Source organism: Silene latifolia, chromosome Y (genome assembly GCF_048544455.1).
Source record: "Silene latifolia isolate original U9 population chromosome Y, ASM4854445v1, whole genome shotgun sequence".
In the NCBI taxonomy this organism is placed as follows: Eukaryota; Viridiplantae; Streptophyta; class Magnoliopsida; order Caryophyllales; family Caryophyllaceae; genus Silene; species Silene latifolia.
The window spans coordinates 383,443,542-383,515,630 of record NC_133538.1 but is presented as its reverse complement, the minus strand read 5'-3'; the positions used below and the strand labels follow the sequence as shown (position 1 = coordinate 383,515,630).

At 39.5% G+C, this 72,089-nt stretch overlaps 2 protein-coding genes, 1 long non-coding RNA gene and 1 other non-coding gene across 7 annotated transcripts; 3 read left to right on the top strand and 1 right to left on the bottom strand.

Annotated features, from left to right (window-relative positions):
- The first annotated feature begins 3,160 nt into the window (after positions 1–3,160).
- On the top strand, positions 3,161–6,411 carry LOC141634235 (uncharacterized). Of its 4 annotated transcripts, none has more exons than XR_012538990.1 (3): positions 3,161–3,760; positions 3,989–4,118; positions 4,505–6,411. It is a non-coding gene; the product is annotated as an uncharacterized LOC141634235 (long non-coding RNA). The 4 variants fall into 4 exon arrangements; XR_012538988.1 differs by having other exon boundaries at positions 3,989–4,654; positions 4,744–6,411; XR_012538987.1 differs by having other exon boundaries at positions 3,989–4,906; positions 5,037–6,411.
- An 11,731-nt stretch (positions 6,412–18,142) lies between these two features.
- Positions 18,143–19,219, top strand: LOC141631978 (uncharacterized). The gene has a single exon (XM_074444578.1). The coding sequence runs from the start codon at positions 18,143–18,145 to the stop codon at positions 19,217–19,219; it is 1,077 nt and encodes a 358-aa protein (XP_074300679.1).
- Positions 19,220–55,362: 36,143 nt separating this feature from the next.
- LOC141635755 (small nucleolar RNA R71) lies at positions 55,363–55,469 on the top strand. The gene has a single exon (XR_012540417.1). It is a non-coding gene; the product is annotated as a small nucleolar RNA R71 (small nucleolar RNA).
- Positions 55,470–64,254: 8,785 nt separating this feature from the next.
- LOC141631977 (uncharacterized) lies at positions 64,255–65,352 on the bottom strand. Its single transcript, XM_074444577.1, has 2 exons — positions 65,124–65,352; positions 64,255–65,030 (listed from the first exon to the last, which is right to left on the bottom strand). Exons 1-2 carry the CDS (start codon positions 65,350–65,352, stop codon positions 64,255–64,257), a joined length of 1,005 nt encoding a protein of 334 aa, XP_074300678.1.
- Positions 65,353–72,089: the final 6,737 nt, after the last annotated feature.

The window sequence follows — 72,089 nt, the reverse complement described above, 5'->3', positions numbered from 1 at the left end:
ACTCGAGTACGCAACTATTGGGAAAACAAATTGAAGGGTGATGATGGTCCATTGATTAGATGGATCGTACCATGGTGGCATCTTAAATCTGTCACTGGAGTATCATCCTTGGATCCTGCCCGGTCTGTGCGCATTCCTGGCTTGGATTTTATGATATGCATCTTCCCGGAGAGGTTGATGAGGCAGGTTGGATTGAAGCAGATGATTCCGAAGCTTGATACTGTCCCGCAGACTGCCGTGGCGCTTACTACTGAGTGTCGAAGAGAATGGGCCATCAAATGGGCTCAAAGAAATATGTGGTTCTTGAACTCTTCTATTAGTGCTCTATGGGTGTCGGATTCCTATCTGCGGTGGAGGAAAGCTACTACTCCGGAGGAGCGCGAGAGATTGAAGAAACGCGAGCCTGTTGACTATAAGGTTCGTGATGTAGAAAAGGAGAAAGAGAAGCATCTGACTGAGGGAGAGGAAGAAGCCGGGTTTCGAGTTGTTCATCCTTCGAAGAAACCAAAGACTTCTCTAGTCGTCGAGATGGTGGTTGACAAGAACGGGAAGGCTAGACCACGAGAGAGACCGATTGTGATTAGGTCTGAAGTGGCGCAAGAACGTCCGGCTCGAGGTCAGGACAAGAAATATGATAAAAATGACAAAGGCAAAGGGAAAATGGATGAATAGCCTAAGTCTTTATTATTATTCATTATTATTATTATTGTAATAAGAAGGTGGGGCTTTTAGAATCCTAGCCTATTTTTTTTTTATGTGGCATATTATTATTATGGAATAAAAGAGGTTGATTGGTTATGAAACCGTTACGATTTTCTATCATTATTCTTGTCGAATTCCAAATACAATTGCAAATGTCCTTCTATTTACATTTAAAATAATTAATTGGTTGTATCCTGTGAAGGATTGCCTACGTATTCATTTAAAAAAATGGAATCAAACCCTTGCGTGTAGTTCAAGTAAATGAAAAAGATTAATTGTTCTAAGCAAGAGCTTGTAATGAACTTAGAAAATAAGCATGAGCTTTCACTTACTCCTAGAATGCATTTCAGTTTATTTGATGATATGAGGATGACAAATTGTCAAAATGCAAGAGCAAGATGACATTAGCTTATTTCAGCTTGGCCAGGGGCCGTTTATTTCGTGCCACCAGAGCGACACGTGAGGTTACGCGAGGCGCGTTTTGGCTCCTATTCTAGACATAGTAACGTTTCAGTTGGTCGAGGTTTGTCGGGTTGGCAAATTCATTCCCATCTAAGTCTGTGATCCTAACCACACCCCATGAAGTATGGACTTGACTAGAAATGGCCCGGTCCAATTGGGTTTAAATTTTCCTCGTGGGTCGACAGGTAAAAGAGCTCTAATTGATTTGAGGACCAAGTCTTCTTCTTTGATGTTCCTTGGCTTGACCCTTTTGTTGAATGCTCGTTTGATACGTGCCTGGTATGTTTGCACATTATGTAATGCACGAAATCTTCGTTCATCTAGAAGGATGAGTTCTTCATATCTATCCCTCTTCCAATGGGCTTCTGGGATTTGAATTCGAGTAAAATACGCAAGGATGGTATTTCTAGCTCGACTGGTTGTACAACTTCCATGCCGTAGGTCAAATAGAAAGGGGTGGCCCCAGTGGGCGTCCTAACAGATGTACGGTATCCCCATAAAGCAAAAGGTATCTTGCTTGGCCAATCTCGATAGTTGTCAGTCATTTTCTTGAGAATTATGACAACGTTAGTTTTCGGTCTATATGGCGAGGAGTGGTGATGCGTGATTTTGTACTTGGCTAGAAATTGCTCAGTCTCAGCTTGGAAATGTGATCCATTGTCACTGATGATCTCATGTGGGCAACCGTATCGACAAATAATGTTGGTTTGTATGAACTTTGACACGTTCTTGGTTGTGAGACTAGTGTAGGAAGCCGCTTCTACCCACCTGGTAAAATAATCGATTGCTACTAGGATGAAACAGTGACCTCCTGTTCCGGCTGGAGTGATCTTGCCGATGATGTCAATTCCCCAAGTAGAAAATAGCCAGGGGGAGGTCATGGTGTAAAGCAATGAAAGAGAGACATGTTGCACATTCCCGAAGATTTGGCAATTGTGGCAATGTCTTACATATTTGATGTAATCGGATTCCATTGTGGTCCAATAATACCTCAAACGTGTTATTTTATTTGCCATCATGAGTCCACTCATGTGAGGGCCACATTCTCCATCATGGACTTCTTCCATCACTTTCCATGCCTGTTAATGATCAAGACAACGTAGGATTCCACCAAGAAGTGTTCTTTTGTATAACTCTCCTTGCATGAGAACGTATTGGGAAGCTAGTAAGCGTATAGCGCGTTGTTCCCTTTTGTCCATATCCGGTGGATAGGTGTCGTTGAGTTTGAAGTTTAGGATCGCTTGGAACCAAGGTTCCTCTTTGATTTCCTCTTCATCAGTGATTTGGCGCACATAAGCAGGCTTTGATCATCGTTCGATGCATAAAGGCATTTCTACCATGCTATCCGACATATTAATCAAAGATGCAAGTTTTGCAAGAGCATCTGCAAATTGATTCTCTTCTCGAGGTAGGTGTAGGTACGTTACTTGATCGAAGAATTGGTCAATTGGGTCTATTCTGGCTTGATAAGGTGCTAAGCTTTCACTTCGGATTTTCCAAGATCCCGTAATTTGGTTGATGATCAAAGATGAATCCCCATGCACTCGAAGATTCTTGATGCCTAAACCTACTGCTGCTTGTAATCCAATGAGACAAGCCTCCTATTCTGCAGCGTTATTTGTCACCTCGAAGTCTAGTTTGACAGAGATTGGTGTATGCTCGCCTTCAGGAGAAATGAGAAACACTCCTATTCCAAATCCTCTTAAGTTCGATCACTAGTAGAAAAAGTCTCATTGACATCGCCATGTTGACATCGCTTCTTAGTAAAAACGATGTAAAAACCATAAGCTTAACTATTGACATTGATTTTTAAGAAAAAACGATGTAACATATTTTTTATTTTTTATTTACATCAGTTGCTAGCATCGGTTATTTGAAAATCGATGTTAATTTATTCCCATTATATCGGTTTTACTAGAACCGATGTCCATCTTTTAGATGATACTCATGTTACATCGGTTTATTGAATTGATGTAACACGGGTTGTTATTCCATATTCCAATAAACATATCTCGTAACTTCTATTTAGAAACAAAAACCCTAAGCCTCTCAAGAAGAAAACCCCTTAGCTCCAAACACTATTGCAAGCCGTCGCCCTCCACCGTCTGTGTACCACCCTCGATGACCACAGTAGAGCCGTGTCCTTTGCCATCACGTCCATCACACGGTTCATTCGTTGCCCTACCCATTATCGTTCACACCAGGCCGACCACCACAGTCCTTCATCTCTGCTGCAACTACTCCATCAACTGCTCTCCTTCGATGCTGATATATGAATAAAGATACATACAAATAATAATTAGTATTTATCTTATTGTTTCTTCATTATATTACTGCTGATTGAATGAGTTTTGCAACGAAAAATGTTATGGACTGATTTGGTTTCCGATTTGCCTTCTGATAAACTCATGCTTGTTATGGTCCGATTTGGCTTCCAATTTGACTTTTGATAAACTCGTGCTTGTTATAGATAATTTGCCTTATCATATTGATCCACCTATCTTAATATGTTGATAAGGAATGCAATGGTTTGTATGTCCATTCGAGGGCTGTCATGGCAATAGCAATACGCTTCCATTATCGCCGCACTGACGTCGTAAGTACACCTCGCTATTAGGCACCCAATAAGCTAATTATTTTCAGCTGTGTTAGGTATTAATTTCTATTGAATTATTCTCCGTATCATTTAATTTGGTTAGGGTTTATGGATTAATGAATTAGTGTTTTTTTTTTAATTCTATCGAGATTAAGATTTTTATTTTTAGGAAAGGCAGTTTTATCTTCCCCGTATTCTCTGTCTAATCTCAGTTTTGATGCTCTTCAGGACGGTATTAATTCTCGCATTCTCTACCGCCACAAATAATAATAGCAGGCACTAAGGATTGCAACATGGATTTTCCTCCTTAATCTAGTACCTTTCATCCCCGAGCTTCCTTGCATGGTATCAATGATAGGTATCTTGATTCCACTCCATTTCTCTATTAGTTCGATTATTTAGAAGAGATGTTCGTGGGTTTCTGGAAAAACGTCACATATGCTGCATCTATTGTTCTCACAGCATCCCAATTTTAAAATCTTGTCTTTCACATTTAATCCCTAGTTCGACTCTGCAATAATTTTCTCTCTTCCCTTCTCCTATGAGTACTCAGGTCATACTCTGTAGATTGGTTTCTTAGTTGGAATTTTTTGTCCTTGGTCCATATGAGTTAACGGGGCCAGCTTTGAGATCTTGCTTTGCATGTGTTTATTGTTGTGATTCCCGTGTTTTTCTCTATATATGTAACTTCTTATATTGCCTATGAAATGCCTCACATGTTTGTGTATTTTACTGGATATGTAGAAACCAATCCTGGACTCTTTACGAGTGCTTGTTAATTACACTGAGCAAGAGGAGTATAAATGTATACTCATAGATGCGCGAACATTACTTGTTCTGTTTGAAGTGACCTGTGATGATCTGAGCTCATATTGTAGCTCAATTCAAAAATCTGTATGTTGATAACTTTTCACAACATTTCAGAAATACCATTATTTATCTTGTAGTTGAACTGATAGTATTTTTGGTGGAGGAGTGTGTAGAATCCAGCGCGTCAAATTGTTTGATTGCCTTGATCCATGGGGAAGTTTGCAATATACATCCTACATTTAATGCCGTAAAATTGCCTGATAGTGGTGTGACTGCCCTTGCCTATGTTGCTCATAGCTACCCTGATCCCGAAGTTATTAACCTAATGCTCACAAGGTTTGGTCCATGGCCTTCCAATTCATTTTGTGCTAATTAATTTGAGGTGTTTTGGTTTCCATAACAGTGTTAGTTTTTGTTAGTTCACATAATCCGTGATTGTGCTTATTTTGTTGCCAACTGATTGTAGTGTCATGGAGCACCTATACTTTTGGTATCGAGGCAGTTCTATCATCAGACTTATTTCTCTACTCTGCCTGTGGTTAAGGAGTAAATGCGAATTATTTATGTTTCGGTTAATTCTTTACTCGTATTTATTTAATTATGAATATTTAAGTCACTTATTAACGGTTAGTGGCGGAGCTAGGAAGATGGAGATTTTAATTAAAAATATTGAAATTTCCGACCGTCAGCGGGGGCGAACGTCACTGCTAGCCCCCCAAGCTCCACCACTGTTTACGGTTTTTTCACATTGTTAATTGCATAGTTACGTTACCAAAGAATCCTGACTGGTTTGGACCACATACAGAACTGCTGAGAGATGTGACTGTTGCTGGTATTCCCATTCCGAAAAATTCCTTCTTTCTTGCCGCTATCCACATTTATAATGTTCATAGAAGACTTTATTTGGTGAGTTTTCAATATTTTTTCATTCATACTATACCTTGGTGAATAAGGATTACTCCGTATATTGCATTTAGAAACTGTCAATTTTGTTTTCGTAAGACAGCGTACTATTGTACATCTGTTAGACCGTATGGGGATTGAGTAATGTTATTGTTGTATAACTTGATGATTTACTGGTTTGGAACAATGCAAAATATTCCGATGCCATTTGCTAGAGAATTGCTAGGATGTGGTACCCATGCTTCAAAATTCATTAAGCTCGACGGTGCAGAAGGAAGGCAATGAGAAGTTAAATGTTTAAAAAAACGGCGCAAAAAGTATGTTGGGTCAAGTATGGATCAAATTTGCGTGTCATAATCGTGTAAAGGCTGGAGATATCTATTTTTTTGAGGTAATTCCTTCAGATAACAATGTTCTCAAAGTTCAGGTTGTTAAGAAACCGAATATCAAAGCTGCCAGATTTAATTTCAGAAGCAGTATTCGATCTTGTAAAGCCTTGTACGGCTGTACTTGTCCGCTTTTCTTGATTCATCAAGCGTTGTAGGTTAATCTTTGTTCTGAATTGATGAAAATGCTAAACTGAAATTGTGATGCAACTAGTTCTGATTTGCTGTTATGATTTTGAATGCTAACCGAGTAACCTGCATGCTGTTCTTGTGAAACGTCGGGACAACTGGTCTTCTGAACTTCACATTACTTAGCTTTTTCAGGCATGGGAATCCTGTCCCGAACTCGACGCAATGTTGCTAGCTAGAAGGAGCTCAAATATAAGGAGCAAAGGAGAAGTGTTAAACTAATTATGTTGGTTTCTTGTACGACTTTTTGTACCTTACTATCATTATTTAGTCAGACTACAAGTATCTCTTTATGTGTAGATCTAATTGTTTATGTTCACAACACGTGTATATTTATACTTTTGGAGTATTTATTTATAAATTATCGGCTTTAGAAGTGTAATTTTTTTATTGATTGCTACTCTCATTATTTGAGGTGTTTTTCCCATAAGAAACGCCTCAAAATGTAATTTTTTTTAATAAAAAAAAACCTATTAACATCGGTTTTAGTTAATAAATGATGTACATAAGGTGATGTTTACATCGGTTCTGTTCCAAAACCGATGTAAATGAGAGGCTATTAACATCGGCTATAGAAAGAAACCGATGTATATTGTATGCTATTAACATCGGTTTTACAACCGATGTTAAGGTTAAAAATACTATATATGTCGCCCCCATAAACATCGCCACAAAACCGATGTAAATGGGGCAAAATAACCGATGTCAATGACACTTTTTCTACTAGTGGATGCTCCATAAAAATAAAGGTCCCAGGAGTCTACATCAGTTTAGAGTATATCCTCATCCAGAAACGACTAGGTGTCAATCGTTTGTGTATCATTAATGGGATTTTCTGCGAAAAATTCGGCAATGGCACGCCCCTTTATAACTTTCAAAGGTACATACTTGAGATCGAATTCTGAGAGCATCAAAGTCCATCTTGCTAAGCGTCCATTGAGAACGGGTTTCTCGAAGAGGTATTTGTCAGGATCCATTTTGGAGTATATTTTGACGGAGTAGCTAAGCATGTAATGGCGTAGCTTCTTCGTTGCCCACACAAGAGCGAGGCATGTCTTCTCGAGTGGTGTGTATTTGCACTCGTACTCCAAGAACTTCTTACTAAGGTAGTAGATAGCTCTTTCTTCTTTTCCTATGGTTTGAGCTACCATGGAGCCCATGGCCATTTCAGTTACCGTGAGATATAAACCAAGAGGTTGATCTCGTTGAGGTGGCATGAGCACTGGTGGTTTGGCTAGTATTTCCTTGATTCGGTCGAAAGCCTTCTGACATTCATCATCCCACATGGTGTGATCTGTTTTCTTTAACTTCTTGAACATAGGTTCGCAGATCATGGTGAGTTTCGATATGAATCGACTTATATATTGCACCTTGCCTAGGAATCCTCTAACTTCTTTCTCCGTTTGAGGTTGCGGCATTTCGATTAGAGCTTTGATCTTAGAAGGGTCTATTTTTATTCCTCGTTGTCTAAAAACGTATCCCAGAAGTTTACCGGATGTTACCCCAAATGCGCATTTCTGAGGATTGAGCCTCATCTTGTACTTCCGTAGTCTTAAGAAGAATTTGCGAAGATTCGCAATGTGCCCCTCTCTATCCTTGGACTTGACAATCATGTCATCTACGTATACCTCAACTTCTTTATGCATCATGTCATGTAAGAGCGTAGTTGCGGTGCGTTGGTATGTAGCTCCGGCGTTAATTAACCCAAACGGCATAACCGTGTAGCAATAGGTTCCCCATTGAGTGACGAAGGCGGTCTTATGCATATCTTCTATGGCCATCTTGATCTGGTTATATCCTGCATATCCATCCATGAAGGATAGTAATGTGTGATCTGCTGTATTGTCCACCAATATGTCGATATGTGGTAGAGGAAAGTCATCCTTATGACTCGCTTTGTTTAAGTCTCTAAAATCAACACAAACACGGATTCTCCCATCCTTTTTGGGTACGGGTACTATGTTAGCTACCCAGTCTGAGTACTCGGAAACTTTGATGAACCCGGCTTTGAACTGTTTATCGAGTTCTTCTTTGATCTTGAGAGCCCATTCTGTCCTCATTCGACGAAGCTTCTGTTTCACGGGTTTAAAGCCCGGTTTGATTTGGCTTCTATGCTCTACGATGTCCAAGTCGATCCCTGGCATGTCTTTGTAGGACCAAGCAAAAATGTCTTTGAACTCGTGTAGGAGGTCTATGAAACTGGCCCTTTCGGTAGAGCTCAAGGTCGTCCCTATCCTAAGTTCTTGGGGTTCTAGTTCGGTTCCTACGTTGATGGGTTCAGTGTTTTCTATTATTGGTCCCTCTTCCCCCTCTTGTAGTATTTCTTTGGCTATGTAGGGAGGTATCTCGATCGAGTCTGGGTCTGGGTCATCCTCAGTATCATCGTAAACAGAATTGAATTCAGAGTAACACAGATAGTAAGAAGAACCTGATTTATTCATATTAAAGTTTGAGAAAAGTTGAAACAAAGAAGCCATCTGATCTGCAGTCATTGGGGGTAAAGGGACAGCTGTTGGGATATTTCCTGAACTACTGTTACTATCTGATACTACGCTAGGAGAAACAAGGGGAGTGGGAATGACGACAGGAGGAGACTCTCTAGGAACTTCTCTAGACTCCGACTCTGACTCTGACTCGAATTCATCGTCTTCTGGTTCTCCTTTGAACATCTCTCCTTCTCCCGTGGTGAGCATGAAGAGTCTTCCTTGATTGTTTGTCCACTTGATCGACTTTCTCCATCCTTTCTGCTGATTTGAGTTGATTTCTGTGCCCAGTGTGGCAATGATCTTATCTATGATGCTTTCAGCGCTCTTGATTAAGGGAAGATCCTGGAGGTAGACATATTCCTCGCTATCCGTCCATATCCCATTGATCACCTCTTCTTTAGGGGAGATAAGATGTGAGCAATCTAAGGTAGATTCATCACTTGTTATCATCATAACTCCAAGAGGATTGTGAATGTTGTTAGGCTTACCTCCAGGCGGTATTGGTAGGCGACCGTCTTCAATCATGTCTTGAAGCACATTTTTCAATTTGTAGCATTTCTATGTATCATGTCCCTTACCTCTATGGTATTCGCAGTACGAATTCTCATCCCAGAACTTGGATTTCTTTCCTGGTTTGGGTGTAGGGCCTATAGGTTGAAGTTTACCCAGTTTCATCAACCTTTTTAGAGTGTTGGAATATGTGTCCCCAATATTTGTGAATTTTCTTGGTGGGGTACTCTTCTTAGATGGCTCTAGAAGGTTAACTTCATCAGTTTTGCTAGTAGAGCCGTAAGAACGACTTGTTGAGCCTTAATATCCACGACCTACCGCTTTGGACAAGAGCCCTTTACGGATGTCATCTTCGATCCTTGTTCCTAGTACGGTTAAGTCTTTAAAGGTCTTAATATTTTGGTACCTCGAATTGTTAGGTTCATATACCTATTATTAGATTCCTCTAATAGTGAACTAATTAACTTGTTAATTATTTGTTCTTTATATCTAGTGCATGCATAACAAAATGAAGGATTTATAAGAAGAACAATGTTCCTTACATTGTTAGGTGTTTCGAAATAATGGGCACAAGTAAGGTCACCTTCCTTCACTTGTTCTTGAGCTAAATATGATGGATGATCCTCCTAAGACTCCAAGTATAGAAGCCACTCCAATAAATTGCACCCAAGATTAATCCCAAAAATTCCTACTAATATTACCTAGATATGTAGTAGAAAAATAACCTTAATAATACTAATATTTTTGTATTAATACCTCTAGTAATAGATGATGAGTATTAGTATTGTACAAAGTTTTTATCAATTGCATGTGAGGGAAAAACAAGAGGAAAAACAAGCAAAAGCATTTTTTGCCAAATTTTGAGCAACAAATGCTCTCTTTATAAGACCAAAACCGGTGGCCTCACACTTGGTAGGAATCTTTTGCTTTTGTTTTACTCACTTGTAAAGTCTATGTAGAGTGTAGGGAGCAATGGTGTAAGAAGTAGTATGAAAAGCCTTGTGTGATATGTCACTATCACACAATAACCAACACCTACAAAAGACAAAAGAGCATCTCTTGTGCTCTTAATATGACCGAAATATTGGACTTGATTTGGTCCATTTTTGCCTTTTGTCATTTGTCCCACAAATGCTTATAAGTCATATATTGACTATCTTACATAATTAATTATTAATGTAATCATTTAACACTTAAATATTACAATTAATAATATAATATATACTCCACTTTTTGAGTAGTATACTACCATTATATCAACATATAATGGCTCCCATAAATACTAGTTAGTTAAAATTACAACTTCTTGTAACTTTAAATAACTAATTACCTCTACCTCAAAACTTATATTAAAAACTCAACTAATTTAGTAATTTAACACTTAATTACTAAATTAAATCTTATTTAATCACATTACAATAAGACGCAAAATTTGCACTCTCATAATTAAGGAATTAATTAATTCGTATCGCATACAATTAATTAAGTATCTATTTGGGCCTCATCCTATAGGTGTGACCTAAAGGGATCAACTGACCACCACCGTCACACGACAGTAATGTCAAACTCTAGTTAGCCAATCATTACCGATTAATGACGGTCAGTCGACTGTATAAAGAATCATCCCTCATGTATTCTTAGTATGAGATTTATTAATGATATTTAAATCATGTGATCGCACTATTGTTGAGGACACATTTCCCAACAATCTCTCACTTGTCCTCGACAAGTGTGCATCACCAATTCTCTTGTCCTATTACAATCTCCCACTCAATGCAAGGTGTCTTGCAGGTCGTACTTACATTTGATCATATCTTGAGTGGTTTTCTCGATCTCGAGATTAACTATCTGACCGGAATTATCTATCAATGATACCTTCCGAGCGTGGCCACGCATTTCCAGTTAACTACTACTCGAGTGGCCTTGAGATTTCAAACAACCCTGACAAGGGGTGGACAATTCCTATCGCCCTATTCCCTTCGTTCAGCCACAGTCCATCATAACCCAAAATATACCCAGTTTGACCTCATTTACGAAATCGTAGAGTATAAATCAAAGCTAATCAGAAGTTGTGCCAACTTGGGCGAATAGTCTCTAGTCAAAAGAATTGACTCATAAGAATACTATAGTAGCTCTTTCCACGACCAGGCTTTATGAATTACCAGAACTCTATAAGCGGTCATCGCCTCGACATGATTGTCCCATACAGTCTGCCTATGTGATCGACTAGTCATCCCATATGACTCTATGGCACTTGAACTTGCCATCAATCGCATCACACTCTAGTCACTTCGAGACGTCACCTCATATAAGTAACTAGGGGCGAATACCATGTCAATCCAGTTCACTTTAATGGGGTTCAATTTGTCTCTACAACCCATTCGGATACGACAAGGTAGCGGGTGAGTTTAATAAAACTCAAACAATAAATGTGATTATCACATATGAACAGTCAATACACTATTACTACTTCATATTCTATAATCTTTAGTGTATTATAAACACTAATTAAAATGCAATACAAGCTTGGCAAGTGGATATACCCGATATCCATATATTCCAACTTTATTAATTGCTATTTCCTTCAATTCGATGTTATCTCTAATAACTTGAATTCATTTCTAAGTATTTGTCTAGACTTATTGCTAGACGTGGGCTCTTTAACTTGAAAGACGCTCCCACTGTTATCACATAACTTGTGATAAAGTCATTTGTAGAGGGATTCACCCTTAATCCCTACGTTGACTATTTTATCACAACTTACTTAGATTCCTTTTGTAGATATTTGCAATGTGAGAAACTAAAACACTTTTCTTAGTTTCTTACTCCTTTGTCAATAACATTAGCTTAGGATTTCATCAAATCCTTTTAAGCTTGGAAACTAAAGTTTGTGAAACCCTTCAACACCTAACTTAGTTTATCATCCAAACATATTTACAAGTCATCAATTGTACTTTAAGGCTATCACAAGCCCATCTTATGAATTAACTTATTATTGACTCATAATGTACCTAGCATATGGTACATCACAGCACGTGCGTCTGTTGGCATACATAATCGTTCTAATGGCGGAAACATTAGCAATCGATTTCATGTAATCAACAACTTAATGGGTTCAGTGAACGACTATGACTCCATCATAGTAATTCCACTTTCATCATCATGAATAAGCCATTCATCCTTGTTGATGTTAAACAGATACGAAAGATCTTATCCTCATAAGACTCTCAACTCTATGCCAATATACTCTCACATAGATTCGGTAATCTAAAGTATATTGCACCCTTTCCTAGTTTCCCAATCACTCTTGCCAGAAGAGAGAATTGGTACATAATTCTCAATAAGTAATATGTTATCAACATATAAGACATAGAGAAATAATTCTAGCTCCCACTTAACTTCATGTATATCATGATTCTTCAATCATGTGAATGAAACAATTCACTATAATCACATGAACGAAAAGTATAATCCTTTAACGCTTGCTAAAGATCATTCTAAGATCACTTAAGAAAGTTACGCATAATATGTTAGGATTCTTAGATCTTCATCTAAGATTTTGTGTTTCAAATACTTCCTTCTCTAAATTCCCATTTTAGAAAAGCGAATTTTATTTGCCATTCTTCAATGAAATGCGGCAATTCTTAACATAATTTATCTTGATTAACATCATTATGTAAATCTTATGCATTTGAGTACTTTGGAGCTCTTTTTACTTTTGAGGAGACCCGCGTCTTAAAGTAAATCTACTCTTGAGTAAATATTTTCGGATTGTAATGCTTCGGCTCGTATGTAACAAGGTCATGATACTATCACTTTCACAAAGTAATATTTTTGAACAATAAGACATGTGCGAAAAACTCCTACTGAACTATGCTCTCATACTATCTTCATAGATAATAGTTCAATACCAACTCCCACTCTATAATTCTATTACTTTCACAAAGTAACATTTCAACTATAAGAGATGTTTGTGACGATTCAATCTACTCCCACTCTATCTCTCAGAAATACATCTAATATCTTGAGAGATAGCTTTGTGAGTCACAAACATATATATTTAACGGAGTATTAGGAGTTTTACTTAGACTATGTATTAACTATCAAAAGGCCATCCTTACATGGCAGCTTGATAATATACGAGTCTTATCCATGTCATCTGTTTAATAGACTCTCTATTCTAGGTATCTCATGGTTGACCATCCGTTTAGAATTACTTGTCCGTTTTGGATTGAAAATTCCCAAAATTGAGTTCAACAACTCAAACCAACTCATATTAGTTTGATCTTATGGGTAGTGACGCTAGGTCATAATCCATCTTTAATAAATAAAATTTATTACTTAGATATTTGCCACTACGATTGGGTCGTAATGCTTAGAACTTTATTCAATTGGTTCTCTACGTCATTTTAGAAATTTCTCAAATTTCTCAAATGCTTCATCCTTTATTTGATTAAGTAAATATACCCTTATCTACTTGAATCATTGGTAAAAGTGACGAAGTAGTCATAAATTCCCCTTGCGGTGATGCTCATTAAAACACATACATCGGCATGTATTAGTCTCAACAAATCACTTGCTTGTGTCCCTTTACCACTAAAGGAAGTACAAATTATATTGCAAAGGAGACAAGATGCGCATATTCCATATGATTAAAAATCAAATGGTCCAATAATTCTAGTCGACATTAGCGTTTAATGCGTTTCTCATTTACGTAACCTAATTGAAAATCAAATGTACAAATCATTTGAATTACAAGTTATGAGTCTTTTGGAACGTATTATGTAGATATCTTTACATGAGTTGGAACTGTCTAAAACTTTTGTATCATAAAGATAAGTGACATGGCTCACATCCATGTCTATTTTCAACAAAATACAACAATTGTCTTTAAAGACAAAATATATATCCTTTCATGTCTCACATAGAAATGGAAATAATGTTTTAGAATAAGTGGGAACATAATAACAATTATGTAAATCATAACTCAAAACTATTAGCAAAAACAAGTATATAAATTTCTTTTGAAGTGGCGGCTACCCGAGCTCCATTTCATTGTCGTAGATTCATATCACTCTTGTTTAGCTTTTCCACATTTCCAAGTCCCACTTGGAATAACAAGCCCAACTTTGATATCTTCTAAATACTTGGCGCAATTTCGCTTCCAATGGCCCATGACATTAGAATAATGACATTCATGGTAGGATGGAGCACCCATCTTGGTTTTGTGGTAGTCTCACTATCAACTTCCAATTCACAATCGGATTTGGGTTTCTCACTCATCTTTGCCTTTCCTTTCTTAATACCAATACTCCTTTCATTTGCAAGGACACTCTTGCTAGAACTCCCACTTAATTTGATATTTCTCCTTGTTTCATCAAACAAGGATATCTTGGAATCTGTGAGATTCCCCTCATATGATCCTCTTACCTGAGAGGTAGGCATGAGTATGTGAGTGGGAGGTGAAGACGTAGTAAAAAGACAAAGATTTCCATCCTCACTAAAGCCAACGCGTAATTCTCTAATCGTATCATTGTCATAATCGGAGAATTTTTCATCGTATGATTGGAGCCATGTTTCAACGGTGATTGGTGTAGGAGTATTAGATGAATTCATTGCGTATAATTAACTACAAAAACGGAAATGAAGGAAATAATTATCATCTATCGTTTTAATAATACTCGTAAATTTAACTACAAGCATTGCATTTATATAGTGACCTCCACCCAACTACATAAATGATTCCGAGATCCAAATTCATATCAACTCGGGCACGATGAGCCGATTCATCCCTTATTAATATAACTCAGTGGATTAACTCTTTAATCGATTCTGCTTTTAGAACTCTCGGTCGATAAAAATTACTCTAATTTTCATCTTTAGCCCGGAACACATGCGACTACGGTCAACAATACTTCCGTTGAGCTCAATCCAAATTTCGATGTAATAACATTTTACTACCCCACTTCGCCAACGTAACAACGTTTGTATTACGGTGAAGTCGGATTAACTCCCTCATGAAATTGGTACTTCATGGGTTTCTACTATTTGGTAAGGCTTTATCTCAATTATTATATGTGAGAGGTCTTGTCAATTTATTATCTATCACGTTTTTAAGTGAACTAAAGCGGTGAAGTACGATAATTTTAATTGACACGGTCGATGACTCGATATGATATGCATGTGTTGTTATGGCGATTTGGCAATGCATGCAACATATTAAAAGAAATGCAAAGCAATAAATAAAATTCCTAGTATGGCCTTCCTAAAATAGAAAATCAAATAATCTATTACATATTCGGAAACCAACTCCTTTGGTCCCTTGATTCTTCAAATGACACGCCTCCCAAGACACCGTCGTTGTCGGATCACCTTTCCGAATGGCACCGTCTTTGAAGATGCTCCATAATTACCAATAATAATAAAAATACGAAGCTATTCCTATTATACATTTTTAAAATGGAAAAACTAATGAAATAAAAATAAAAGTGATACGAGATCACATTAAATTACAACCGAATCAATATTCCCTTTCATTACGGGTAATATTGATTAAAACTAAGGCCATACTAAGATAAAATTACATAATTCAAAATTATATAAATAAAAGACATTCAACAGTTGAAATATGCAGCATTATAATATGTACCTATCATGCCAAATGATGTGCCAAATCGCCCTATTTAACTTATGTCATACATATAACCCGGTTTTATGGAAATGCGTGATAATAACCTTTTAAAATCACTAATTAACACTTAAATCACATCTAAGCTCAAGTTAATTATCCTAACACCTTTTAGGACTCAAAAATTAGTCATCACATAATTTTTGACAATAATTCAACTTAATTTAGTTTTATGCTCATTTTTGACCTTAAAATCATCATATTTATGAAATAAATCCAAATTAATTTATAAAAATTTCAAAATTTGAATTTTAAACTTTTGAACATTATGGAATAATTCCATGACACTCATAATGTCAAAAATCATGGTTAAAATTTTTGAATTAATTTTGAGAAAATATAGTTGCATTTTTATCGTTTTTATCTCGTAAAATGTATAAAGTATACGAAAATTAAACCAATAATTTTTACAACTTTAGATATGATTAGTGGGATATTAATGCAACTTAAAATAATTTTCTCAAGCCTTGCAATACGTTTTAGCTAATTTTTGCTAAAATAGTCACTATTTATGCCATTTTTCCTCAAAAATCCATAAATCATGCTAAAGAAGATCTCTTAATCTAGAAATTTCCATAAACTCTGTAAATCTTGCATGTAACATCATATTAAAAGATCATGGCTTAATTCGATATTTAACTATTTTTAACCATTTTACCTCTTTTAATCCATCTTTATCTCATAAAAATCATAAATCATGCAATATTAATCAAATTAACTCGTCCTTTTACAAAAAACTTGTAAAATATGCATGTGAGGTCATATAAATATTCCAAGGTCAGAAACGAAGTTTAACTATTTTTAGCATTTTAATTCCCATTTTAGTCATAAAACTGTAATAAAATGACCAAAAATCCTTAAAATGAGCAATAAATTTCCATAAATCATAAAAATGACCTAAAAAAATTTTAGGACCAGAATATATAACATGCATGGTGATTTCGTGGCTTATACTTATAAATCATAAATTTTTAAGTTTTATATGTTAACCTTTTAACTCGGAAAAACAATAACCGATTATGCATGCAACATCTTTATGCTCTGATACCACTTGTTAGGTTCATATACCTATTATTAGTTTCCTCTAATAGTAAACTAATTAACTTGTTAATTATTTGTTCTTTAGATCTAGTGCATGCATAACAAAATGAATGATTTATAAGAAGAACAATGTTCCTTACATTGTTAGGTGTTTCGAAATAATGGGCACAAGTAAGGTCACCTTCCTTCACTTGTTCTTGAGCTAAATATGATGGATGATCCTCCTAAGACTCCAAGTATAGAAGCCACTCCAATAAATTGCACCCAAGATTAATCCCAAAAATTCCTACTAATATTAACTAGATATGTAGTAGAAAAGTAACCTTAATAATACTAATGTTCTTGTATTACTACCTCTAGTAATAGATGATGAGTATTAGTATTGTAGAGAGTTTTTATCAATTGCATGTGAGGGAAAAACAAGAGGAAAAACAAGCAAAAGCATTTTTTGCCAAATTTTGAGCAACAAATGCTCTCTTTATAAGACCAAAACCGGTGGCCTCACACTTGGTAGGAATCTTTTGCTTTTGTTTTACTCACTTGTAAAGTCTATGTAGAGTGTAGGGAGCAATGGTGTAAGAAGTAGTATGAAAAGCCTTGTGTGATATGTCACTATCACACAATAACCAACACCTACAAAAGACAAAAGAGCATCTCTTGTGCTCTTAATATGACCGAAATATTGGACTTGATTTGGTCCATTTTTGCCTTTTGTCATTTGTCCCACAAATGCTTATAAGTCATATGTTGACTATCTTACATAATTAATTATTAATGTAATCATTTAACACTTAAATATTACAATTAATAATATAATATATACTCCACTTTTTGAGTAGTATACTACCATTATATCAACATATAATGGCTCCCATAAATACTACTCCCTCCAAATAACTAAGTATTACATCAACTCAGCCTAGATAACATCACAAGTCAGTACTACTCTTCAGCATCTTCATTTCTTTTTCATTTCTTCAGTTTTATCTTCCTCTCTTTTTTTCTTCTCTTCTCTTTCTCTTGCTTCATACTGCACTCAAAAAAAAGGTTAGTACAACAGTCCAAAATATATTCACAAATCAGTATTCAAACGAGTATAACAATGCGTGGTCCAAACCTTTCAAATGATCAAAGACATAGGATTGTCTGCATTTTATTCGAGCATACCAATAATGGCAGGCCAGAAAGAGGTAAAATGCAGCAAGTTGCTGACCAGTTTGGAGTGGACAAAAAAACCATATTTTGAATATGGAGTCTTGCAAAAAGACAGAGACTAAATGGTGATGAATTAGACTTACATTCAAAGATCAAAGGGAAGAAAGGAAGGCCTACTATAGAAATTCCTGTTGAAAGGATACTAGCAATACCAATGGGAGAAAGAACTTCATTAATCACATTTAGCAAGGCAGTTGGAGTCTCACCTTCAACAATTCAGAATTGGGTTAAACAACGCAAAATAAGGTCACACACGTCAGCCTTGAAGCCTTCACTAACGGATGAGAACAAGTTTCACATGATGTGGTTTGCTCTTTCACAGTTAAGGTATGATAGAATTTCTAATTCTTTAAAGTTCAAAGAAATGTCAAATGACATTCATATGGATGAGAAATGGTTTTACATTACACAAGACCAAGCCAAGTTTTTTGTTCTCATGGAAGAGATGAATCCATATAGGTCATGCAAAAGTAAGAGCTTCATTACCAAATTCATGTTCATGTCAGCTGTTTCAAGGCCAATATATGATGGAAATGGCACACTTCTTTTTGATGGGAAAATAGGAATATTTCCCTTTACTTTCATGGATCCAGCAAAAAGAAACTCAAAAAACAGACCAGCTGGGACTTTGAAAACAAAGTCAATAGCATCCATTACTAAACAAGTAGTGAAAGATATGCTTATGTCAAAAATACTTCCAGCCATTAAAAGCAAGTGGCCACGAAACATGTCAAAGAACATAAACATCCAACAAGACAATGCAAAACCCCATATTAGATGCATTGATCAAGACTTTGTTAATGCAGCTACATCAGATGGATTTAACATAACCCTGAGTCAACAACCCCCCAACTCACCTGACTTGAATGTGCTAGACTTAGGATTTTTCAGGTCAATTCAAACACTACAGCAAAGGAAAAGGGCAAAAACTGTTGATAAATTAGTGTTCAATGTTATACAGGCTTGGGATGAAGAGCCTCCTTTATGTCTCGATGATGTGTGGTTAAGTCTACAAGAAGTAATGTTGGAAGTCTTGAAAAATAAGGGCCATAATGACTTCAAGTTACCACATTTAGGCAAGAAAGCACAAAGGGCAGCAGGTACATTGCCTAGAAATCTAGATGAAAATCAAGACATTGTAATGGAATGTCTCCATGAATTAAATGCAGCAGGGAAGGATCAAGGTTTAGAGCATATTACTGTACCAATGGCAGTAAATCAGCAAATCTAGATGCAAATGAAGACATTCATATTTTGTTGTAAAATATTTAAGTAATGTACTGAAGTCACGGTCTTTTGGCAATGTAATGAATGTTTATAATGGAAGCATTCCTATTATGGAGTGCTTACATAATAAACATCAGTGAGACAGTGAAGTTATTTTGTAATCTCTAATATTGACAAGTTATGCATGGTTCTGATGTATATTTTGAAATGAAGGGGAAGGAGCTCTCAAAGCATTTAGCAATCTCATCACTGAGCCTTCATATTGTATGATTAAGGTCTCCTAAATCCAGAGCATTTCAAGATTTTTGTGTTACATTCAAACTGTCATGTGGTGGAATATGAAAGACCTCCTACATAAACAAATAAAAGCATAACACAAACCTTGAAAATACTATGGTGGAATCCTTATCAAAACTCTCAATTCAATTTATTAGCACTGAACATAACTTTTGCCCCATCAAAGCTCTCATACCAGTAAGGTTTCATCATCACTGAGCAACATCTCAGACCAAAAAAAATTGAACCATCACTGATGTACATACAACAACACTGTTAAAACAACTCTCGGGCCTAAATGACCTTATCATTGAGTTGTGTAAGGTACTAAGGCCTCCTACAGACACACCAACAAATGGTATACCATGTGGTGGCCTTACTACCTTTGTCAAATAGCCACTGACTTAAGTACAAAAGCTCTCAAACCAGTAAGGAATGTCATCACTGAGCAACCTAAACGTCATACAGATTCAGAAAATGAACACAACAACCAGCAGACAGAAGACAAGAGACAAAAAACCTGTAAAAAGAGCAACTGAACAATCACAACCAGCAGACATCAACAACCAGCAGACATCAACAACATGCATCAGACATAAAATAGCTACTATACACACCCATTAATACCTAGTAACAAGATAGTAACAAGACAACATGCATTTACTTTACAGAAGACAGTAAACAGCAAAATGAACAAGTTTTTTACAGCAAAATTTTTTACACCTGCAGAAAACACCAGCAAAAAGTTTTTTACAGCAAATTTTATTACACCAGCAGAAAACACCAGCAGAAAGTTTAAATCAAAATAAAAGTGTCGACATAAACAATAAGATGACATCAACAGTAACGTATAAAACAAAATAAAAGTGTCGAGAGAAAGTTTATACCAACTCAACATTTTCAGCAGCCTTTTTATTTTGCCTATCCATGAACCTCCTCACATAAGCATCAAACCTCTTTGAACTTTCTGATTCAGGCTCAGGGAGAACCGCTTTCGCTTCATGTACCATAAAATAAGGCTCAGGGAGAACCGCTTTCGCTTTCGTATCATGTACCACAAAATCAGGCTCATCATCACCAGACTCATTAGAGAGTTCATCAAACCCAGGTGTATTTGGCACATAGGAAGAACAAGCGTCATAGAACTCCGTTTCGCCCACCTGAGTGCCTAAATCAGACGGACTTAGTGAGTCAGGTACAATCCTCGTAGGCGGCAGCGAGATCTGGGTAGAGGAAGGTTCTCCATCTTCATCGCCTGATGAACGACGCATATACCAATCCAACACACACTGAAGACACTCTTGCCCACAATTTGAATGGTTAGGAGCCATAAAAACAAATCAAATGGTTTTTAGAAGAAGAGGAGGCGGAAAAATCAAAGGGAAAATCAAAGATTAATCGTTTTTAGATGGGAAATCTAGGGTTTGCAATGGGAAGATCTAGAGAAAGAAAGGGGAAGAGGAGGCGGATAAATCTAAGGAAGGAAAGATCTAGAGATTCAGTGAGGATTTAGGGTTTTCATATTGGACGGTAGGTGGGGGAAAATTATGGGTTGATCCAGAAAAATGGAGGGAGTTTTGGGTTGATCCAAATAAAAATGGAGGGAGTTTTATGATGATCCAAAATAAAGGGAGGGAGTATTTGGACTGATCCAAAAAAAGGGAGGGAGTAGTTAGTGTAGATTGGATTAGTGTTTAGTTTTGGGTAAATTAACAATGGGTTAGTGTTTATAAACATCAAAATTAGGCCCATTAATGAGTGGCAACAATTGTAAATAAAAATGACCCATAAGGACTCCTCAGATAAATGACGGTGTTACCATCTCGGAAACCCGAGGTAGTAGATACAAAGGAAAGAAACACAGTACTTTATTAAAAATGTTTATAGTGAGATTACAACTGGAATAAAACAAAGTCTCCAAAAATATGACCAAAAGATACAGTCTGATAAAGCTACTAATAAGACTAAGGTGGGCTAGGCACTAAGTCCGTCATCCAAACTCTCTTCCGGCCCAGCTCCCATCGGTCTACGAAATACTGTCAATCTGCTCCCCAATAATTGGATCATCACAGGCGTACACGAATACACAGGGTCAGCCGCGAAGCTGAGTAGGGAGAACAATTGAACAACAAAATATGATATGCATGATCCTCCGTCACCTCCATCTCCATCTCAACTCATAACTCGTAACTCATTTCTCATATCTCATAACCCGGACAACCCAGCCATACCGATCCCCGGTAGACTATATATACCGATAAGTAGCCGATCGCCCACTCGCTTGTTGAGGACACCAGGCAAGTCTGAGAACCCGCCTGGGCCTATCACAACATCACATCGTATCTCGACATCGTCACCACCACATCATCCTCCAACTCCAATGCATATGAAATGCTCAACAGTAATTAATGCAATGCAATATGTATATGAATGAATGAAATCATGCCAGCTATCAAAATAATGAAATAACATAATCAACACGAACAGTTCAGTCAACCACACTCCAAAGATATGAATCATAACATAAATTATAACCACGCACCAGTCATCGATCACAGCTCGGTCACATGTAACACAACAACTCAACACAATTCAACAACACCGGTAAGTCAAGTGTATTTCCCCTACCTCAAAGTGCCAGCGAATCCAACTAAGCAGTTAAGCAGTCCAGAAATAAGGCAATGAATTTGATTATCGATCCTTCACGAGTCCGTCACCTAAAACCATTATAATATTTATTATTATTAACTACTAAATATAGAATTTCCCAAAATAGAAACTTTCCCGAAATAGTAGTCTTTTCATTTTAACAAACCCGTCACAAAATCCCGTTTCTAGTTAATTAAATAACTCGGGAATTAAATTAATTAATTAAGAATACGACTCATTACGAATATAACGATTACATTATGAAAAACCCGCTTCTAAACCAAAACAGCCCGTCATCGCACTACCCCCTTCACACGCACTCACACACCTCACGCGCCACCTACACCACCTCGACAACCACCTGACCTGCTACCCACTTCGTCCCCACCACCAACCACCAACCCCAAGGTGGTCGACTCCCGCCGGCGAGTCCAACCATGGCCGTCTTTTGGCCTGGTTCAAAGCCGTGCTTCACCACCGCCCCATTTTCTCCCTTTACCACCACCGCAACCAACAACCTTACCCCTGCCAAACCACCACGCCCTTGCTCGCCGTCAGCCCACGAACACCGACAACCTAGCACCACCTTGTCGACCTCCCCCTAGTCAACGGTGGCACCACCCCAAAGCTACCCATCTAAACCCGTCTGAAAACCCGCCAGTTAACCCGTGTGTCAACCCCCCGTCGACAACACCTCCGCCGCCATTTCCACCACATATAACCCACCTAACCACCACCAACAGGAGCGACTCCAACCACCCATTACCTATACCCCATCCACAACCACCGTGAACACCTCCCTTAGACACCAAACAACCAACGGACCCGCGACATAAATACAAAACGAGAGGAAAAGGGGTTGAGTTCTTACCTTTACCGCCACCAAAACAGCCACCAGGGCCACCCTAGGTCGTCGTCAATAGCCCCTGCCCCTTCCCTGTTGCGCCGTCAACAACCCAGGCTCTCTCTCTCTCTCTCGTTTTGTGTGAAGGTTGAGATCTCGGCTGGTGAAGTGAGGGAGGCGGGTGAGGTGTGTGTCGTGTATTGCTAGGGTAAAAACATTAGGTTAAAACTTAGGTTAGAACATGATGTTGGGTGTTGGGTTAATTGGGTTAAACATGATATTGGGTAAACCCAAATGGGTCGAGGGTAAATGGTTTAGCTCACGTCTCGAATACCATATAAACCCGTCTCAAATAACTTATGCAACAACTCGCTTTTACGATATCAACACGACTAAACAATTAACTCGACTCAACTATTACCCCGACATAATTAGTAAAATAATATATATAATATTTATATATAATAATATCCGTTTAATTAATTATATTATATAAAATACGGGGTATTACACATATGGTCATTTGTATGTCTCAAAAAGGAAATATGTCAAATGGGGCAAACACAAATACTTTGCCTTATATGGGAAATGGGGCAAAGATAGGTAATTGGAGGGAGTAGTTAGTTAAAATTACAACTTCTTGTAACTTTAAATAACTAATTACCTCTACCTCAAAACTTATATTAAAACCTCAACTAATTTAGTAATTTAACACTTAATTACTAAATTAAATCTTATTAAATCACATTACAATAAGACGCAAAATTTGCACTCTCATAATTAAGGAATTAATTAATTCGTATCGCATACAATTAATTAAGTATTTATTTGGGCCTCATCCTATAGGTGTGACCTAAAGGGATCAACTGACCACCACCGTCACATGACAGTAATGTCAAACTCTAGTTAGCCAATCATTACCGATTAATGACGGCAGTCGACTGTATAAATAATCATCCCTCATGTATTCTTAGTATGAGATTTATTAATGATATTTAAATCATGTGATCGCACTATTGTTGAGGACACATTTCCCAACACGAATGACTTGCATATATGGGCTAGGTTGTCCACGAATTTCTCCACGATGGTATCTTCATCCGGACGTTCAACAAGTTGAGTACTAGTCTTCCTCCACCTACTTAGGAAGTCGGTGAAACCTTCTTTGTCATTTTGGGTAAGAACCTGTAAAGTGCGCATGTTGACTTGGATTTCAGCATTATCCGCATATTGTTTGGCAAACTCAATTGCGGCATCGTCCCAGGTAGCGATCTTCTTATGCTCTAGAGAATAGAACCATTGTCTTGGGATGGTGTCAAGAGATGAGGGAAAGATCCTTAAGAACATCTCGGGTTTAATGCCTTTGATAGACATGTAATACTTGAAAGCACGGATATGGTTCTCAGGGTTTTCATGCCCCTTGAATTTAGGGATATCCATCATGTTGAAGTTGGTTGGCAACTTGGAACTCACGGCTTCATATTTGCGATTATTTTCCTTATAAATGTCATCTCCTTTGAGATACATCAATTGTTCCTCCAAGTATTGGAGTCGTTTCTCAGCTGTAGTCATACCTATGGGAGGGTTTTCGTCCCTGAAGTTATTCACAAATTCGTCAGACACTTCACTTTCTCGAGGAGGCATCCTCGTTTCCATGGCATATATTCGGCCCTCGATTGTGTCAAGGCGATCATACACTTGGTCTTGAGTGACTTGGAGATGAGCTAGTGCGGCTAGGATTTGATCATTACCATTCTGGGGTTAGTTGTGGCTCACGCCGCTTGTTTCAGGCATCTTGGAAACTGGATAAGAGATCGACGACGAATCAAAATACGATCGACAATTCTAGCACACTTACTCGAAAAAGAAATGTTTTGACTCGTGAAGTGGGAGTGTGCCACTTGTGTCAAGTGAGTTTTGAGGAAATGTCAAAGTTTGAAAATGTTGGTCCTAGTCAACTTTAGTATAGTTGTAGTAGTGGACTCGAAGTGAGGTTTTGAGGCCCGAATTTTGACTCGACAATTGGACAGAGTTTCGACTGGTTTTGCGCTAATGTTAGGCCTATGTTTCGAAATTTTTTACATTTTAAAAGGGATTTGATTTTACAAAAATCGTCATGGTTTTGTCTAGAAATGGTGATCACATATGGTACAAACATTATACAAGCATTATAACGGGATGCTGAGTGCATTTAGAAGGGTTTTGATTTTAAAGGGTGGGTTGCAATACCGAACAATCAAACCCGAGGTCTGTGGAGAGGCTCGTACCAAACAAGAGTAAGGTCGATTCCTAGTCCATTTCCTCAAGTAGTGAAAGTCCTTGATACAAACAAGAGTAAGTACCATGGTATGGATGACGTCAATCGCTATCCATCCTTAGGCCCAAATAAGAATTAGGACCGTTTAGAAGGGACGATTGGTCGAATGGGTTGGGTTGGGCCTACGAAGGCCGAATGAAATGATCTAGGAAGACCGAGTTATGAAAACCGACGATTGTCTTGTACAAACTATTCCCTAACCTTGCTCAAGTTTCACCCTTTTGGCCACACGTAAGTGTATTATCCCCAGCGGAGTCGCCAAACTGTGGACGCGGGCCCACGGGGGCGAAAAGAGAAGCAAGCTTTTCCTCTTTGTTTGTTTTACATTTGTGGAGTCGCCACCAATTTATTGTGGAAAATTGGAAACCGTTCGAATACCTCGTGTCATGTCAAGACACAAAGTAATGACATGAACACTAAGCACTCGTTACCCTTAGCATTCTATGTCTAGAATGACTCTCGTGGATGCCAATGAACACGGATGGTCACAGAGATCTGGAGTAAGGGGTGAGGGTACGTATTAGGAAGATCTTTTGATCGAACACCTAATCCCGCCCGCCTCGATAGGGGCCTCTACTAATGATTAGGGAAAATCATCTATACTCGATATGTTGTCGGTTATATGCATGGAATGCAACATCTATTAGATTAATCCTAGCATGTAAATTTAGACTAAGTCGGTGATCAAGTAGTTTAACATGCATTAATGTCGAGGTAGAGATTTAGGTTAATTGCATGTGAGAGCATACATACAATATGGTAAAGAAATAAAATACAAATACAATAAAGAAAATTACAATAATTACAACGGGTTAATTGATTTACGTCGAAAATACATTTAAAACGGATTGTTTTTGAAAAGAAAGGGAAAATAAATTAACGAGCAGATTATGGATGATAATACGATTAATATTTAATTAAATACGTAATTAATAAACTAAGTCAAGGCAGAAACGGGAGTTCAGGGACAGAAATCAACCGGAAGCAGCAGAGTCTGCGTCCCTCGGGAAGAGGCGCTCAGCCGATCATTGCGTCATTCTCGGGTTGAGTTCTGGCTTTGAAGCCGGAACCGCATCTCGTTAATGTTCATTGGTGAATTTAATGGTCGATTAATGATATTTGACTCAAATGAAAGTGATTAACATATTATTTACATGTGAATGAGGTCATGAAAACGATAAAACATGAATGAAACCGATTAGAACGAATTATTTACAAGATGAGACTAATTAAAGAATTAAACAAACAAAACAAATTAATTAGGTTAAACAAGTTATTAATGATGAATTAATGATGGTGACGGTAAATAACAGATAAAAATATATCAAAGATGAATTCCAGAGATTCAATATGGGTAAATCGAATCTCTAAAACCCGAATTGACTTAATGACGAAAACCCGCAAATATGGATTATAAGGGATTTAAGTCAGGATTTTGAAAGATGAATTAATTAATAATGAATAATGAATTACAAGTCAAAATTATCATATTCAAATTGTTATGTTAATGAAACAATGAACAATTGATAACCAAACGAAGAAAACAAAAGGACGAACAAAAGACAAAGGAAGAAGAAAGGAAGTAGGAAGGCGCGACGACCTCACATTTAAAAGGCGCAAAGCAGTGCTGCGTCCCATCGAAGAGGCAGCGATTCTTTGCGTCCTTTCTCGACAGTTGTCTTCTGATAATCCGTAAAAACGGTTTTAAAATAAGGTTTTACAAATCGGTTTTAAGAATACTTTCGACATAAATCTTACAATATTAACTACGATAATAAAGAACAATAAAAAAAGAAGGATTTACACCCTCAGACTTACATGTTTGACGAAACGAGATGAACTAAGTTAACGTTTAGTGATGCTCGACTCGAATGTACGACGAAAGTGCCCTCTAGGAGGAAAACGAATAAGATTGATTAATGTTGATTGATGTGGAGTTGGTCAAATTGGTCGGTCGGTCATGCAAAACGAGGTGGTACTCGAGAAGATCCGAGCTTACGTGGTCGAAAGTTCAAGCACGTAGACGCCAAAAAGTAAGAACGTGGTCTAGAATGCAAAGGGAGAAGAGAAGGGCGGACACTCGCGTGAGAAATATGTGACACCGAAGGTCTCTATTTATACTCATCACACGGAGGAAATTAGGGTTTTCGGAGAAACTTTGGAAGTGAATCTCGAAAAGATATGAAAAATACGCAGAAAAGGACTGAGGAAGAGGCGCAGCAGGCACTGCGTCCCTTGGAAGAGGCGCAACACTTGCTGCGTCCTTTCCTCAGTGGTTTCCTCCTGCGTAAGAAAGATTTCCGCGTTTCTATTATGGAATAGCGGATTAATCTCGTTTCCTTAATATTTTGTGTGAATATTACGGTAGATATTTTACCAAAGATCAAAAGATTGGAAAATATGGAATAGAAACATCTGAAACATTCCAGAACATTCTGACTCGGTATTTCAAACGGTTAATAGAAAATGAAGACGGTTTTTGACCCGGACTCCAAATGTACTCTAATTACTGCCAAAACGAACGTATCGGCACGTAGATGACAATTAAGAGGTAGACACAAGTGTTTGAGCGATCACTTGACGATAAACTTACGAACTGTCACAAATCGTTCCGTATACCAAACATGCGGCCTAATCATCATCGGGTGGTTTGCGGGAGGTGCAGAAATGAGGTATCTACAAGATGCTGAGATCGTTGCCCTTGAGGCGACAGTGGCTGAGCTGAGGGGTCGTCAGGACTAGTTCGCTGACTGTTTGTACATTTGTACATTTGAATGTCATTTTGGGCAGGAGCCTATATTTTGATGTATATTTGTAATTTGGTTGTTGCATTTGGTTGTATATATGACGGCCTGCGTGCCTTTGCTGCTGGGTGTTTGTTGTATCTGCAGGTTAGCTTTGAAAAACAGGTTTGGCATATGACGGCTTGTGCCATCATGCTGCCGAAATTCACGTAGGAAATCACAAGCAAAAGAAAAAAGAATTAAGATGGCCTAAATTAGCGCGAAAAAAGAACAAAATGAAAAAAAGTGCCCGAAAAAGGACAAAATGACGCAACGTGACGGTAGGGAGGACTACCCCTTAAAAAAAAGAATTTAAAAGAAATGTCTAAGTGTGTCATAAACATTTTTGAAAAGAGGGAGTAAAATGATTCCCCGGAAAAAAAAAAAAAGAAAATAAGAACGAGTAAGTGTGCGTATTTGGCGAAAATGTCGATTTTGCCTCGAAAAGCGAACCCGTAAAAGATTAGGAAACATTAATTTGGTAATTAATCAAAATTACCGAATTAAGTCCCTATAAGAATAGGAAACTTTAACTAAAACAGATTAGGAAAGATCCCACGGTTGTCAAACGAGGAAAAGAGCCTGGGGAAGAGGCGCAACAGGAGCTGCGATCCTTCGAAGAGGCGCAGCTGCTGCTGCGTCCTCTCTCCGGCTAGTCGGTTCTCGTCAGAAATTAGGAGATGTCGAATAGTATAAATAGAGACCTCGATTGAGCTTCTATTCTTACAATTCTCCCATCCTTGACTTCGTCTATTATATAAAACCTCATATATCTTCTCAAAAAAAAGAAAATGGACGCCTTTGAAAATCGCATTAAGGAGTGGACGAATGAATTTACGAATGTGGAGAAACACGACATGGGTGCTTTTAACTTAGGATCAATCATAAGTTTGAAACTGGTGAAGGTAATTAGCCCCTTTTTAGATGCTTGTCTTGAATAATGGAACCCGAATTTTCATGTATTTGCCTTTCCGGTAGGCGAAATTTGTCCCTTTCCTGAAGAAATTGCTGCGGTTGGAGGATGGGACGCAAAAAGTGTTCCGGCTATACCCCTAGCTCTCAAGGCTATAAAAATAAATTTAGGGATTTGCTTAGATTGACCAAGGCTATAAAAATAAATTTAGGGATTTTGCCTTCTTCATTGCTATGTCCTTCGAGGGCATGTGGACAAAGAGATGAGGGGTTGTGACACCCCTCGTTGAGGTGACTAAAATAACTAGTAAATCGTGGCGGAAACACGAGATTTTTAAAACTTTTAAGGCTTCTCATGAAGTCCAACGTGAGGCATCACCAACACGATACATAAGTTTAGTTAGTTAAATTTAAGTTTACAACACAAGTCTATTTATTGGGGAAAAGATATCCCACGAATTAACATAAGTTCAAAAGTAGGTGAGTCTATTAAATGATAACTAAATAAGGTCCGAGGTAAGAACTCGCTAGCTCACACGGTCTTCCCCACTTAAGCTTCATCACAAACCTGTCATTCATAATAAATATGAAAGCCACAGTCAGTGGGGAGTAACTCAGGGTTCTCCCAGCCACAATATGTCAAAATACAAGTAATTAGGAATTTAATTAAATAAACAAGCATGAGAGTAAATACTTACGGCATTACGAAAATCATGATTAGTGGGCATAAGCAAATAGGAATGGTAAAGCACAAATGAGAGAGGAATTATTAGGTCAAATTGTCACACATCAACTCGACTCAAATGTAAGACAATTACAAAGTATAGACTCAAACAAGACAACCCTCTAGACTCCAACCTCTTGGTAGGACGACGATCATAATACGGTCCTAGTCTAAACCTGGCCAGACTCTCGGGATGGACGACACCCGATTCGACAAACGATACCAAATCGTATCCAAGACTCGAAATATGGTACACCTAACCGTGCCCGAAAATCGAGTAACCTCAAGCGGAACCTTGTCACCTAACCGTGACCCCCGGTCCGAAGAGGCGGAAGGAAAAAATAGCCCAACTCGGAGACAATGGCACCTAACCGTGACCCAATGTCCGAAGGCAAATAAATAGGGAAAGTCGAGTAGTCTCACAATGTAAAACGTCACATTCGGGTCCGAATAAGAACCATAACCATTTTGCATGTTCATAACATTAATGAGTCTTAAAGTAACTAATTATCGATAGGAAAGAAGATACATGCATAACTCAATCGTTATTAGAAGTCACAAGTGAAATAGAGCAAACAGGGGACTCCCAGCCGGGTGGTGTACCGGCCGCCGGGCCACCGGCTGGGACAACATGCCAAAATCAATTGTTTACGTATCCTAGCATGATTCTAACTCGGAAAAACAACATATTTGAGCATGTGAAATGGGTAATTCCGGATTCAAGAGATGTAGCATGAGATTTTCATCTAAACATGTGAGAATTGCAAACAAGCATGATATACAACATCCAAATTAGCACCAATCATGAAAGATACAATTTTTAACATTCCTATGAAATTATAACTATATAAAACCACACAATTTTAACATAAAAGTCGAGTAACCCATCACCGTTACCTTTTTGCACTTCAATCTTCTAAAGACTCGTCAATGATGTAGCTATCCTCCTCCGGGTTGTCCAAGTTCTCCCCTAAACACAAAAATAAAGATATTAAGTCAAGAATCCACATCCTTGAAAGATGGGAATTTCGAAAAAGAGGAAAAGATGGCAACTTTCTTACTTAGAAACAAGGGAAATGAGAAAAGGAAGAGAATGGCGCGAAAAGGAACGAGATTGGTGAAGAATTGAGTGAGTTATGGTGATTTTAGGGTTGAGAGCAAGGGTTTAACAATGGTGGAGTGGTTGTTGAGGGAATTTCAGAAATTAGAATGAGGGAGATGAAGTTGTGAGGGTTTAGTTGAGGTTTTGTGTAGAGAAAAGAGGAGAGAAAAGGCCCATGAGTCAAGTTAAGCCCAATAACTCAAAATGAGTCGGTATCCACTAGAATTTTCGTCCCAAGTCTACTATAACTCGAGACGGAGAATAATATTATTAAAATCTACACTATTATTACCGTTACACGGCTATGACGATATTTTATGAAAATAAGCTTTAAATAATAATTATTTAATAAAAATTACTTAAAAAAAAATTTATTTAAAATATAAGGAAAGCGCGGGGTGTTACAATCATCCCACCTTTTAAAAAGTTTCGCCCTCGAAACTTGAAACGAAAAGGTATTACCTTAAGAAAACAAACTAGGGTACTCGACACGTATGGAAGCTTCCGGCTCCCAAGTCTCTTCTTCTACATCACCACACTTCCACAAAAACTTCACCAAGGGCACCACTTTGCTCCTTAGCTTCTTCTCCTTCTTGTCCAAGATACGAATCGGTCTCTCCTCGAAAGAAAGACTAGGCTCAAGCTCGGGAATCTCATTTTGCAACACATGACTAGGGTCGCTAATGTATTTCCTAAGTTGAGAAACATGAAAGACATCATGAACTTTACCCAAACTCGGGGGCAAATCCAACTTATAAGCCACGACACCAATCCTCTTTACCACTTCGTAAGGTCCAATGTACTTTGGACTCAACTTCCCTTTGACTCCAAATCTCTTTACTCCTTTCATCGGGGACACTTTCAAGAACACTTTATCTCCAACTTCAAATTCCAAGGGTCGACGGCGAACATCGGCATAGGATTTTTGACGATCTTGGGCGGCTTTCATTCTTTCACGGATGAGCTTCACTTGATCAATTGTCTCGGCTAACTTGTCGGGTCCTAGATCACGAACATCACTTGCTTGATCCCAACAAATCGGACTTCGGCATTTCCTTCCATAAAGGGCTTCATAAGGGGCCATCTTGATAGAAGCATGATAACTATTGTTGTAAGAAAATTCCACCAAAGGTAAGCTCTTCTCCCAACTAGAATGAAAATCAAGGGCACAAGCACGCAACAAGTCTTCTAAAGTTTGAATCGTCCTCTCGGATTGTCCATTTGTAGCGGCATGAAAAGCGGTACTCATCAACAACTTACTACCCATAGCATCTTGCAAAGCTTTCCAAAATCTTGAACAAAACCTCGGGTCACGATCCGAAACGATTTCCTTAGGAACACCGTGGTAACGAACGATCTCATCAACATAAGCACTAGCACGACGGTCTAAACTCCAAGTTTCTTTGATAGGGATGAACCTAGCACACTTGGTCAACCTATCCACAACAACTCATACGGCATCCTTTCCACCAACGGTCTTAGGCAAAGCCATCACAAAATCCATGGAAATGGACTCCCACTTCCATAAAGGAACATCCAAAGGTTGTAGCAAACCACCGGGTCTCTTATGCTCAATCTTTACTTGTTGGCAAGTAAGACATCTTCCAACATATGACACAATGTCATTCTTCATGTTAGGCCACCAAAATTGAAGCTTCAAATCCTTAAACATCTTGTCTCCTCCGGGGTGAATCGAATAAGGTGATAGATGAGCTTCATCTAGAACTCTCTTCCTCAAATCAACGGCATCGGGCACATACATGCGTCCTTGGTAACGAAGGTAACCTCTAGCATCAATCTCACAATCCTTTGCTTTCCCTTCAAGGAGCTTGGCTTGAAAACTTCTAAAGGTAGCATCGTCCACAAGGCTATCTAGAATCTCACGGTGAAGAACGGGCTCGGCAACCATAGCACCAAGATAATCAAAACCACTCTCCACAAGTTGCAAACTTAACTTACGAAACTCGGCACAAAGGTCATCGGGGAGCACACGAATAGCACTCAAGGGATGAGTAGACTTCCTACTAAGGGCATCGGCAACCACATTTGCCTTTCCTTCATGATACAACAACTCCATGTCGTAATCATTCACCAATTCCAACCATCGTCGTTGTCTCATATTCAAATCCTTTTGGGTGAAGATGTACCTCAAACTCTTATGGTCGGTGTAGATACGGCAATGGACTCCAATGAGGTAGTGTCTCCACATCTTCAAAGCATGAACGATGGCGGCTAATTCCAAATCATGAGTGGGATAGTTCACCTCATGAACTCTCAATTGTCGGGAAGCATAGGCAACAACTCTTCTATTTTGCATGAGAACACAACCCAAACCCATCTTAGAAGCATCACAAAACACATCAAAGTCAACTCCATCCTCGGGCAAGGTCAACACGGGAGCGGTAGTCAACCTCTTCTTCAACTCTTGGAATGCACTTTCACAAGCTTCGGTCCACACAAACTTGGTCTCTTTCTTCAAAAGTTGAGTCATCGGTCTAGCAAGCTTGGAAAAATCTTTCACAAAGCGACGGTAGTAACCCGCCAAACCCAAGAAACTATGGATCTCACCAACATCGGTTGGGACTCTTCCACTCAATCACGGCTTCAATCTTCGCAGGATCTACCATGACACCATCCTTAGATATCACATGGCCTTGAAAAGACACCTTAGACAACCAAAATTCACACTTGGAGAATTTGGCAAACCACTTTTGACGACGGAGGATTTCCAAAATGATACGAAGGTGATCGGCATGCTCTTCTTCGGACTTGGAAAAGATGAGGATATCGTCAATGAAAACCACAACACACTTGTCTAAGAACTCACTAAAGGTCCGGTTCATTTGGTCCATGAAGATCGAAGGGGCATTGGTTAAACCAAAGGGCATCACCTTAAACTCGAAATGTCCATATCTCGTGCTAAAGGCGGTCTTAGGGATATCGGACTCACGAACGGGAATTTGGTGATAACCGGATCTCAAATCAATCTTGGAGAAAGTAGAAGCACCTTTGAGTTGATCAAACAAATCTTCAATCCTTGGTAGAGGATACTTGTTCTTGATGGTAACACGGTTAAGCTCACGGTAGTCAATGCAAAGTCTCATAGACCCATATTTCTTCTTCACAAAGAGAACGGGAGCACCCCAAGGCGAGGCACTAGGTCTAATGAATCCTTTCTCAATCATCTCATCAAGTTGCTTTCTCAACTCCTTCAACTCGGTTGGCGCCATACGGTACGGGGCTTTAGCAATCGGACCGGTTCCGGGTACAAGGTCGATAGAGAACTCAACATCACGCTCGGGAGGAATTAGGGCAACTCTTGGGAAAGACATCGGGGAACTCACAAACCACGGGCACTTCTTCGATCTTTGGTAAGGAAGGGGAGGGAGAAGTCACCACGCATAGAAAGATTTGGTAACCTTTCCTCCTCATACTCATCAACTTCAAAGCGGAAATCAACTTCACACCTTCTTGGGAACGGACTCCTCTATAGGACACACGAGTGCCTAGCGGACTCTTGAGGCGAATCTTTTGGTCTCTACACTCGAATCTTGCATCATACTTTGACAACCAATCCATACCCAAAATCACATCGAATTCCTCAAGGGGAAAACGAAGTAGGTTAGCGGGGAATAAGGTTCCCGAAATAGAGATAGGAATGTCGGAGAAAGTGAGGGAACAAGAGAACATCTCTCCGGAAGGTAAGGATATAGAAGTTTCCTCACTAGGAATAGGTTCAATGGCTAGCTTTTCGGAGAATTTGGAAGATATAAAAGATAAAGATGCGCCGGTATCAAATAAAATGAGGCAAGGTTGATCAAAAATTGAGAACATACCCGTGATGATATCGGGATGAGCGGCGGCTTCGGCTCGACTCATGACAAAGATGGTTCCTCTTGGCCTAGCATTTGGAGTAGGAGCATTCTTCTTCTTGGGGCAATCGGCAACACGATGTCCGGGCTTCTTACAATGAAAGCAAGTCAAGGGCTTGCCATAGCATCCAACTCCGGGGTGTAGAGCTTGTCTACAATGGTAGCACTTACGGTCCTTCTCAAGTTCATTAGTTGGTGTGGGAACTTGTCCTCTAGATTCTTGAACTCTTGGTCCTTGTCCTCCATGGTCTTGCACCCTTGGCACAAACCTCCTCTTGTTGGCATAGTTGGAAGTAGAAGGCACAAATGGTCTCTTGCCATGAAAGTTAGAACGATAAGAATGAGAAGAGGAGTGGGTTTTGGAATCTTCCTCAATGGCCTTCAAAGAGCTTTCGGCCCAAATAGCATCATCATAGACTTTCACAAAGGTAGTTGAGCTTCTTCTCACCATGCTTTCAACCTTAGGATTCAACTTGTTCTTGTAGAAGTAGACACGATCCTCTTCATCTTTCACGAACTTCGAGGCATAATGAGCAAGCTCATTAAACTTGTCGGTGTAGGCTTGAATTGATAGCTTCCCTTGCTTGAATTCCATGAATTCCTTCAATCTTTGTTGCTTGAGCTCCTTAGGGTAGAAGCGGGTCTCCACAAGTGACTTGAAGCGGCTCCAATCAAAGTTGGGGTCTTGAGTAGCGGTAGGACCGGTCAAAGTCCACCACCTATCGGCTTCCTTCACAAGAAAGTGAGAGGCTAACCTCACCTTGTCCTCCTCTCGGGCATCAAAGAGAGAGAAGTTCTTCTCCATATCACGAAACCATTCCGAGAGAGCAACGGGATCCACTTCACCACCATAGGTCTTAGCCTTGTTCCTTGCTAGTTGACTTGCAATCCAAGCATAACTTCCTTGACGGTTGGCTTCATGTGTAGGGGGAGCGGGTTGAGCATTTTGTTGATTAGCAAGCACTTGGGTGAGGGCTTGCATGATCGCATTTTCCACAATGGTTGGTCGTGCCATCTTCTTTGCACAAGAGTAAACAAGTTAGAACCTATCACAAAGCATACACAAAAAGGCTACCAACTTAGGTCCTTAATTCTACCCATCTCTCATTCATTATTCAAGGTCAAGTAAGAATTTTAAGTTGGGGTACACGTGTGTGCGTCGGGAGCAATATATGCTCTGATACCAACTGTGACACCCCTCGTTGAGGTGACTAAAATAACTAGTAAATCGTGGCGGAAACACGAGATTTTTAAAACTTTTAAGGCTTCTCATGAAGTCCAACGTGAGGTATCACCAACACGATACATAAGTTTAGTTAGTTAAATTTAAGTTTACAACACAAGTCTATTTATTGGGGAAAAGATATCCCACGAATTAACATAAGTTCAAAAGTAGGTGAGTCTATTAAATGATAACTAAATAAGGTCCGAGGTAAGAACTTGCTAGCTCACACGGTCTTCCCCACTTAAGCTTCATCACAAACCTGTCATTCATAATAAATATGAAAGCCACAGTCAGTGGGGAGTAACTCAGGGTTCTCCCAGCCACAATATGTCAAAATACAAGTAATTAGGAATTTAATTAAATAAACAAGCATGAGAGTAAATACTTACGGCATTACGAAAATCATGATTAGTGGGCATAAGCAAATAGGAATGGTAAAGCACAACTGAGAGAGGAATTATTAGGTCAAACTGTCACACATCAACTCGACTCAAATATAAGACAATTACAAAGTATAGACTCAAACAAGACAACCCTCTAGACTCCAACCTCTTGGTAGGACGACGATCATAATACGGTCCTAGTCTAAACCTGGCCAGACTCTCGGGATGGATGACACCCGATTCGACAAACGATACCAAATCGTATCCAAGACTCGAAATATGGTACACCTAACCGTGCCCGAAAATCGAGTAACCTCAAGCGGAACCTTGTCACCTAACCGTGACCCCTGGTCCGAAGAGGCGGAAGGAAAAAATAGCCCAACTCGGAGACAATGGCACCTAACCGTGACCCAATGTCCGAAGGCAAATAAATAGGGAAAGTCGAGTAGTCTCACAATGTAAAACGTCACATTCGGGTCCGAATAAGAACCATAACCATTTTGCATGTTCATAACATTAATGAGTCTTAAAGTAACTAATTATCGATAGGAAAGAAGATACATGCATAACTCAATCGTTATTAGAAGTCACAAGTGAAATAGAGCAAATAGGGGACTCCCGGCCCGGGTGGTGTACGGCGCCGGCCACCATTTCGGGACAACATGCCAAAATCGAAATTTAATAAAACTTACAGTGCACTCCCGGCCCGGTCAAGAGTCAGCCGTCCACCACTGGGAATACGGCCAAATTTCAAAAACACATAAAACCTTCACAGACACCTCAAATGGCAAGAGACCGCCACGTCACCCTACTGGGAATACGCCCAAACTCAAAATCACCTAAAACCCTCGGTGTACTCCCACCGGTCAAGAGACCGGCGCGGTCACCCGGCTGGGACTACAGCTTACTAAAATATGTCCAAAACTTACAGAATCTCCCATGGTCAAGAGGGCCGCTGGCCCACCTATTTGGGAGTACATACACACGGGTTCAAAGCAAAACACTTCCAAATCATTTGAAATCAACAAAAATCGTTTCCCATCAATTGTTTACGTATCCTAGCATGATTCTAATTCGGAAAAACAACATATTTGAGCATGTGAAATGGGTAATTCCGGATTCAAGAGATGTAGCATGAGATTTTCATCTAAACATGTGAGAATTGCAAACAAGCATGATATACAACATCCAAATTAGCACTAATCATGAAAGATACAATTTTTAACATTCCTATGAGATTATAACTATATAAAACCACACAATTTTAACATAAAATTCGAGTAACCCATCACCGTTACCTTTTTGCACTTCAATCTTCTAAAGACTCGTCAATGATGTAGCTATCCTCCTCCGGGTTGTCCAAGTTCTCCCCTAAACACAAAAATAAAGATATTAAGTCAAGAATCCACATCCTTGAAAGATGGGAATTTCGAAAAAGAGGAAAAGATGGCAACTTTCTTACTTAGAAACAAGGGAAATGAGAAAAGGAAGAGAATGGCGCGAAAAGGAACGAGATTGGCGAAGAATTAAGTGAGTTATGGTGATTTTAGGGTTGAGAGCAAGGGTTTAACAATGGTGGAGTGGTTGTTGAGGGAATTTCAGAAATTAGAATGAGGGAGATGAAGTTGTGAGGGTTTAGTTGAGGTTTTGTGTAGAGAAAAGAGGAGAGAAAAGGCCCATGAGTCAAGTTAAGCCCAATAACTCAAAATGAGTCGGTATCCACTAGAATTTTCGTCCCAAGTCTACTATAACTCGAGACGGAGAATAATATTATTAAAATCTACACTATTATTACCGTTACACGGCTATGACGATATTTTATGAAAATAAGCTTTAAATAATAATTATTTAATAAAAATTACTTAAAAAAAAATTTATTTAAAATATAAGGAAAGCGCGGGGTGTTACAGGGGTGACCCTCGATTTTTAGGCATAGTGGAGCAAATGGAACTGCACAGGAGTTCAGCATGCTTAGTTCTAGGGGAGACCATTGTAGGATTGGACAATAGGAAGGCGAACCGCGAGCATCCTTATCTTGGGAGTCCTATTATTTTACAGGTAGGAACCCGTTTTCTGTCTTATTTAGCCGTTTTTTTTTTTATTATTATTATTATTATTTTTTTGCCGGTTTTGGACATTAACTCCCCTCCCCTTTTTTACAGATCTGGTTGATGGAAAGGCTGCGGTTGATCGAGCTCCCAGTTGACGTGACAGGATATCGCTCCCGATCAATTGCAATGAGAACGAGGCTATACATGGTGGAATTCACTCGAGTATGCAATTATTGGGAAAATAAATTGAAGAGTGAAGGTGGGCCCTTGATTAGGTGGATAGTGCCATGGTGGCATCTTAGATCGGTGACTAGAGTATCGTCTTTGGATCCGACACGGTCAATTTGCGTTACCGGCTTGGAATTCATGGTCTATACTTTTCCGGAGAGATTGATGAGGCAAGTGGGCCTAAGACAGAAAATCCCGAAGCTAGACATCGTCCCTCAAATTGCCTTGGCGCATACTTCGGAGTCTTGTCGAGAGTGGGCAATTCGCTGGGCCCAAAGGAATATGTGGTTCATACTCGTTCTGGTTGGCTTATTATGGGTATTTGACTCATATCTGCAGTGGAGGAAAACTAGCACCCCTGAGGAGCGTGAAAAGCTAAGGAAGCACGAGCCCATAGACTATAAGATCAATGAAGTGGCGAAGGAGAACCAAAAGTACTTAAGTGAGGAGGAAGAAGAGGCCGGATATCGGGTTGTCCGTCCGTCGAAGAAACCAAAGAATGCTCCTGCTGAGAAGATGGTGATGGATCGAAATGGGAAAGCTAGACCGCGAGAACGACCATTAGTGATTAGGTCGGAAATAACGCAAGAGCGTCCCGTTCGTGGTCGAGACAAGAAATGTGACAAAGGCGACAAAGGCAAAGGGAAAATGGAAGAGTAGCCTTAGTCATTTTTATAGTATTATTTATTATTATTTGAGTTGTAATAAATGGCGGGGTTTTTAGAATCCTACCCTAGCATCTTAATTTTCAGCATTTTAAAATTTATATGTATTTGGCATATTACTATTATTTAAGGAATAATGAATAAATGATTTATTAGAAACTTTTATAAATTTTCTTTATTTATTCTTGTCGAATTTCAAAAGCAACATGCAAATGTCCTTCTATTTATTTCTTGAAATGACGGGTTGTATCCTGTAAAGGATTGCGTACGAATTCATTAGAAAAAATTAAATCAAACCATTTACGTAGTTCGAAAAAATGTAAAAGAATAAGCGTTCGAAGCAAGAGCTTGTAATGAACTTAGAAAAATAAGCGTGTGCTTTACTTACTCATAAGGAAATGCAATTCAATTTGATGATATGAGGATGTCAAAATGTCAAAATATCAAAACGAAAGAGCGAAATGTCATAAGCTTTTTAGCGGGCCAGGGGCCGTTTTTATTTTGTGTCGCAAGAGCGGCATGTGTGTCACGCGAAGCACGTTTTATTCTATTCTAAGGGTAGTACCGTTTCAATTAGTCTAGGTTAGTCGGATTAGAAAATTCACTCCCATCTAGGTCTGTGATCTTAACCGCACCCCCTGAAAGTATGGATTTGACCAAAAATGGTCATGCCCAATTAGGTTTAAATTTTCCTCCTGGATCGACAGGTAAGAGAGCTCTGACTGACTTGAGTACTAAATGCCCTTCCTTTATATTTTTTGGTTTGACCCATTTATTAAAGGCTCGTTTGATACGTGCCTGATATGTCTGCACATTATGTAATGCACGTAGCCTCCGTTCGTCCAAGAGGACGAGTTCGTCATACCTATCCTTATTCCATTCAGCTTCTGGAATTTGACTTTCGAGTAAAATGCGTAGGGATGGGATCTCTAGCTCTACTGGTTTCACAGCTTCCATGCCGTAAGTCAAATAGACAGTAGTAGCCCCAGTGGGCGTTCTAACTGATGTGCGATATCCCCATAACGCAAAGGGTATTTTGCTAGGCCAATCGCGATAGTTTTCGATCATTTTCTTAAGGATTGTGACGACATTTTTGTTAGCTGTCTCTACTGCGCCATTAGTTTGAGGTCTATATGGCGAGGAATGGTTATACTTGATCTTATATTTGCCTAGCAACTGTTCAGCTTCGGCCTGAAAATGTGACCCGTTGTCACTGATGATTTCATGTGGGCAACCATATCGACAGATGATATTGGTTTGTATAAACTTTGCCACATGTTTGGCTGTAACGCTAGTGTAAGATGCTGCCTCGACCCATTTAGTGAAATAGTCGATAGCTACCAAAATGTAACAATGACCTCTTGTCCCAGCTGGAGTGATTTTCCCGATGATATCTATTCCCCAAGCAGAAAACGGCCAAGGACATGTCATGGTATATAGCATTGAGGGAGCAACATGTTGCACATTCCCGAAGATGTGGCAATTATGACAATGCCTAACGTATTTGATTCAATCTGACTCCATTGTTGTCCAGTAATACCTTAGACGCGTAATTTTCTTTGCCATCATAGGTCCACTCATGTGAGGACCGCATTCTCCATCATGAACTTCTTCCATTACTTTCTGTGCCTGTGAATGATCAAGGCAACGCAAGAGGACACCAAGTGGTGTTCTTTTGTACAACTCTCCCTGCATGAGGAGGTATTGAGAGCCAAGTAGGCGCATGGCGCGTTTCCCCTCTTATCCATATCTGGTGGGTATGTACCATTAAGCTTGAAATTTAGAATGACCTGGAACCAAGGTTCCCTTGGGTTTTCCTCTTCATCTGTAAGGAAGTGTACTTAGGCTGGCTCTGACCGCCGTTCGATGCACAAAGGCATTTCAACCATGTTGTCTGGCATATTAATCAAGGATGCGAGTTCTGCAAGAGCGTCCGCTAACTGATTTTATTCGCGAGGCAGGTGTAAATAGTAACCTGATCGAAGAATTGAGCAATCTGATCTATCCTAGCCTGATAGGGTGCTAGACTTTCACTTCGGATTTTCCAGGATCTAGTGATTTGGTTAATGATTAAAGATGAGTCCCCGTGAACTCGAAGGTTATTCATGCCTAAACTCACTGCTGCTTGTAGACCAAAGAGGCAAGCTTCAAACTCTACTGCATTATTTGTCACCTCGAAGTTGAGTTTGACAGAAAGTGGTGTATGCTCGCCTTCAGGAGAAATGAGCAACACTCCTATTCCAAATCCTCTCAAATTGGATGCCCCATCAAAGTAAAGATCCCAAGAATCCATACTGGTTTGTAAAATATCCTCATCTGGAAACGACCACATGTTTATTGCTTGCGTATCATTGATAGGATTATTCGCGAAGAATTCAGCTACGGCGCGTCCCTTTATGACTTTCAAAGGTACGTATTTGAGATCGAACTCTGAGAGCATTAAGGTCCATCTTGCCAAGCGTCCATTGAGGACGGGTTTCTCGAAGAGGTATTTGACGGGATCCATTTTAGAATACACTTTGACCGAGTAGGTAAGCATATAATGGCGTAGCTTCTTTGTTGCCCACACAAGAGCGAGGCATGTCTTCTCGAGAGGTGTGTACTTACTTTTGTACTCTTAGAACTTCTTATTAAGGTAGTAGATAGCTCTTTCTTCTTTTCCAACAGTCTGTGCGAGCATAGCAACCATGGCTGTTTCGGTAACCGTAAGATATAAACCAAGAGGTTGATCTTGTTGGGGAGGCATCAGCAATGATGGCTTTGCTAATATCTTCTTTATCCTGTCAAATGCCTTTTGACAGTCTTCGTCCCATATGGTATGGCCCGTTTTCTTGAGCTTTTTGAAGATAGGTTCGTAGATCATAGTGAGTTTCGATATGAATCGACTTATGTACTGCACTTTGCCCAGGAATCCTATAACCTCTTTTTCTGTTTGGGGTTGTGGCATCTCGATTAAGGCCTTGATCTTGGATGGATTAGTTTCTATCTCCCTCTTGCTGACAACGTATCCCAGAAACTTGCTTGACATTACTCCGAATGCAAATTTCTGAGAATTGAGCATCATGTTGTACTTGCGCAATCTGAGGAAGAATTTGCGAAGGTTAGCGATGTACCCTTTTCTATCCTTAGATTTGATGATCATATCGTCCACGTACACCTCCACCTATTTATGCATCATGTCATGTAGCAAAGTAGTCGCAGTGCGTTGGTACGTAGCCCCTGGCTTAACAGTATAACAGTATGTGCCCCACTGAGTGATGAAGGCTGTCTGGTGCATATCTTCTTTGGCCATTTTGATTTGGTTATACCCTGCATACCCATCCGTGAAAGATAACAACGCGTGATCTGATGTATTATCTACCCATATATCGATGTGTGGTAGAGGGAAGTCGTCTTTTGGACTCGCTTTGTTCAAGTCTCTTAAATCAACACAAACTCGGATTCACCCATCCTTTTTGGGTATGGGGACTATATTAGCCACCCAGTCTGAATACTTAGAAACTTTGATGAATTCGGCTTTGAATCGCTTGTCGACTTCTTCTTTAATCTTAAGAGCCCACTCTGTCCTCATCCGACGAAGCTTCTGTTTCACAGGTTTGAAACCTCGCTTAATTGGAATGCGATGCTCTGTAATATCCTTGTCGATCTCTCGCATGTCCTTGTAAGACCAAGCGAAGACGTCTTTGAACTCGTGTAGGATGTCGATAAAATTGTCCCTTTCAGTTGGGTCTAGGGTCGTCCCTATCCTAAGTTCTTGGGGCTCTAATTTCGTTCCTACGTTGATAGGTTTGGTGTTTTCTATAACTGGTGCCCCTTCCCCTTCTTCTAGTATTTCTTTAATTATATAGGGAGGTAATTCGATTAAGTATGGGTCAGGATCATCCTCATTATCATCGTAAACAAAATTGCATTCAGAATAACACAATGAGTAAGCATAATCATATTTATTCATATTAATGTTAGAAAATACCTGAAACAAAGAAGCCATCTGCGCAGTAGTCAGTGGCGGTAAAGGGACAGTTGCTGGGACATTCCCCAAGCTATTATTACTAGGTGATACTATGCTAGGAGAAACAAAAGGGTAGGGAGTGGCGACAGGAGGAGAGTCTCTAGCGACTTCTCTAGACTTAGATTCCGACTCCGGCTCTGATTCCAACTCTGACTCGAATTCATCGTCTTCGGGTTCTCCTTTAAACATCTCTCCTTCTCCAGTAGTGACTTGAAGAGTTTTCCCTAATTGTTGGTCCTTTTGATCGACTTTCTCCATCCTTTCTGGTAATTTGAGCTGGTGTCAGTGATTAGTGCTGTAGGGTTGAAATGGTCATCTTAAAGTATCATGGTAATGATCTTATCCTGCGCGGCCTTGATGAATCGATCCTCTCCAAATAGAAGGCTAACAGCCTGTTTGTCGAGACAAGGTGTTTGACGAGTTTTGACGGTATGAACCGTTCCTGGAGGAATGAAGTAGCAATTGTGGAAGACCTCGATTCCAGCTAGTTGAATGCCTCTGTACCACCAAGGTTCGGGAAATCCTTGAAAATATTCCCAATCCCTTTCCCTGATGAAGTACCCATTTAGTGTAGGGAGATAGGGTTGCATTTGGACTCCCTTACTTTTGCAATTCTGAACTTGAGTAAGCATTTCAAGGGTTTTGGCCTTTGTAGGCTTGTACCCCAAGCCTAGTGGTATCTTTTGGGAGTTAACTTCCTTAACTGATCTAAAGGTACTCTTTTTGATAGGGTTTAATGGCATTCCTGGGAAGTATCCCTGGGATTTATTTGAGTATGTGGTTGACCACTAAGTTGGAGTATGGGTTGAAGTACAAGGGAGCCAGCTCTCTCTCTATAAGGTTTATGATTTGAAATCCTCCAAGCTCATGCACTGGATCTGTAACTACTTGCTTGTTTGACATTTTCTCTATTACGACCTTGATAGGTGACGAAGTGATCGTCACTATCTTGCTATCTTGAGGGATCTTGATCATTTGGTATAAGGTGGATGTTATCGCTTTGGAAGCATGGTGTTTGCTTTCCAGGTAGGGTTTCCCTACTCAGTATTAGTTACATAATATGTGGTGATTGTTGTTGTGATAAAAGGTTGATTGTATTGTTGGTTTTTTTACGGTTGTTGATTTTATGTTGTTGATTGGTTTGTATCTGTCTGTGATCTTCGGGGTGCGTCCCTGGTTGAGTGGAGTCACCTGCGGGAGTGGCTTCACGCCCTTGATTCGCCTTCTGTGGAACCCACCACAGAAGGAATGTGTACATTAATGAATATGGGTTTATCGCTCGATGGAGATGAGCGGGGCTTAGGTGGGAACGGCTGTGGTCCCCCACTAGCGGCGAGGAGTACCTGTTGCGATGGGTACTCTAGCAGGGCTACACACTTTAGTGTGTAGTCAGTTGTGTAGAGATTGGCGATGGAGACAAGGGATTTGTTTGAGTTGTTTGTGACATTGTTTCTTTGTGGCATTTGTTTTATGTAATCAGTACTGACCCCGTTTAAATGTTTTAAAAACTGTAGTTAACCATTCGGGGGTGGTGAGCAGTTATTGAGCAGGTATGAGACGATGCGTATGGGATAGCTGGGATGAGTCACCACGATGTAGTTTAGAAGTCTTCCGCTGTGTCAGACACTTTATATTTTTGATAGTAGATAGTTTTGAGAACCTTGTATTTCTTTTTATCAGTTTTGGAGTTGGCATGTAATCACTTTAAACTTTATTACTATCAAAGTATGTTTCTTCATTGTCTTTTGATATCATTGCCCCGGGGAACCGAGATGGTGACGTTCTCATACCTTAAGTGGTCCTGGTAAGGCACTTGGAGTATGGGGGTGTCACAAAGTGGTATCAGAGCGATGATCTTGAAACCTGTAACTAATGAACCTAATGAACATAGGGAGTCAAACTAAAATGAACCCGGGTAGAAGTTGTAGGAGCTAATACAAAGACTTAGGAGACGCCCTAAAGTCGCAAACTCGCCCTACAATTTTAAACCGGTCACCATGGGATGTGAGTCGGGATCGCTATGTGTTTACCTTTTGCGCTATTATTTCATATAGTAATGAGTTGTATGAATCGGTGGATGCATGTATGTGGAGGATAGGAGATGTGTAGTGAAGGAAGATGATGATATGATTATATATGTTGTTGATTGGATATATGAATGGCATGATGGATGATTTATGATCTGGCATTATAAGGAACATGTGAATAGGTATATTGTGCCGTATACATATATTGTGTTTGCGTAAAGTCATATAATGAAGTTATATATTTGTTTACTGTTGTTTCATATGCACATGTTGGATGAATTAATTGGAAAAGATGGAGTGACAATTGCATGAGAATATGCGTTTCATAATTAAGAATATGTTTACGTAACGAAGTGGAGTTGTAATAGAGTTGTATTAGTAACATGGGAATAGAATTTGTAATGTATAAGTATGTGTTGATTTACGAAAGGTTATAAAGTTAAAGCATGCGGATAGTACATGATTAATAAGTTGAATGTTATATGAGCATGATAGATGTTATTGTTTGGTTTTGTTAGGTAGTAACATGTGGTTAGGGATGGTGGTTTTACAAGTATCGTGTCGCTTTTGTTCACCCTGTTGATGTTTAAGTTGTTTGAAAGAGAAAATCAACTAGTTATGTTGTCTGTTTATAGAGAGGTTGTTTTTAAACCATTATAACTTGAGATGCATAAATGATTTTAATGTGATTCTAATTGTAGGTGATAGCTTGTTCTTTTACAATTCTAACGATAGGTCACATGCCCAAAACGACCAAGAAACGAGTGAGATATGACCATTTTACGAAAATTGGACAGTGCTCAGAAATGCGTAGGGTACTCGATCGAGTGGCCCTCACTCGATCGAGTGCACCTCTTGTTACTCGATCGAGTAGCCCTTACTCGATCGAGTAGTCCTGGTAATTTGTTTTACGTGCCTCTGACCTTCACCTACTCGATCGAGTAAGTCACTTACTCGATCGAGTGGCCTGAACTCGATCTAGTGACCCCTGTTTTGGGTCATATAGTTATCTTTTGACTTCGTTGCATATTATGTTTAATTCAAAGGTGTTCTTTTTCTTCTTTATGCGTTGTTTTACATATGTGTTGGTCCTGATGCGTAAGTTACCCAATGTTATGATGTAAGGTGTGGCACCTGTGGTGAATATGAGTTTGGTGGGGAGGACATGAGTTACATGTGGTTGTGATAGATAGTGGAAAAAGAAAAGGAAGATTGTTAAGGCTTATTGAGGCATGGAGCATGTTTTGTGAGATGAGAAGAGTGATATGATTGTGTGTTGAGTAATGTAAAAGTAAGTGAATGTGGGCAAGGGATGATGTGAGTCTAAGGAACGTGAGAATGAAAAGATTGAAAGGAAGGATGTGGATAGTAGCAACCTGAGGTGTGTAAGGAATTATGAAGAGAGATAGTTAGATTGTGTTGGTTAAGAATGTATGTAATGATAGTTCATTGTAGAGGGATGGAAAAGAGTGGTATATAGTGAACTTAGTGGAGACACGCCGCGACGTGGATTTGCAGATGGTGAGTGAATTTGGGAATTTGTATTATCAAGAGGTAAAACTAATGTGTGATTTCCTTGGGCAACTAACGGAATGAATGGAGTTTTGGGATGTTAACAAAAAAAAAGTGTGAGTGATAGCATGAGATGGTCTGGACTGATTGGTGATAAGTGTGAGTGATAGCATGATAAGAGAAGATCCATGGTAAGAAAGAGTGAGATGATACTGATATGAAATAATGGGACTCGAGTTTTGGAGCAATGAGAAGGTAACCGGAGCACTAAAGAGTTAGATAGAAGTAATAAGGAGTTGAACTATTAATTGGTATTGTTGAGTGTAAAGAGAAAAGAAGGATAAAAAGTAAGCTGATAAAAATGTTGACCGTTATGTGATATAAAAGTAAGGAATCGTCGAGATGTATGATACTATCATGAGGATATGAGTTAACGGTTATATATGAGTTTTAGGACGGCATGTTAATCATGAGTTTCGAGGAATGAAGGAAAGTAAAAGCCGGGAAAAGAATTTGTACGATATGAGATCTTGGTGGTTAGTTGGGTGACGATACAATTAAGGATGGAATTGGAAATAATGTTGAGGTAATTTTGTTGGTGGTTTTGATGTTCATTATTTGGAATGTTAACCAAAGATAGGAAAGAACCGTGATGTTGGAGATGAGTGTAATAGGCTTGATGTCCGAACGGTGGTAGTGTTGAGGTGTTGTCACAAGTGGGTAAGGGCGATGATAAATAGGAACGATAGCCTTTCTAAAGAGGTTGATTTTGTAGAGACCCGATTGATGTGCATGGTTGTGAGGAAGTATATGATGTGGTTATAGGAGGCGGTTACCAGTAGTTGAGTATTAATGGTGTGGTTATATTTGGCAGGAGGGGATGGTTATGCGAATGGGAGAATGTGTTATGAGGGGCATACGAGTTAAGCTCGGGCGTAAGGTAACCTTTATCAGGTGGTCACTTACGTGATCAGGATTGACTAGTTGGATGTGATTACGGGTCTATGACGTGTATACATGTTTGTGTGTTCTGATCTCACGAGAAATGATAGGGTGTGATAGTTATAAAGTTGTTAAATGAATGTTTTGTGATTTATGTTGGGTAAAGTAAACTAATGGAATGAGGTTCAAAAGTGATAGTTTGGGTGATCTGGCATGGCTAGTTATAGTTGTATGTGTATTCATGATATATGTTTATTTCGTGAAAAAGTATGGATGATATTCATGAGTTTCTTGTCTGTTTATTCCGTATAATATGTTGTGTTGGGATCTAGTAAAGTAGTTTTGAGCGAGTAAGTTTTCTTGCCCGGAAAGTTATACTAAGTCAGTGTTTATGGGAATTGTATGTGGTTATGATGTCTATCGATGTGGTTGTTGTGCCTCGGGTGGTGATCCGGGCACGATACTTCGTATTGTGATGCGAGTATTTTCGCGCTGCGGTGCGGCTGTTGGTGGCGGTGTTGCGATGCCGTCACTGGTTGTGGTGGAGTAGACGGGATGATTACGATTCGAGTTTTGAAAGTACATACCAGTTATACATAGATTGTTGTTTTGTTTGATGTTGCTTCCTATGAGTTTCGGGTTGTACATATAGATGGTTGTTTTGTTTATTGATGTTTCTTACCAGTTTCAGCTTGGGTGTCACGGTAGAGTATGATATGGAAGAGAGTTGTGTATGTTTCTGTTGCCGGCATGCTATAGCGATATTCTGTTGATGGGACACAGTTGTGAGAAGTTGTTACAGTAATTTTGATTTTGATTTAAGATGAGGCATTGGTAGACATAGTAATGGCAAGTGAATGGTGGAACATGTGTTGTACTGATCTGAAAGCTGCAAGTGATTCATAATCTTTTATTGGGACAGTGAGTATAGGGTGTTAGAAATTAGTATCATGTTAAGTTATGGATGAGTTTTACGGTAATGAAAGAAAAGAACTTGAGGATCTAGTGTGAGTGTGTAATGATTGTGGATCGTAAGTTATGAGTATGGAGATAGGTGCATGTATAGAGGACTATGTCATTTTGGCGGTAATAGGGAACAGTTGAAGTTTTGGTTAAGCTAAAGATTTTGTGGTATAGGTTAGGTGGCGTGCCGAGTGAATTGAGGTAGGAGAACTGTTATGTAAGAGAGCCTTAGATATAGGAATGGTGAGTGTTTAGATTATAGGCGACTATCTTTGACATGCGGTGGTGATGAGGATAATGAGAAGATATAGCTAAGGATTTAATATTAGTGAGTTACGAGGACGTAATGTTTATCTTAAGAGGAGTAGGATGCTATAAAAGAGAGTTTGATGGTTGTGCATGTTGTAGTATAATTGGAAATAGAGCGTTGATGTAGCATAAAGGATGGATTTGTATTGTGGTTGATATTGTTAAAAGGTCATGGCCGTGCTTGTAGTAGTATGATGTTTAGGAGTGTGAGAATATTTCGATAGTGTTGACAGTTGGATGATGAGGTTATGAGTGTGAGTAAACTTCGAGGACGAAGTTCCTTTAAGGGTGGTAGAATGTAACATTCCATTTGTTGGATATGAGTGTCTTGATATTGGATTTTCTAGTGGATAATATGTTAGTGAAACGGAGCTAGCGGCGTATGTGGATGGTAGTTGGTAGTGTATGGAATTTGTGTCGAGAGAGGCTATAATGTGGTGGATACGCTATCGTGAGTCATGTTGTGGAAGTAGACATAGCTGGTGGAGTTGGTGTTAAGAGTTCATGTTTTATAGGTTGGGGTTTCGTTTTGAGTTCTTAGTTGCGATGTTGTGTCTTGGTCGAGTTTGTATGTTTGTTTTGAGTATGGGTTGAACTTCGGGGACGAAGTTCTTTTTAAGGAGGGAAGACTGTGATACTACGGTTTTCTATGTCTATGGGTACTCTATCGAGTGGGGCTTACTCTGTCGAGTAAGTATGTTTTTAATTATACGAAACAGTAGTCTGTCTGATGGGTACTCGATCGAGTATGTATGGCACTCGATCGAGTAAGTTATTTACTCGATCGAGTAAGTGAGTCTTGCGGATTATTTTAGTCGGGTTTTGTTAATAACGCGTGATTAGTATAAAAGGATTCCGTCACCTTTCTTAATCAGTTTTCACTTTTCTAAAACCTTTCAAGAGAGAAAAAGAGTTACCTTGTTCTCCTTCTTCGCGTTATTAGCAAATCCCAAGGGTTAGGATCGTCGGATTGTCTTGTTCTTTACATCGTTGCGATCGTCGTGTCGTGGGGAAGTTCCTTGTATAACTTAAGTTGGGTTTCGTTGAGTTTATTTAAAACCCTAATTGGGTATTATTGGGGGTTTTTGGGAGATTTATATGAATGTGAAAGTAATTGCATGTATGTATGTTATAGGAGGAGGTTTCGTTGAGGAAAGATTCTGATTAGCTGCTAAGACCGTCTTTGGTGTTTGCTTTCCAGGTAGGGTTTTCCTACTCAGTATTAGTTACATAATATGTGGTGATTGTTGTTGTGATAAAAGGTTGATTGTATTGTTGGTTGTTAGACGGTTGTTGATTTCCTGTTGTTGATTTGTTTGTATCTGTCTGTGATCTTCAGGGTGCGTCCCTTGCTGAGTGGAGTCACTTGCGGGAGTGGCTTCACGTCCTTCATTCGCCTTCTGTGGAACCTGCCACAGAAGGGATGTGCACATTAATGAACATGGGTTTATCGCTCGATGGAGATGAGCGGGGCTTAGGTGGGAACGGCTGCGGTCCCCCACTGGCGGCGAGGAGTACCTGTTGCGATGGGTACTCTGCCAGGGCTACACACTTTAGTGTGTCGTCAGTTGTGTGGAAATTAGAGATGGAGACTGGGGATTTGTTTGAGCTGTTTGAGCTGTTTGTGACATTGTTTCTTTGTGGCATTTGTTTTATATAATCAGTACTGACCCCGTTTAAATGTTTTAAAAACTGTGGTGATCCATTCGGGGGTGGTGAGCAGTTATTGAGCAGGTATGAGACGATGCGTATGGGATAGCTGGGATGAGTCACCACGATGCAGTTTAGAAGTATTCCGCTGTGTCAGACACTTTATAGTTTTGATAGTAGACAGTTTTGAGAACCTTGTATTTCTTTTTATAAGTTTTGGAGTTGGCATGTAATCACTTTAAACTTTATTACTATTAAAGTATGTTTCTTCATTGTCTTTTGATTATCATTGCCTCGGGGAACCGAGATGGTGACGTTCTCATACCTTAAGTGGTCCTGGAAAAGCACTTGGAGTATGAGGGTGTCACAAAATCGGTCGGTCTATGCAACGTAACTGGGACTCAGAATGATCTGAGGTTACGTGGTCAATTGATTAAGCATGTAGGCGTCAAAAGGCAATAGCGTAGTCTATAATGCAAAGAGAGGGAAAGAAGGGGCGGAACACTCGTTTGCCAAATATGGAGGCCGAAGGCCTCTATTTATACTAAACATATGGAAGAGTTTAGGAATGACACGGATTTGGAAATAAATCACCGTAATATTCTGAAAAGGGCGAAAAGAGGGCTGGAGAAGAGGCGCAGCACCTGCTGCATCATTTCCCCAGAGGTTTCCTCCTCAGCAAGAAAGAATTCCGCATTTTATTATGGAATTTCGGTAGATATACACTTCCTTATTCCATAAACACAATATTACGGTAGATATTTACTTAAAAAATTAATTTTAAATTAGGAATAAATATCCAGAGAATTCTAGAACATTTCGGAATATTCCGACTCGGCATTTAAACGGTTTTTAGAAAATGAAGCAATTTTTGAACCGGACTCCAAATGAACTCTAATTACTGTCAAACGACCGTATCAGTGCGTAGATAACGATCAAGGGGTTGACTCGAGTGTTTGAGCTATCACTTGACGATGAACTTACGGACTGTCATAAATCGTTCCGCGTATCAAACATGCGGCCCAATCATCACTAGGTGGTTGGCGGAAGGTGTAGAAATGAGGTAGCTACAATAACATGGTGCTTTTTGTCAACTACTTGGCCTAAAACCGCGCCCACCACAAAATCCGATGCATCACACATTATTTCAATTGGTAGATTCCAATCCGGAGCTCAAATAATAGGAGCCGTTACCAAAGCTTTCTTCAATCTATGAAATGACTCATGACAAAGTTCATTAAATTCAAAGAGCACATCCTTGAGGAGAAATGAGGTCAATGGTTTGGCTATTTTTGAAAAGTCTTTGATAAACCGCCTATAAAAGCCGGCATGGCCAAGAAAACTTCTCACTCCCTTGACATTTGAAGGGGGTGACAAGTTTTCTATAGCCGCCACTTTAGCCCCATCGACCTCAATGCCCCTCTTAGAAATGATGTGACCGAGTACATTCCTCTCTTCCACCATAAAGTGGCTTTTTTCCCAATTTAAAACCAAATTGTGCTCTTCACATTTCCTTAAAACATTAGTTAAATTTACAAGGCCATGGTCAAAAGAATCTCCATGGACACTAAAGTCATCCATGAAGACTTCCATACTTTTCTCAAGGGAGTCTGAGAAAATAACCATCATAAACCTTCGAAAGGTGTCGGGTGCATTACATAACCCAAAGGGCATTCTCCGGTACGTATACACTCCTATGGGGCTCGTAAACGTCGTTTTCTCTTGGTCTTTCGGTTGGATTGGGATTTGGAAAAATCCGGAGTAGCCATTAAGAAAACAATAGTAAGCGTGCCCCGCAAGTCTTTTAAGCATTTGATCTATGAAGGGGATGGGGATGTGGTCCTTGAGGGTGGCGGCATTTAGTTTTCGATAGTCACCGGACGAGTAGGTATGTGAGTCCCATCCTCTTGCTCTACCATGGTTACCCCACCTTTCTTGGGCACTACATGGACGAGACTCACCCACTTACTATATGTTATTTGGTAAATAATCCCCGCTTGTAGCAACTTTAAAACCTTGATTTCGGCCATTTTGGGGTTTATTCTCCTTAGACCTTCAACCTTAGGTTAACTTCCTTCCTCTAAAATGATCTGATGCATGCACAAGTTTGGACTCAATCCCTTGATTTCATCAATGCTATACCTTAGTGAGCTTTTTTGAGTTTTCAAAACTTTTAAAAGTTTTTGTTCTTGAGCCTCACTAAGGTTGGTATTGATTATCACGGGATAAGACTCTCCCTCACCAAGAAAGGCATAACTGAGTGAGGGAGGTAAAGGCTTAAGTTGTACTTTTAGAGGGAGCAATCCCTCCACTTTATTCATGAGTTCATCATCAACCACATGATCTTCTTTCATCTCTTCATCATGGAGAGAGATTTGGAAAGCTTCCTCTTTTTCCGACTCTTCCTTAGCCACTTCTTCAACAACTTTGTCAATAGCTTCAATGGTGCATATTCGGGCTAACTTAGGACCTTTCACAAGCTTAGGAAGGTTAAATTCAACAATGTCATCCAATATACTAAAGGTTAGCTACCCATCTCTCACGTCTATCAAGACTCCTTTGGTAGCCAAGAAGGGCCTACCAAGGATGATGGGGGTGTGGCTATCCTCGGGGATATCTAGGACGACAAAGTCGGTGGGAATTAAGTATTTTCCAACTTTTACAGGTACAACCTCAAGCATCCACAAGGGGTGTTTGATGGATATATCCGCCAATTGAAGGGTCATATTCTTTGGGATAAGATCATAAATACCAACATTCTTTGCAATCTTTAAGGGGAGAACACTCACACTTGCCCCTAGGTCACATAGAGCTCTAGTAATCGGAACACTGTCAACTACACATGGAATAGAGAAGCTCCACGGGTCACCACGCTTAATTGGCATCTTGTTTAGGAGTATGGCACTACATGCCTCTTCCATAGCCATAGTTTGGTGGTCACTAAAGGTTCTCTTTCCCGTTATGATTTCTTTCAAAAATTTGGTGTAGGTGGGCATGTTCAAAATCACTTCAGTAAAGGGTAGAGTAACTTCAAGTTTTCCTAGCATTTCGCAAAACTTGACGTACTTGAAGTTCTCCCTACTCTTTAGAGCTCTAGTGGGGGTAGGAGATGTTGGTGACAATTTGAGAATCGGAGAGTACCTTTAGAGGGTTGATTTCCTTGTTACCTTTGTGGAGGGTTGTAAGAGTACTTCTTCGGTAGCCTCTTCACCTAGCTCTTCCTCATATGGGAGGTCTTCAACTAAACCATCAACTCCCTTTCCTACTTGCATTCCCCCACTTAAAGATTCTTCACTTGCTGTCTTCCCTTTCTTTGCTTCACTCATCTTTGTCGATGGTGTCATTGGTGGGCTTTCCCTTCCAAAATTCATAACCATTATTTTTCTTTTAGGGTCTATATTAACCTCTAGTTCAAGGTGCTTGTAGGGGTCTTCAAGTTCCACTCCGCTTCTCAAGACCACCGCATATGCTTGGTGGTTAGTATATGCATCTTTGGAGCTTTGCCCTTGGGCTAACAAACCACTGGGTGGTCTATGAGGATTGTCTAGTGCATGAGAGGCCATTCGCGCCTCCATCTCCCTCATTTCTTATTGGTTAGCACTTCTTTGGTTAGCCATTTCTTGTTGATTAGCAATCTTCAAAGTAACCATCTCTTGGCTATGTTGTATTTGCATGTTGTTCATCATCCTTAAAATCTCTCTTTGGGAAGTGTCACCCATGGGCTCTTGATAAGGTTGGTTAGTTAAGGGTAAATGGAACCCATAATCATTTCGAGTGTTGGGACCTTGATTGTTGTTGTTATTGTGTCCCCCTTGGTAGTTCCCCTTAAGACCTTGATTGTTGAAGTTGGATCCTTGCCCTTGCTCTTGAAAGCCTTGAACAAACCTGTGGCCAAACCCTTGGTTAGCTTGGTTACTTTTATTCCCTTGATAGAAACCTTTGTTATTTTGGTGACCACCAAAATCTTAGTACCCTTGAGATTGGTTCCCAAAATTTTGGTGTTGGTTGTTGCTCGACCATTGGTTTTGATTACCGAAATTGTTTCTTTGGTTTGGGTATCCACCCCTAGGTTGAGAAAACCCGGGTGGGTTGGTGTTGGGCAATTGTGGTTGGAGGTGTTGCGGGTTTTGAACATTGTTGCTCTTGTAGCTAAAGTTTGGGTGATTCTTCAAACCCGGATGATAGAAATTGGCGTTTGGGTTATAGACATTTTGGTTGTTGTAGGGTGGTCGTGGTGGCCTCACTTTGTTGTTGTAGATTTGAAAGGCATTAATATCTTGAATATTGTCTTCATACCCCACATTATAGTTGTTATTGGCACACACATCGAAAGTGTGACCATTTTTCCCACATAGCTCACAAGAAGAACTTGGGATTACCTCCTCCATGGGTGGACCATGGGAGGCACTAGATTGATGCACTTGACTTTTTTGCATTTGCTCAAGTTTCTTGGTGAGAAGGTCAAGCTTTGCATTGGTCTCGACATTTGAACTAGAAGAGTTCTCTTTGGGATAGCGGCTATTCCTTCTTAACATATTTCCCCTTGAACCATAGTTGGACTCCGAGTCCACCATCTTCTTGATTAGAGTCGTGCCCTCTTCATTACCCAAATGATCGAATCCCCCTCCCGCTGACGCATTCAACATTTCCTTGGTTCTTGGGAGTAAAGTTTGAAAGAAGGTTTGGGTAACGTACCAAGCAGGAATTCCATGGTGAGGACAACTAGCAATTAGATCTTGGTACCTATACCATGCCTCACCCAAGGACTCCCCCTCTTCTTGTTGGAATGTATGGATCTCATTCCGGAGCATAGCGGTCTTGGATGATGGGTAATACTTGGCTAAGAACACCTTGGCTAAGGCATCCCATGTAGCAAATGTGTTAGGAGGATGCACATTCAACCAACGATCCGCTTTATCTCTTAGAGAAAATGGGAACAACATCAACCTCAATGTGTCTTCGGACACTCCATTCCGCTTCATCATGGCGACCTTGTTTTGAACTTTCTTAGATGGGCATGAGTATCTTCATCAATATGCCCTCGAAACTATCCTTCTCAATAAAGCCAACTTGAGCCGGATGCATCTCGAAGTTGTTTGGGTCCAAGGTGCCAAAGTTAATAGGATTGCAAGCGTCATTGTGGTTGGGGCGGTTGTGGTCACGTAAAGCTGCCATTTGTGGTCGTTGTATTGGTATATATGGAGGTGGTGTTTGAGGTGGTGTGTTTGGGATTTGAACGTTGTAAAATGGGTTTTTTAGTGAAGGATCAATGATGTTGTTTGGTTTATGTGGTGGTGTGTCTTCAATGAGAGGTTGGGTGGGTGAGTTTACTTGGTGCAAAGTTGCTTGAGAAGAGGTTATAACCCTTGCAATGGTCCTTATCCTTAAGGCTTGAAAGAGCCTTTCGGGGTCGGAGTCAAAGAGCAAAGCTTGATGGTTCCTCCTAGGCATGCAACTTGACAAACCGTAAGAATCCTAGTGCTTTTACACACTAGGGTAAGGCAAAAATCACACTCTACATGAAGCACACAAACTACGCAAACAACAAGTAAACTAAGACTAAAGCTAAGACTTTTTACAAACTAGGTATAACCTAACGCCATCCCCGGCAACGACGCCATTTGATTGGTGGGATTTGCCGTCATTTCCCCCTATCAAAGCTATTTATAAATTCCGATAAAATTAGTATTTATCGAGTGTCGAACACAAGGATGGAGTGGGTTTACACTTAGTTTGTTCAAATCTAGTTTAGGCAAACAATAAGAGGTTTGTAGTCTCTATAACTATTTATAGTGACTAAAGCATGAATTAAGAAATAAGATGTAAACAAATGATATCTAAGGTAGGGTCTTCGGGTTCCCCTAAGTGGGACGAGATAAACTAGGGTAAGGAATGAGGTATGGGTAGTAATTAGCCTAGGTAAAGACTCAATCTCTTGGTCTCCCTAAAGATAGACATAAAATCATCATTAAGCATCTAATCCCATCTTAAACATGCTATCAAAAGACCCTACAAACTTTCATCCATAGAGAATTGAAGCAAAGAATGAAGAAATATGTGGACTTTCATTCACACAATTTTACAAACGCCATATATGCATGATTAAGAAGACTAACAATTCTACCCAACACCCAAATATTAAGCACCCAAGTTGTAACATCAATCTCCACTTAGGTTCCCCCTAAACCCTAGCCCCTAGGGGGTCACTACTCACTCATTATGGTTAAACAAATGCCAACAATTGATGAAAGATAAACAAACATAATGGAAGACATGATATAAACTATGACAATAATAAAAAAGGAACTAGAAATGTAAACAATTGAAATTAAAACTAGAAAGGAGGAGAAATTATACCAACAACAATGAAAGGTTGAGTCTTGGATTAAATAAGAGAAGAATTTCTTCAAAGTCTTCTATTACAACTCAATACCCAAATGTAAACTATTGAATTATACTAATCTTATACTAATTTGCTAAAGGATTAATGTTTAATTAAGGAAAGATTGATGCTTGATTAACAAAGTTTGAATATAAATTAAGTGCTTGGAAATATCTAGGGTAGTGTGTCTAAAGGAATTAGAGTAGGGGGGGTAAATATAGTCTCTCCCAAAATTAGGTTACAAATGAAAGTAGGTGGGGAAATGCGTGTAGAGGGGCTCTCTGCCGGTTCACCGGCTGTCGGTGCCCATGCCGGTAGCGAAACTTTGCTTCAAAAATTAAATTCCTTCTTCTTCAAAAGTTTTTAAGTGTTGGGGGAGTGTCCCTGCCGGCTGCCCAGGTGCCGGCCTACTGGTAGAGGACATCCCTTTTCCTCCTTTTCTTCATTTTCTCCTTATTCTTGGGTCTCCTTGCCGCGACACCGGCTGCCCGTGCCTCTGCCGGTAGCGAGCATTTCTTCAATTTGGCCTAAATTCGTTCTTTAAAATTGGCAAAGGCATAGGGTTGGGTTCTCTGCCGGCTGACCGGCTGCCAGCCTTCTAGTAGATAACCCCTTCTCAGTAACACTCTCCTTTATTCCTTGCTCTAGCCCGAATTTCTTTCTTTCTCGCTTCTTTTCTCCAATTCCGACTCACCCCTACACAAATGAGCAAAATAGTGAAAGCACGGGATCAAGAGCACAAAATAGCGGTTTGTGGAACGCCTCTAAATGAGTAAAAACACAAGGTAAAAAGGGGGAAAATGGTACGAATTTGGCGCGCATCAGTACTGCAGATACTCGATCGAGTACCGCTGCTACAGAACACTGGTTTTATAATTTTTCGGGATTTATATCCCTAATTCTCCTCATTCTTCTCTTTTATTATTTCTTTCTAAAACCTAAAATCCTCATGAAACTTCTTCCTCTACAAAGCTTTGGTGTAATTTGTGCTTGATTTCTTCCGAATCGTCCTAAGTTCATCCATCAAATTCGTTTGCAAACTAAGTCAAGGTAACTTTTTACCTCTTCTCTGATATGATACAAATTGAAACATGGGGTAGTGTTGGAATTTCTGAAAAAATCGATTTTTATGCCTTGAGATTGTGTTGTAATTGCTAGATTTTGATAGAAACTGCCTTGAATCCTTGTTATTGTTGTTAGGAACTACAAATTAAGCCCGATTTTTAACAATATTCAATTCGGGTTTTTCTATGGTTTGCCCCAAATTTCGATTATTTTCATCTTATTAATCTTTAAGGGTTGAAAAAGGGTAAGAGATGTTGATAATATCATCTTTGGTGCTTGATTCTAGCTATTTTCATCAAAAATTCCGTCTTAATGCTTCATCTTCCGAGTATATAATTTTGAAATTTTGTCCCAAATTTGCTATAAAAGTTGTATTGTTGAGCTTAATTAAGGTAGAAATCAACCCGGAATTCTTTTATAACTTGCCTAAACTTCATATTTTGAGATTTCAAACTGTCTTTTATGTATTGCAAAAGGTAAGAGGAGTTGTTGAAACCATATTTTGCTTTCAAATTTCGCATGTTTTTGGCAAAAGAAATCTACATAAGCATCGTCTTTTTGTATATGACAATTGAAAGATTCTACCTTAAATTTGTAAAACCCGATGTTTGGCTAAATCATGTTGCAACAGATGCCGAGGACTGCTATCACACGACAGACCAAGAGGACCCGAGATAACGCCGCCGCCGCGGAAGAGGTAAGTGAAGGAAGCCAAGGACCTATTATTCCGCCGGTACCCGAGCACCCGACGGTAATCTTTACTGATTTCAAACAAAGGGATGCCTTTATTAGTTCCGCCGGTACCCGACGGTAATCATCTGGATTGGATCACGATATATCCATATCCTTTTGATAATAAAAGAAAAGTCCCTCTTAAAATATAAAATATTATTTTTGTATTTTACTACGACGTAGCATACTATTTTCCTTTATTAGATACTAATTATAAAGCTAAAGTTCTAAAAACATAAAAATAAAGTCTTATGAAATTACAATAACACTAAAAAAGTATCTTTTTTTAACCAAAAAACGTTAATAAAAAAAATCATGGTTTGATTTATGAAAAAAATTAAAAGAACAAAGCATATAAATTTACCATTTGTTTAGCTGAACTTATTTTTTAAGAAAATGAAATAAAAATAGATCTAAGGGTAGGATCTAGATCTCGACCATACGATCTATATCCATATCCTTATCCACTAGATCTTAAATATCGCGATCCATATCCGCTCCGTAGGATCTGGATCTCAGGATCTGGGCAGGATCTGGATTCTGTTGCCATCCCTAGGCCTCACCTTGAAACCCACAAGGTGCATAGATATGGAGGTGTTGGAGGAGTTGAAGATAGAGGTGGATGTCCGTCACATCTTTGAGGTGTTGGGTTTTGAGGGGTTGTATCGGTTGAGGAAGAATTCGTATGCCTTATTTACCCTTGAGTTTATGAGTTACTTTACCTATGACATGGCTGGGAAGATGGTGGGTTTCAGGTTGATGAACACGAGCTTTTATCTGACCTTGGGCCTGTTTGCTGACCACTTGAGGCTTACCTGGGCCAAGAAGGGAGATATTAGTGATGTCCCGACTGAGTGTGGTGCTAGTAGCTACCTCCCTTTGTTTACCGGTAGACCTGCCCCGACCTCGAGTACTATGCTGATCAATGATATTCAGCACATGACCTTAAATATCTTTCTCTGAACCTTGACTTGTTTGCTATACGGGAGGAAGGATGTGAGTAAGCTTAACTCACATGAGGTGATGTTGTTGATATCTTACCTTAACCCTACCCGGGAGAAGAGGTTTGCTTACAGTGCCCCGACAATAGTGTGTGCTAGCATGGCCTTGATGGCTAAGTCTTCGACTCACCACCCTAGTTGCGGCGCTATCGCCACCCGTCTATCTGAGAGGTTGACCACCTTTGAGGCTTCTTCGGCTTTCAAACCCACGTGTCCCGTTGTTCCGACCTTGGATAAGGCCTACTTCATTCACCAGAAGTGGTTGCGGGTATTGAATGATGGAGGTTTAGCTTGGAGAGTGCGGGGGAGGAGTTGGATGACAGTGCCTGATCCAGACAACCTTCCTGTGACTGAGCCATTGACTGAGGCTGCCCCAGGGAGTGTGGAGGCTAGCCTTCCCAATCAGACGTATTGATCATTGATGACGTCCAAGAGGAGATGCCTGAGCCATTTGGGGGAGACCATACTATGAGGGAGGATCAGGTGCCTCGGGAGGGTAAAGGACCCCGGAGAGCCAGAGAGGTTGTTGGGGAGTCGCTGTCTGTTCATCCAGGACCACCCCAGTACCAGTACCCCGATTACCCTTCTTCCTTCAGCCCAAGATTCAGGTGAGCGAGCTCACAAAGAGAGTGTCGAACGCCTTGGTGCCCCAGAACCTGCACGAGATGTCCTATGTTCGTTCAAGGTGCGGGGACCAACTTGGCTCAACCGGTATGGTGGCGCGACATAGAGAACGATAGTGGTGTCTTTCACTCTTACGGAGTGGATCCAGCTACACGGGGAGTCCCTGAGACCTACCCTTATGGATGCCTAGCACCATGGAGGAGTGGGGGAGACCCAGGGACGGGAGCAGCTACCGGCGAAGGGTTTGGAGGAGGCAAGTCAGGAGCCGGCACCTCAGGAGCAGAAGGAGATGATGACATGGAGGAGGATCGTGGCGATGACCGCTTCTTGTTTTATGCTTTTTTTAGTAGATTTGTGTTGGATTGTTACATTTGTTTTTGCAGTATTGGATTTTAGTTGGTTTGTAATCGGCCATAAGGCTATTTTTCATGCTTGGATTTCCTGGAATTGTTATGTAGGTACAATGATTGCGGGAATACAATCCCGGGACTTGCATATATTTTTGCTTGTATGTCCTGACATTAGAGGGCATTCTGATCTGGAGTTACTCGATCGAGTACCTTTAACTCGACCGAGTACCACATATATTACATCTTAATGAGCATTCTAACTTGTACATACTCGATCGAGTATGTCTAACTCGATCGAGTACCCTACTCTGTACTCGATCGAGTACATCTGCATGTATATGGAGACCGTTTTGTTGTTTTACTTGGGGATCATGGGAGTGTTTTGGTTGACGTTATATGTCGTTATCATGCTCGTTGGTTATTCCCTTATGTTTTATACTTATGTATGAGTAGTATCAAGACGGTATGCGGTAATCATTATTCTATGTGGTTACTAATCTTTGTTAATTATCATTTTATGCGGTTGTTAAGTTTATATAATCGTTTGGTAATCATTGTTGGGACAGTTATGTTTGGTAATCATTTTTATCATGATGTTACATGGACGAATTACTTTTAATTTCTATATATATCAGGTGGTATTGCTGGGCATGACAAATTTGTTTTTGCGTTGTTATTTCCATATTATATGTTAACATAAATCCATGTTGGTTTGTAATGTCAAAAGATAAGTTGTAATTTTCGTTTTATCATGATATAGCTCATCTTAAAGGTGAATTTCGGCGACGAAGTTCCTTTTAAGAGGGGAAGAGTAATATCGCGCGTGAAAACGCCAAAAACGTCGTCTTTTAAGCAATTTATTAGTAATTTAATTGTTGTTTCTTTTGAAATAATCAAAGTATTGTGTAAATGATTAATCATTTGTGGAGTATTTATTTGTCTTATTGTATGAAGGTATGAATTTGGTTGAGTAACTTAATTATGTCAAACTTGTTTGGTGTTGTGTGGTGTGAATTTGCGTAGTAAAATGGAAGTAATAGTAGTATGTATGCATCTTTTCAATTGTTAACGTTTGGGATGATGACTCGTGATGGAGTTGCGTTTTATAGTATGTCCGCATGAGAGGATGATGATGATTAGTCGGCATAGGAGGTTGGGTGGTATGGTTGAGTATGGGTATAGTGGTCCTTGTCGGGTTGGGTTATTGTTGGTTATCTTGACTTAGAATACACTTTCGATTTATGGGAGGTGATGAGTTGAATTTCGGAGATGAAGTTCTTTTTAAGGGGGGAAGACTGTAATACCCGCCCTCTTAGGGACTCGTTGACTAGCCGTTGACTGACCTTAGACACATATTAGACCTCTTCGAACCTTTACTAGTTCAGACTTGTGTCATAGTAACCTTTGGGAAGTGAGAACTCGATCTAGTGTTGGCTACTCGATCGAGTAGTCTAGTGACTCGATCGAGTAGAGGTCACTCGACCGAGTAAGCTCCATACTCGATCGAGTATGGCAAGTTCAGCATAAGTATATAAGTCGTGAGTTGTAAACCCAAATCAGTTTTCTTTTTCTTTTCTCCCTAAACTTAATCGACGATACACCTTCTCCCTCACCATCCTTCAACATTTTGAGATCCTTTACACTTGAGATACCATGGGGACGGAGACTTGAGTCGGGTCGCGGTCTTGTTGCCGGAATGTCGAGCATAGGTAAGTCATCATCATCATCCTTAGATGTCGTTGTGGTTATGGTTGTTAGTAATAGGGTTTTCCCTACTGATTGTGATAGGTGTTGATGGAGGTTGTCTTGTCTCCGCATGGATGTATGCGGTGTTGCTGCTGATTGCTAAAGGTAGGTCTTCCTACTCAGTACTGTTGATTAGTTGTCATGTGTGATGCGTGGTGTTTTTGTTTGTGATTGGTTGTGATTGTCTTTGGTTCGCGAGGTGCGCCCTCGGCTGAGTGGAGTCACTTGCCTTGATTCGCCCCTTGTGGTTCCCGTCATAAGAGGGATGTGCACATTAATGGACATGGGTTATTCGCTCAATGATGTTGAGCGGGGCTTAGGTGGTGAGGCTGCGGTCCCCACTAGCCGTGTGGAAAATCTGTTGCGGTGGATATTCTGGCAGGACTTTACTTTCGGGTTAGTCGGGTGATTGATGGAGTATTGGAGTGTGTGTGTGTGTGTGTGTGTGTGTGTGTGTGTGTGTGTGTGTGTGTGTGTGTGTGTGTGTGTGTTGTACCTTATGTAGTATGTTGTTCTTCACTTACTGACCTTGTGTGGTGTTGTCTGTGTTTCTTTCTTGTTATGTGTCTGTCGTGATCCAATATAGTGAGCAGTCAGTCTTAGCAGGTGTTGATATGTGGAGCTTATCTGGGTGCGTTGGAGGGACGAGTCTTTCACCGAGCCTTGGCATGGAGTAGTCTCACCATAAATGTTTAATGCATTAGTTGTATCTTTCTTTTGTTGAGTTAAACTTGTAATAAACTTAATAGTTCTTTTATTGACGTTATGATATACTATTCTTCGGGCAACCGAGATGGTAATGCCCGTGTCTGCTAGGGAAGGTCTTGTTAAGGCTCCTTGGTAGATGGGGGTGTTACAACACCCATTAAAATGGAGCAACGTGAACAGATTTTTCATGGTCGTTGTAAGGTACGTGGTAAGACATGCAATTTGATTTTTGATAGTGGGTCTTGCACAAACGCGGTTGCTACGGAGTTGGTGGATTCATTTAAGCTTGAAACTCATAATCACTATAAACCCTATATCTTGCATTGGTTGAATGAAAATAATGGGATTAAGGTTAAGAAACAAGCTTTACTTTCATTTGTTATGGGTCCTTATGAAGATGAAGTGTGGTGTGATGTGTTACCCATGAATGCTTGTCATATTCTATTACGCCGTCCATGGCAGTTTGATAGAGAGGTTGTACACCAAGGGAGGGATAATATTTACATTGTTAGTAAAGGGAAAAACAGATTTCACTTTAGCCCTTATCACCTAGTAAGGGATAATATTTACCCATGAATGCTTGTCATATTCTATTAGGCCGTCCATGGCAGACCGATTTTCTATTTTCTAGTAAGTCTTCCTAGGGAATAATAAGGTTCTATTCATGAATTCCCTAGTTGTTTAGTATGCATTTAGGCATATTTTCAGTTTTATTTCTCCTCTATATAAAGTAGCTTGTATTTCATTTTCAAGTAACCAATTTCAAAAATACAAAAAACAAGTGTCGAGAACTTTCCTCTACATTGAACTCTTGCAAGCGTTCTTGTCTTCATTGCGAGGTTGATGCTCTTATTTCATCCTTGTTTCCTGTGTGGTCTTGGTTGAAATAGCCCTTTGTTTCCGTCCTTGTTCATGTGTAATCTTGGTTGGAAAGTTTTAGTTTTTTTTTTTTTTTTTTTTTTTTTTTTGAGGAAAACACCCAAGGGTGTTACTTTAATAACGAAAGATAAAAAATAACAGCATCGTTCGGGACCGGTGGGAGATTATCCGACCAAGTCATCTTACCAAAAACTCTAGGCCTAATATGCGCTAAAGCGTGCGTCACACAATTATTAACTCTACTAGTATGCAAGAAAATAACCGAACGAAAACTATTACAAAGAGAACTAATATCGTCTATAATTAAAGAAAAGATGCTCCTCTCATTGCGCTTTCCCTTGACCGCATCCACAGCTTCCAGACAATCGCTTTCAACCACCACATTTCGATGACTCCTTTCCAACGCCTCTTGCAGTCCATCCAACATAGCTACCGCTTTCGCAACCACAGGTTCCCACCCTTGCCTACGTCCTCTGGCCGCTCCCCACACCACCAAACCATGCTCATCCCTACAAACTACTCCCGTGTCTACCTCGTCACCATCAACCACCCCAGCATCAACATTTAGCTTCACATATCCCGCCGGAGCCGCTTTCCATCCGTCACACTCATCAGACCTAACCATCCGTCCCCCTCGTCTCCTCACTTCTCTGCCCATCACTTCCATATTCATAGACTCACTTAACACATCCATCACTCTCCTTATAACCGAGTGCGGTGCAACCTCCGCGCCTTCGAACACTACTTTGTTTCGATGCTCCCATATAGCCCAACAACCAACCATGAACTTGCTATACTCCTTGCACCCCAGTTCTTGCCATCTTGATTCCACCCATCCCCTCACCTCACCCCCTCCCCGAACCTCCTCACAAGCCATTCCCAACCCTTCCCAAACCCATTAGGCCAAATTGCAATCATGAAATGAATGTAAACTCGATTCATTAAAAGCATGACAAAAAGGACAGAGAGAAGACTCACCTCCAATTCGAGCGGCTATGTTTGCTTTCGTTGCTAGAGCTTCGCCACACAGCTGCCAGAAGAATAGTTTTATACGAGGCCAAACCGGAACCTTTAACAACCTATTCCATAACCACTTTCCACGCTCCCCATCCGATTGCTCCGCTATGTCCAGCCCATCCCCCGCAAGCATCTTGTACGCGGACTTAACCGTATAAACTCCATCTCGCTCCCAAGCCCAATACCACATGTCCCGCGGTCTATTCGGACTAATTCGTATATTAGTATTCGGAACTTTTTAGTTTTAGTTGAGTTATCTTGCGAGGTTTTCTTAGCTAATTCATATCCATTTATCTATCATTTTCCGTTGCAAATTAAACTCGAAAACACAAAATATCCCTCACGAAAATTCACCAAAACAGACCGTTTAGTTAACAAACCCGTTTTACATCACAAGCTTGTGATCTCACACTTATAATTTACGAGTTCATAAGCTTGTGACAAAAAGTGTGTGTCACCGTTAGAATTTGTCGCCAAGAAGGAGATAATAACAATAAAAACAATCCAAAACTAGACAAAATGATGGGAGGAACCGACCTAATATTTCCATATACACAAATTCTCATTGAAGACGGGCACTATTCGTCACAAGCTGAAGACGGATAGTACCCCTCTCATAATATGTAAGTGGCACTATCCATGAGATGCTCTATTTTCCACCCACATGCTCTCCACTTGCCTTATTGTGAGAGAGACATTATCCGTCTTCAACTTGTGACGGATAATGTCCGTCACAAGTAAGACGCTTTGTTTCATATAATGGGTTGAATAATATACGTTGCCATTAACTCCCGTAATATAGGCATCATATTCATTCCGGCATATCTCCCTTGTGACGGATATATCCGTCACAAGCTTGTAACGGGTCAAGTACTATCTATGTGGGTAGATAAGACAAAACAGAATGCTACTCTCTAGGCAATTTGCTTTTGTCTTATCTATCCCACATGAATAGTATTTGACCCGTCACATGCTTGTGACGGATATGTCCGTCACAAATGAGAATTTGTGAATTCCTATAGCACGAGACAAGATGTTGGGTTAGAGCAAAGCAAGCATTTCCCTTTCTCTTGTTCAACAGATCATCCTCCCCAACCTCTGATTCAACTTCACTTATTCACCAGACAAATCATAACAAACCCTAATTGTTCCTTTATCATGCCTCTCCCAACCTCCCATTTTTCTCGGTATTATTGCAACCTTATTTTTTATTTTATTTTTGAAAAATATTGCAACCTTATTTCTCTGTCTTTTTTTCATCTGGGTATTCCACTTTTTTTTGTTAAGCTATTAAAAGTTTGCAGCTTTTCATTTTAGTTGGCAAAAACGACAACTTGATTCAAATATTTATTACTCTTAGTAATTTCATTTTCACGATTATAGTTGTATTTTTCATGAAAAACAGCACTTGGAAGATCTTGGGTGTAAAAAATTAAATGAAAAAAAGAGGTTGTTGCTTTCGGTTATATGATGTTATGATTTATGAACACACCAGGCACCAGCGGTTGACTGAAATGTATAGCTCAATTTATTTTTCTTTTTTAGTATTTGTTTTGCTGTTAACGCCAATGATAATAAGACAAGAATAATAGCACGTAATAATAAGGTTTTTTTTGTCAAACACAGCCTTTAAAAAAAAGTTTTTTCTAAACACCACCTTTAAAAAAAAAGTTTGTAAAACACAACCTTTAATAAAATTTTTGTTGTCAAATACGACTTTTTGGCCGAAGGACTTAACATTTTGCAATGGGGTAACTTTCAGTCGATGTTTGAGATAGTAAACGATGTCGGTTTGAGGTGTTCTTGGACTCGTTGGAAAAGTGGTAATACAAGCTTTCCAGCTTTCCCGGGGTTATCAATACGATGGTCAAAGGTGGCCTTATGTGGGGTCTATGGATGTGTAAAGTAAGGCCGGTTGGAGAGGCTAACTCTAAAGCGAGTGGTCATAGGGTTTTTCGTGGGTCTTTAAATGGAGTTATGGTGTTTTGTTTAGTCTGAAATTTGGTATATATATATATAGAAGGGAGTGTAAGGTAGGTCGTAGTTGTGTTGATTTTGGTGGTTATTTGTTGTAAGTGGTGGTTTGAGGTGAGTGAATTGACCCACAAAAAAAATCCTACTTTGACATTCTTTTGAATGTTTTTTTACCTCCAAATTAACTCCCCTCGAACCACCACTTGCAATCAACAACCACCACAAACAACACAACTAAGACCTACCTTACACTCCCCACTACCTACATACCAAATTTCAGACCAAACAAAGCATCATAACCTCATTAAAATACCCACTAAATATCCACGACCACCCGCTAATCTCTCCGACTAGCCTTACTTTGCACAATAATAGACCCCACATAAGGCCGCCTTTGACCATCGTGTTGATAACCCATAGAAAGTTTGTATTTCCACCTTTCCAACGAGTCCAAGAACATCTCAAACCAACATTGTTTGCTATCCCAAATCGATTGAAAGTTACCCATTGCAAAATGTTAAGTCCTTCAGCCAAAAAGTCGTGTTTGACAACAAAAAATTTATTAAAGGTTGTGTTTTACAAACTTTTTTTTTTCAATGTGGTGTTTGGAAAAAACTTTTTTTTAAAGATTGTGTTTGACAAAAAACCCTAACAATAATAACCTTGCTCGTTTACGTCATTTAATCAAATATCAGCTACCTTTTCAGTTAGTTTACATACACTTTTAATAAAAATCAGCTACTTTATCAGCTCTTAATTATCAGCTATCTTATCAGATTTCAAGTACCTTTTCAGATTTCAACTATCTTTTTCAGCTAGTTTTACCAAACAGATAGAAATTTTGGAATTATTTATGTGTTGGTGGTCCAAACATTTCATTACCATCTTCAAAATATTTCTATCTATGCTCCTATTTTATTTTCTTCAGAAAAATAAAAAATTAATTTACAAATGTTGCAAAGCAGCTTCACTAATGGAGTTTTTCACCCAAAAACTTAAAATAAAACAATGGGTCTTGTTATGAATCTTAGGTTTGTTCTCAACACTTCTGATAAAAATTGCATTTTTTTTTTTAAAAATGTATATAAAAAAGGGTATGTGTTTGTTTTTGGGGATGCGATTTCATTAATTCCCATTTCCCATCAATGTATTTTTGTTCTAATTTGAGTATTTGGTTTTGGACTGCAGATATAGAAATGGGCAATAGTGTATTATAGAATCATTACGAATATGGATATTGCAGAGCTTGAAGAAAACCTGTTTGCAATTAGTGATGCCAAGGTAGTGTTCTTGATTCTCTTTGATTTGAGGCTTAGGCTTCGAATATTCGTTGTCTTATTAGTATTTTTCAATTGAATTTTTTTGGGTAAATATGCTTAATGTTTCAATTTTGTCATGAGCTTGATTGAGAGGACATTGTTATTGGCTTTGGTTTGAATCATTGGTGTAACAGCAAATTTTGTATTGCGGTAACTGAAATATAAAACAAGGAAACAATTAAATTTTATTAATAAATATCAAAAGTACGTGTACAATCTCTAATGTATCCTCTGATTCTAATGTGCCGTAAGGGGTACGTGTACGAGGTACACGTGAGGGGTACGCGTGTAGACAAATTTAATTGCTCTACGCGCGATGTAAATTTGATTTCTTGAGAGGGTCGCGATGACTTGAATCTCTCTTGAAGGTTTGAACTTGTGATTGAATCTTCAACGCAGGCTGCACGATTTGATGTGCTTGTTGACTGCTTGCAATGATTTTGACAGAGAAGATTTGTAGGAATTTGTACCTTGTTCTCTCTAGCTCCTTTGCAATTATGAATTTCCAACCCTTTGAATGAATGAGGAGAACTCTATTTATAGAGTTTCAAATCTCCTTGTTGGACTTTGGTGGTCACAGGCTCATTTGTGGGTTTATTAGCAACCTTGGCCCAAGTTTGATTCTTTCTGGGTTTAGTGATCCGAATAACTCCTTTTGTAATCCGAATCGACCCACATTTCATTTAATCGGGACAAACTAATTAAATTAAGTTAAAATTTGGTATTAACTCAAAATAATTAATTCATTTTATTTATTCGGCACATTAATAAATTTTCCGTGCCTACAAATTGCCCCCTCGGGACCTTGTCACGTGCACCTCTCGGTGTCTTGACATGGCGGGGTCTCGATTTTGCTTTGACTTGGAAGTCGGTAATGAGCGCCCTTACTTGTTGCGAAGAAAACTCCACTTGACTTGATTTGACTTGGAAATTGATAATGAATACCCTAACTTATCGCAAGAATGATCCATCTTTTTGTTGTCACCCTATCGTTATCCAACTTGGCGGGTGAATTTGTATTTGACTTGGAAGTCGAGTAGCATACCCGAACTTGTCGTAAGGGTAGTAGCTTGCGGAATTTCTTGACGTCATCCTGTCATTTTTTTGTAGACTTGGCGGATAACGCATTTTTTTTTATCTGACCTGAAAGTCATCAGGTACCCGAACTTATCGTAAGGATGACCAATTTTTTTAAAACGTCTTCATTAGTATCTAACTTGACGAGTGACCGACAGACTGATCCCTTAATCTAAGATGTACATATTAACCATGCTATTTAATTCCCTGCACAATACAATTTTTTAGGAAAATTCGTGCCCTTCTATAACTTTCCAATTTGGTAGGGTTTAAGGAGATCCAAAATCTATATATACACTTTGTTCCCGTCTGCCATCACATCAATTATCGCTGCGAAGACTTCAGAACGGTATTTCCTCCTCTCTATACAAACTCTTGTATTAGTATTTGCATATGAAAGGCCATATTCTTGATTTGCATTGCCGCCTTTTTTTTCCATATGCAGAGAGAGCTCCATTGTTACCGAACGTAGTCGCGTCTCGATTTGTTGTATTCGAGGTCATTGTGCGTCGGGTCCGACTGATTCGGGTAAGTTTTAATTGCTTTTCTTCTTCCTTGTCAAATTACTCGCTCAAAGTTTGAATTGAATCGATGTTTGAATTTCGACTAGCAAAAAACCCAAATTTCGCCCAAGCTTCCTGTGTAAATTTGACTCGCTTCCTGAATTATTTGCCGTGAATAGCTCTGCTTTTCCCTTTCGGTTAATGTTCTTGTAATAGACGTGTAGTACAAGAAGCAAATTCTGCACTTTATTTATCTTTACTCCGCCTGAGAATTTTTTAATTCTATGCACTTCGCTCTTCGACTCACCATTAGAGAAATACGTCACCCTCTGCCTGAGTCATCTTTTCCTTGCTTAGATAACTGACTTGTAAAGTTCGAGTTTGAACATTGGCATCATCGTCTTGACAAAGAGACAAGGTCGTTGTAATGAAAAGACAAATATGAAAATTATCCTTCTGTTAAGTCTTTGAACTCTTAGTATGCTAATTGCATGACCATTACGATATCACATGTTACCACATTTGCGTGCCTCACAAAGTCGCAATGCTTTATTTTTTTACTTTCTGAAACTTTCAGCTGTTTATTTTTTGAAACTTGCAGCTTAGAGTTGAGCTTCCCATACGTCTTTGGTGCAACCCCCTTCTGGACGGCATATTCTTTCGCAAATCTTGAGTTGTTTTCTTGGTGCAGCTAGTTTTTTCTATTTTTTCTATTTCCTTCTCTAAACATAATTTTATTAATGGTCACTCTTCCATTTGTTTTGAAATACACACCACATCGTCCCTTGATTTCGTGAAAAAAAGAGTGCATGGACAGCCCTGTTGTCAACCAATTCAATTTTACATCATGGAGAATGATCTTTGACCCTAAAGCTTCCCATATTCATAAATTTTTCAGTCCGACGATTTCTAAATATCAAATTACTCAACGACCTCAGCAAAGACCATCACAAACAAGCACCCTCTTTTTTTTTTGAAAAAAAAAAAACAGAGTATGCGGACACTATATGAATTAATGTAGTCTTCGATCGTTCGTTTTATCCGTGAATTTGTTTATCTAAGTACACCAGACGACATTTGATATCTTTCATCTTTTGTTAAGTTGATGTCTTGATATGCAGGGTTGTGGACGCCGCCATTTTTCGTCGGCTCGATGATGATTATGCCAATATCAAAAAGTTGTATTCAGATCCCATGGTTTGGGATGACTTAATTTATCTGGAGATGATCGATGACACAGCCTTATATTTTCATTTGATTTCTTGTAATGAAACTTGACAGTGTATTGCAAGGCGTTCTTTGATTTTGCCGAGAAATTTACCAAACAGAAGGATCGGTCAACTTGACAAAATATTAAACATCTCAGCATTTTATTTCTTTTCGTCCTTTTCTTTAACTTGTTTGATCTACACTTTTGCTTTTGGTATCCTTGTTTGTATGCTTGCTTGTCCGTGGTTTATGCAGGTTTTACATTCCGGTTTTTTTTTTTCGGCCAGCAACTCCATTTATCAGCATTATCATGAAGTGCAATTTTATTATTGTGCACTGTTGAAGACTTATTACTCGTTAGGGTGAACCCACTTTTGGATCATCGCGACAGGGTGAAGATTTATTACTTGTTAGGGTGAACCCATTTTTTGGGTCATCGCGACAAGGTGAAGACTTATTACTTGTCAGGGTGAACCCGTTTTGGGTCATCGCGACAGGGTGAAGACTTATTACTTGTCAGGGTGAACCCATTTTTGGGTCAACGCGACAGGTTGTATCAGGGTGAACCCATTCGGGTCATCGCGACACACTTTTGAAGACTTATTGCCTGTTAGGGTGAACCCATTTTTGGGTCATCGCGACAGGTTGTGTCAGGGTGAACCCATTCGGGTCATCGGGACACAGTTTTGAAGACTTATTGCCTGTTAGGGTGAACCCATTTTTGGGTCATCGCGACAGGTTGTGTCAGGGTGAACCCATTCGGGTCATCGCGACACAGTTTTGAAGACTTATTGACTGTTAGGGTAAACCCATTTTTGGGTCATCGCGACAGGTTGTGTCAGGGT

Coding starts and splice junctions, on each gene's coding strand:
- LOC141631978 (XM_074444578.1), top strand. CDS start 18,143: ATGGGAGAAAGAACTTCATTAATCACATTTAGCAAGGCAGTTGGAGTC.
- LOC141631977 (XM_074444577.1), bottom strand. CDS start 65,352: ATGTGGTATTGGGCTTGGGAGCGAGATGGAGTTTATACGGTTAAGTCC. Junction 65,031..65,123: donor CATAGCCGCTCGAATTGGAG/GTGAGTCTTCTC, acceptor GGGTTTGGGAAG/GGTTGGGAATGGCTTGTGAG.